At 49.8% G+C, this 60,948-nt stretch overlaps 2 protein-coding genes across 2 annotated transcripts in view; both read left to right on the top strand.

Annotated features, from left to right (window-relative positions):
- The first annotated feature begins 9,137 nt into the window (after positions 1 to 9,137).
- On the top strand, positions 9,138 to 30,485 carry LOC311523578 (oxidized low-density lipoprotein receptor 1-like). Its single transcript, XM_084633723.1, has 7 exons — positions 9,138 to 9,196; positions 15,405 to 15,555; positions 17,285 to 17,380; positions 24,137 to 24,235; positions 24,844 to 24,995; positions 26,430 to 26,572; positions 30,242 to 30,485. Exons 2-7 carry the CDS (start codon positions 15,450 to 15,452, stop codon positions 30,360 to 30,362), a joined length of 717 nt encoding a protein of 238 aa, XP_084489849.1. The 5' UTR covers positions 9,138 to 9,196; positions 15,405 to 15,449; the 3' UTR covers positions 30,363 to 30,485.
- Positions 30,486 to 56,190: 25,705 nt separating this feature from the next.
- Positions 56,191 to 60,948, top strand: part of LOC311525072 (interferon-induced protein with tetratricopeptide repeats 5-like) — a gene marked incomplete at its 3' end in the record, with an annotated part of 5,818 nt that continues 1,060 nt past the window's right edge. The window contains exons 1-2 of the mRNA XM_084636846.1: positions 56,191 to 56,302; positions 60,610 to 60,948. The exon at positions 60,610 to 60,948 is cut by the window's right edge and continues 1,060 nt beyond it. Coding sequence (XP_084492972.1) covers positions 56,298 to 56,302; positions 60,610 to 60,948 — 344 coding nt within the window. The 5' untranslated portion in view covers positions 56,191 to 56,297. The remainder of the gene's footprint in view (positions 56,303 to 60,609) is intronic.

Genomic DNA, 60,948 nt, shown 5'->3' with positions numbered 1-60,948 from the left:
TAGTCTTGGCCTTCACAATATCCTCTGGCAAGGAGTTCCACAGGTTGGTAGTTCATTGTGTGAAAAAATACTTTCTTTTGTTTGTTTTAAACCTGCTGCCTATTAATTTCATTTGGTGACCCCTAGTTCTTGTGTTATGAGAAGGAGTAAATAACACTTCCTTATTTACTTTCTCCACACTAGTCATGATTTTATAGACCGTAATCATATCTCCCCTTAGTTGTCTCTTTTCCAAGCTACAAAGTCCCAGTCTTATTAATCTCTCCTCATACGGCAGCTGTTCCATACCCCTAATCATTTTTGTTGCCCTTTTCTGAATCTTTTCCAATTCCAAATTATCTTTTTTGAGATGGGGTGACCAGATCTGCACGTAGTATTCAAGATGTGGGCGTATCATGGATTTATATAGAGGCAATATGATATTTTCTGTCTTATTTTCTGATCCCTTTCTTAATGATTCCCAACATTCTGTTCACTTTTTTGGCTGCCACTGCACATTGAGTGGATGTTTTCTAAGAACTATTCACAATGACTACAAGATCTCTTTCCTGAGTGGTAACAGCTAATTTAAACCTCATCATTTCTATGTATAGTTGGGATTATGCTTTCCAATGTGCATTACTTTGTATTTATCAACACTGATAAATGATAGTGGAATGAAGGTGGGAATAAGAGATGGAAAAAAGTCAAAGGAAAGGAACAGAAGGAAATATACAAGAACACACACACTGCACCTACTTTAAGTTAAGAAACTTTTATTTATTGTATTTACAAATAATTTAATTGTAGTTCTCTGAAATAAGAGGGCTATCAGAGCAGGGAATCCAGTTTAATTCTCCAGGGCATAAGAAATCATTTCCAATTTCATCAGACGCCACCTTGCTCACTTGTTCTTCTTGCAGAGACAGTAGTGTTTTGTAATACAATCCTTAGCATGGGACATTCCTTGTATAAAAAACACACAAGCGTCTTTTGCATCGTAGAGAACTTGTGCTCCCACAGAAGACCTGGAAAAGAAACACCAAATTTCAGTAGGGTCTAGTCACAAAGGATTTTACAATCCCAGCTTCCCCACTTACTTCACTGCTACCCTACTCCTCTCTGTGCCCGTGCAGCGCCCCACCCTGCCACCCCCAAGGGGCACACCCCTTACAACATCTTTGGACACCTCAGCTGTGTGCAGGTGGGCGTGTACCTGTGTAGCTTGGAAGTGAGCAGCTCTAACATGAAAAGGAGTACTTGTGGCACCTTAGAGAGTATTCTTTTCTTTTTGCGAATACAGACTAACACGGCTGTTACTCTGAAACAGCTCTAACATGTTTGTCAGCTCCACACTAAAGAAAGAAAACCAACCACAGCTTTAGGCATTGAGCCAGCTCCCCTGCTGCTGTAAGTCAGATCAGTTGTTCCGGTGGGCCACGGCTTTCACTGAGAAAAATGTGTGCCTTCTTTCCAGTTTGAATTGGTCTAGTTTCAACTTCCAGTTTCTTCTGCCTTTGTCTGCTAGCTTGACAGAGCCCTGAGCCCTTTGAGAGGTCCTAACTGGGGCAGATGCTTCATTGGTTTCTTTAAATTCCTGGTGTGGAGTCTCCAGCTCCTGTTCTAGGTCTTGTTTTAACTTCTGTTAGCCAGCTTCGAGTTTTGCGAGCATTTCCATTCTTTGTTCCCTCTTGGCTCAAGAGGAATGCCAACTCCCAGTTTCTCTCCTTGAACACTGGATCCCACTTTTAACACCAATGCCAAGCCTTTAGACCCAAGTGGCTAGCCAAAAATGTTTGGGGTCTACTAAGTTGCTCCAGTTGGGGGAGGAATTGGTGATGGAATCACGTCTTTCTTTTATGCAATTTTGTTTATGTAGAAAGAATCTACAAAGCCCCATTTCCCTGAACACAGAAAGACCCAAAGAACAGGAGAGAGTTTTTGCTGACAGCTCCAAGGCTCTTTCAGGCAGCACCTGACCCAAAAGCCCTTTCTCTAGGCTTCTCTCAGGGCCACACACCATCCAGGCAGGGTCTGGAGCTTTCCTCTGTTTCTGTGAGCATCTCTACTTGTTTCCCTTTGCCCACCCTTTCCCAAAACAATTCCCAGCAAAGCCATCCACCCACATAGTTCTCATTCCTGGGTCAACTTGCATATGCCATGGTTTAGGTGGGGGCTGCTATAAAGGAGCATAACTGTTTCCTACAGCTGTCTTCAAGGAAAGTTGGTGGTTACCTATAACACATTGTATCTGGTCTGAGAGCTGCATGAGATCTGTCCCCTTGACACTTTGGCAGCACTTGTACAGCTCGTATTCCTCATAAAGTTGTTTGGTTTGAATGGAGTGGAATTGCTTAGGGTGGCTCAGGAAGCTATTGGGATGATACTAAGCAATTTAGGCTGGATATTAGAGAACACTTCCTAACAAGGTAACACAGTGGAGAACACACTGCATGGACCAGTGCTATGCTGACCCACAGGAGGATGGATGAGCTGGGCTTTGCATCTCTAATTGCCATTAGATTGAACCCCAAGGATCAGGCTAAACAAAATCATCCAGGGACAATAATGTTTGTGAGTCAGATTGGGCCTTTCAGCCGCCGTGAGCAAGGAGGGGTGTGTCAACTGCACCAGCCCAGGAGGCATTGTGACTCAGAGGGGATTCTAAGACACAGATCCTCCTATATCCTCTGTGACCGAGGGGGTATGCACATGAGTGTCATTTGCTGAGTGCTGGCCCATGCCCAGCCCATCATGCTGGCTCAGCAGCTTTGACCAACAAGTGGCAGGTGGTGCAAGGCTTGGCCCATTTGCCATCCACCTGTGCCAGGGAAGGAGGAAGCAGGGGAGCTCCCACTAACCCCGCGTGTCTGGAGCCAAGGTCCAGGCAGCCCATGTCAGAGAGCTCTACCCCTGTGTGGGCCCATAGGCCCAGTCACAGTCTAGCCTGATGTTTCTTTGCCTTTTAAATGCAGTCACTGTCCCTGGGATTAAAGCCAGGAGGGGAGAGAGCTTGGTCATAGAGGGGCGCCAATCCACAACATGTAGTTGCATACATTTCATTGAGGGGCAGTTGTTGTTCGTCCCACTTGGAGCTGTTGGTTAATTCTGGCTCTAGTGAGGAGGGGACACTTACAGATCCAATGTGAATGGTGACCCATCCAGCCAGACCCACTTCTTGAGGCTGGCTTTGTAGGTCAGGCCAATCCAGTAACTGAAGTGCCGGCGGTACCTGAACTCGACACGGAACAATTTACGCGTCTCCCGTTTGAGGAACGCCTGTACAAGGATAAACACACGCACCATCAAACCCCACTTCCTCCAGGGGATCCGGACTGCGAACATACACTCAGGTCAGGGGGGTTAACAATTCCCTGGGCAGAGGGGAAAGCATAAGGAACCCCAAGGCTTGTGTTTTAGCAAATAAGAACAGAAATAAGGGAGGAATACATAGCTTCCTTGTTTGGGGTTCCTTGGATGCTAGCAGATTTGTCAGAGCTAGGCAGTGGGGACTCGACAGGATGACGGCCACAACCCAGAAGTTGGGTGTGACGAGAACTGGGTCACTCAATAGCGGCCTGAAGCTACAGGGGACAATGCTACCGGGAGGGAGGGAATTTAGTTCCAGCTCCAGCTGTGGCAATGCCTGCTTTCAGCTTTAGAGGTCCACGGTTCAATCCCCACTGTGTCATCCACCCCTAGACAGGGGCTATCGCACATTCACCACTTAAATCCAAAGTGGGAATAAAGGCTATAAATGGAGCTGCAAACACACACACACCCTTGGAGTCTTCTCCACATCAGAGCAAAGATGAAGTAAAGCCTTTAACCAGGGTGCAAATAAAACGTGTAAAAGCAAACTGCTTTTAAACAAAGTGGGTTTACACTGAAGTCAGCAGTACGAACGTAAGAATGGCTGTACTAGGTCAGCATGGCCCAGTGTCCTGTCTTCTGGCAGTGGCTGCTGCCAGATGCATCAGTGCAAATTAATAGAACAGGGCAATTATTGAGCGATCCATCCCCTGTCATGCAGGCAGAGGTTTAGGGACATCCAGAGCATGGGGTTACAGCCCTGATCAGCTTGATGACCTATCCTCCATAGCCTATCCAAAGGATAGCTTTACTCAGCCAAACCTACCCCTTGGCTGCTAGTTTGCACTTCCTCCTATGTGCTCCAGGCAGGCTTCATGAGCCAGCCTCCAGCTGTTTCATGAGCCTGCTGATTAACTGTTTCCTTCCTGCTCCAAACCCTGACCTAGAGTGTTGGGACTTTCTGAGCCAGTCATTCTCCCACCACTTCCAGGACCCAGATGAACACCATGTCTCATCATGAATGGACTTGACAATGATGGTACCCTACAACAGTGGCTCTCAACCTTTCGAGACCACTGTACCCCTTTCAGAAGTCTGATTTCTCTTGCATATCCCAAGTTTCACCTCACTTAAAAATTACTTCCTTAAAAAATCAGATATAAAAATACTAACATGTCTCAATAGACTATTCCTGACAAATGGCTGACTTTCTCATTTTTGCCATAGAAATATAAAATAAATCAATTGGAATATAAATACTGCACTTACATTGCAGTGTATAGTATATAGAGCAGTAGAAACAAGTCATTGTCTGCATGAAATTTTAGTTTGCACTGACTTCACTAGTGCTTTTTGCATAGCCTGTTGTAAAACTAGGCCAATATCTAGATGATGTAATGTAACCCCTGGAAGACCTTTGTGTACCCCCAGGGGTATGCATGCCACTGCCCTAGAAAACCTTAGCTCAGTAGGCAGGCAGGCAGACAATCACAGCCCTCTAGCATGAGCCAACCAATCCCTCAGCCTACTGATATCAATGTATTAAACCATTAGGTCAAATATTAGTAAGGGAGAGAGAATAAAAACCATAGTTTTACCAGTTCTCCTTGAGAGTCCATCTTAACGAGTTTGGCACCCTGCTTCTTACAATGCTCTACACACTCTGGCCACTTTGCACTCATATTGGAGAAAAGGTAGCAGGTGTTACCATGCTGCACCCAGGTGTCCAGACAGGAGTCGCATCTGCTGCCTTGGAAGACAAAACACAGCTGGTAGAGTTCTCCCTTTCCGGACGGCTTGGGTGTGCTACAGTGTCTTGTGTGATGTGTGTAGGTCGTTTACCAAAAGAACGCATCCCAGGCTGTCTGGCTACATGCTGGGATGGATCCTACCTCAGGTCACTTGCTCCCCATCTGTATTTGGTTGTTTTGTTAAAGGGGGCACCCCTGCACTCAGCTCATCCCTCACCTTTGCCTTCTGCCTGCTTCTTCACTGAATCCTTGATCTTCTGGCTCTGTCCTTGGAGCATCGCCATCTTTCTCCTTGTTGCTTCCAAAACATGCAAATCTGAAATACACAGGGACAGATAATGCCAAATGCACCCTGTGAAAATAACGATGCAGCATGGGTATGGGTCATTTGTGTGAAATCTTTGTCCTTTACACTTTGACAGTGAAGCCGCGAGATATGTCTTTGAACATTTCACATTCTTCTGGGCACTTGCAAAGACCAGAAAGGAAGGAAAGTGTGTTTCTCAAAACTATATTAGCCATCTGCCTGTGTTAGGGCAATGAAGAGCTAGAGAGATGGAAAGGGGAATGGATGCCCATGGAATTGGAGAAGCCATTACAGGGGGCTGATCATGCCTCACCCTTCATATATGGATCTCCCCCACCCAGGAGGAATGGGGAGCAGCCCAATTTGCAGCAGCATTTCCTGGAACCCTGCAGAGGGCTGTCTGACAGTCTGAGAATCTATGCAGGAAAGGGCACTGGTAGGGCCGTGGAAGCACTGGGTGATCTGGAATGGAGAGATGCACATCATCCTCCCACAACAGCCCTCAGGAGTTCCCCAGATAAAAACAATACAAAGGCCAGATTACTGCTCCACAGCTAGTAGGGAACCCCCTTTTCATGGAGGGCGAGGGAAAGCCGCTAGGGAGTCGGATGACAAAGCCAGTATGGGGGCACGTGAAATAACATGCTCCTGGTGAAATCAGGGTCTCCAGCAGATACTCACACTTGCCAATCAAGCCCAGCAGTACAATGAGCAACACCAGGCTACAGACCCCCAGAATCAACGTCATCAGCCGCCAGTGATGAGGCCTGAAAGGAACTTCTAGTGGAAAGGAAAGGGGAAGACAAGAGTCAAGCACCACTCCTGAGACTCTGAGCCTGATTCTCAGGGCAGAATCAAGCTCCCAAAACCAGAAGTAATCAACCAGGGCTGAAAACTCCCTTCAAAAACACCCCCAGCTTGTGGGATGCTCCATAAACGCTGGTATCTCCACGTGTAGACATCAGGGCCAGGTTAGCCGATAATACCAAAACTCTAGCCAGGGTTCTCCCAGGCTAGGGGGCCCTACCACTGCAGCAGAGTGTTTCCTGCTCTCTCGCCAATGCCGTACAGCGTGATGGATGAGCTGCTCCACGTTGAATTCCCTCCTCCATCTGGGAGAAGTAAGGGGCAGGCTGGGGCAGGGAGATTGCATTGCAATGGCTCTGGAAGCTGGTTAAGGGTATTATCAGGGCCCTCAACATTGCTTGGGCCAACCCTGGAGACAGCATCCTTTGTTTATCCCAAGATGTGCCCTGCCAGTTTGGATCAGCCTCCCTGTTCCGAAGGGCTGTTAATTCTCCATGATCCACACAATCCATGGCCTCTCCACTGAGGGAGCCAGTTAGTGCCAACTGTAATGCTGTTCTCTGGGATGAGAGCAGACTGCCCCACTGGAACCAGGAGAGACTCCCCCTCAGTTTACTGCACACAGGCCAGCGAGCCACCATCGGAGGGCTGTGAGGAATCTCTACATTCAACTGTGACACTGGGGACAATGGGCAGGATCTGGCAGATGGGGTGTGCTTTTGGGCGGCAAAAGCCAGGAGATCTTAGGGCAGCAGGTTCCATTCCTCCCCTGGTCACAGCCCCTTTTTCTGTTCAATAAGGGACAATTTCCAGAGAAACATGGAGACTCCATTGCCAGGCCACAAATCATGTGGACAGTAAAAGAACGCCCTGCCCCTGCATCCCTGCTTCTTTCTGGGCTTCGGTGCACCCCTCTCCCCCGCCCAGGCTTCATGAGGGGATGTTGACAGGCCCCTCAGCACCATGCACATAAATCACATTTGGTGCCTAATGCTTGAGGATGCCCTGGACAAACCTCCAAGCCCCAGCAGCCAGAGGGCTTGTCTACTCTTGAAATGCTACAGAACTGCACTGCCCAGCCATAGCACTTCAGTGTAGACACTGCCTATGCCAGCGGAGGGGCTCTCCCATTGCTGTAGTTAATCCACCTTCCTGACAGGCAGTAGCTAGGTTGACAGAAGAATTCTTCCATCAGCCTAGTGCTGTCTACACTGGGGGTTAGGTCGGCTTAACTACACCACACAGAGGTGGGGATTTTTCACATCCCTGAGTGACATAGTTAAGCTGACTGAATTTTCTAGTGTAGACCAGGCCTGAGTCCTCATGGGAGTTGCTGCTGTGATGTAAAATCCCCATGCTCTTCACATACTTACTGCCAAAGGGGAAGACGGGCTTCTTGGGGGCCTCTTGGCTGGCCCCTCCCTCCTGGGGCATCTCCTGTTTGCCTTCCCCATTCTTGGGGGCCTCCTGCCTGGCTTTTCCCTTCTTGTGGGTCTCTGGGATGATCTCTCCCTTCTTGGGGACCTGCTGCCTGGCTTCTTCCTTCTTGGGGGCCTCTTGCCTGGGTTCTCCCTTTTGGGGGGCCTCTGGGCTGGCCTTTCCTTTCTTGGGGGCCTCCTGCCCAGATTCCCCACTCTTTGGGCGTTCTTGGCTGGCCTCCTCTTTCTTGGGAGCCTCTGGCCCAGCTTCCCCCTCCTGGGCAGCCCCTGGGCTGGCAGCCCCCTCAGCCACTGGGGCAGGTTTGATTTTTGCCTGTTTCGACAGCATTTTCTCCCTATTTGGCCTCTTAAGTGGCAGGAGCTGAAACCAGGAACAACCCAGCCCAGGGGCTCCTCAGAAAGGGATGGGGACAGTGGTGCGTGGGTGGGAACCGGGGGAGCTCAGGCTGTGACCATGTCAGGAGCCACACAACGTCTCCTCACCCCCCCCCCCCCACCAACACCCACCACTTTACCCTGAAACACCCAGCGGGGGTCCTCTGCCCCTCCGATGCCCCTCATGACCTCGTCCTCCCCTCACCAGGCCGTGCTGCCCCCTTTCCCCCCAACGGGCTGCGTTGTTCTGAGGATCGGGGCCTGGCGAGGCCGGGCAGGGGCAGTGGGGGGCAGCTGCCCTCGGTTCCCACAGAGACCGAGCTGCCCGGAGCCCATGGGTAGCCACCCGCCCAGCCGCCCCTTAGCGCCCAGAGCCGGCTGGGACCGTCCTGCCCCCGCAGGGCTCACCACAGCCCCCATGGCTCTGTTACCAGCTGGGGCCGCCCTCCTTGGCCCGCCACAGCCCATTGCGGGGGGGGGGGGCTCAGCATGGCCCCCCCGGATGCTCCTGGAGCAACGAAGCAGCGACGTGGCCTGAATCTCTGCTCGCCCGGCCCGGGGAAATCGGGAGCCAGGCCATGGCAGCCAGGGGAGCGGCCGCTCCAGACGCACAGCTGGCTGGCGAGAGTCACCCCGGGGCTCGACCCCTGCCCTGCCCTGCGCCTGGCTGGCTGGCTGGGGCAGGATCCCCCCCGGCTCCATCCACACACCCTAGTCCTCGATGGGGGGACCCCCCCTGGCCCTCGGGTGCTGAACGCAGAGGGCCCAGCCACATGGCTGAGCTCAAGGCAGCTGGCTCCACCCGCCGAACAGCCCCGGGGCCGCCTGGGCGTGTGCTGCCATAGGCCACGGCAGCGAGCGCCCCTCTGCCGGCCTCCCGATGGCCATGGGGCACTGCCAGGCTGTGAGCCCGCAGCTGGGGGCTGCCAGGGGGTGGCGCCAGGGGTGTCCCATGGCGCCAGGGCCATGGAGGCGGGAACCCCGTATTGCCACCTCTCCTGGTCCTGTTCCCCTCTAGCGCCCGGGGGGGGGGGGTTAATATGTTGGATGAACACAGGAGGAAAACTTCCTCATTTTCCCTGATTCAAAATGGCTGCCACCTCCCATTGCTGTCCTTGGGGCTGAAGCCAGCACGGCGGCCGCCATTTCCCTCTGGGCCGGCGGCTGGGGGCCCGTGGAGCTGCCCTAAGCAAAGATGGCCGCCATCTCCCCTTGTTTTCCATGAGGTAGAAGCCAAGATGGCCTCCCCTGCGTGGGGCGTGGGCCGGACTGGGAGTGGGCGCAGGACTCGGCTGCGAGGCGCTTCAGAGAGAGACCCTGGGAAAGGTGGATGGGAAGAGTGAGGGGGTAGGAGAGGGCAGGGGATGTGGGGGTAGGAGGGAGGCGGAGGGAGGGGGCAGGGGATGTGGGGGTAGGAGGGAGGCTGAGGGAGGGGGACAGGGGATGTGGGGGTAGGAGGGAGGCTGAGGGAGGGGGACAGGGGATGTGGGGGTAGGAGGGAGGCTGAGGGAGGGGGCAGGGGATGTGGGGGTAGGAGGGAGGCTGAGGGAGGGGGACAGGGGATGTGGGGGTAGGAGGGAGGGGGACAGGGGATGTGGGGGTAGGAGGGAGGCGGAGGGAGGGGCAGGGGATGTGGGGGTAGGAGGGAGGCGGAGGGAGGGGGACAGGGGATGTGGGGGTAGGAGGGAGGGGGCAAGGGATGTGGGGGTAGGAGGGAGGCTGAGGGAGGGGGCAGGGGATGTGGGGGTAGGAGGGAGGCTGAGGGAGGGGGCAGGGGATGTGGGGGTAGGAGGGAGGCGGAGGGAGGGGGCAGGGGATGTGGGGGTAGGAGGGAGGCTGAGGGAGGGGGACAGGGGATGTGGGGGTAGGAGGGAGGCGGAGGGAGGGGGCAAGGGATGTGGGGGTAGGAGGGAGGCGGAGGGAGGGGGCAAGGGATGTGGGGGTAGGAGGGAGGCTGAGGGAGGGGGCAAGGGATGTGGGGGTAGGAGGGAGGCGGAGGGAGGGGGCAGGGGATGTGGGGGTAGGAGGGAGGCGGAGGGAGGGGGCAGGGGATGTGGGGGTAGGAGGGAGGGGGGCAGGGGATGTGGGGGTAGGAGGGAGGCGGAGGGAGGGGGCAGTGGATGTGGGGGTAGGAGGGAGGCTGAGGGAGGGGGACAGGGGATGTGGGGGTAGGAGGGAGGCGGAGGGAGGGGGCAAGGGATGTGGGGGTAGGAGGGAGGCGGAGGGAGGGGGCAAGGGATGTGGGGGTAGGAGGGAGGCTGAGGGAGGGGGACAGGGGATGTGGGGGTAGGAGGGAGGGGGACAGGGGATGTGGGGGTAGGAGGGAGGCGGAGGGAGGGGCAGGGGATGTGGGGGTAGGAGGGAGGCGGAGGGAGGGGGCAGGGGATGTGGGGGTAGGAGGGAGGGGGACAGGGGATGTGGGGGTAGGAGGGAGGCGGAGGGAGGGGCAGGGGATGTGGGGGTAGGAGGGAGGCTGAGGGAGGGGGACAGGGGATGTGGGGGTAGGAGGGAGGGGGACAGGGGATGTGGGGGTAGGAGGGAGGCGGAGGGAGGGGGCAAGGGATGTGGGGGTAGGAGGGAGGCGGAGGGAGGGGGCAAGGGATGTGGGGGTAGGAGGGAGGCTGAGGGAGGGGGCAAGGGATGTGGGGGTAGGAGGGAGGCGGAGGGAGGGGGCAGGGGATGTGGGGGTAAGAGGGAGGCGGAGGGAGGGGGCAGGGGATGTGGGGGTAGGAGGGAGGGGGGCAGGGGATGTGGGGGTAGGAGGGAGGCGGAGGGAGGGGGCAAGGGATGTGGGGGTAGGAGGGAGGCGGAGGGAGGGGCAGGGGATGTGGGGGTAGGAGGGAGGCGGAGGGAGGGGGCAGGGGATGTGGGGGTAGGAGGGAGGCGGAGGGAGGGGGACAGGGGATGTGGGGGTAGGAGGGAGGCTGAGGGAGGGGACAGGGGATGTGGGGGTAGGAGGGAGGGGGCAAGGGATGTGGGGGTAGGAGGGAGGCGGAGGGAGGGGGCAGGGGATGTGGGGGTAGGAGGGAGGCTGAGGGAGGGGGCAGGGGATGTGGGGGTAGGAGGGAGGCGGAGGGAGGGGGCAAGGGATGTGGGGGTAGGAGGGAGGCTGAGGGAGGGGGACAGGGGATGTGGGGGTAGGAGGGAGGGGGACAGGGGATGTGGGGGTAGGAGGGAGGCGGAGGGAGGGGGCAAGGGATGTGGGGGTAGGAGGGAGGCGGAGGGAGGGGGCAAGGGATGTGGGGGTAGGAGGGAGGCTGAGGGAGGGGGCAAGGGATGTGGGGGTAGGAGGGAGGCGGAGGGAGGGGGCAGGGGATGTGGGGGTAGGAGGGAGGCGGAGGGAGGGGGCAGGGGATGTGGGGGTAGGAGGGAGGGGGGCAGGGGATGTGGGGGTAGGAGGGAGGCGGAGGGAGGGGGCAGGGGATGTGGGGGTAGGAGGGAGGCTGAGGGAGGGGGACAGGGGATGTGGGGGTAGGAGGGAGGCGGAGGGAGGGGGCAAGGGATGTGGGGGTAGGAGGGAGGCTGAGGGAGGGGGACAGGGGATGTGGGGGTAGGAGGGAGGCGGAGGGAGGGGCAGGGGATGTGGGGGTAGGAGGGAGGCGGAGGGAGGGGGCAGGGGATGTGGGGGTAGGAGGGAGGGGGACAGGGGATGTGGGGGTAGGAGGGAGGCGGAGGGAGGGGGCAGGGGATGTGGGGGTAGGAGGGAGGCTGAGGGAGGGGGACAGGGGATGTGGGGGTAGGAGGGAGGGGGACAGGGGATGTGGGGGTAGGAGGGAGGCGGAGGGAGGGGCAGGGGATGTGGGGGTAGGAGGGAGGCTGAGGGAGGGGGACAGGGGATGTGGGGGTAGGAGGGAGGGGGACAGGGGATGTGGGGGTAGGAGGGAGGCGGAGGGAGGGGGCAAGGGATGTGGGGGTAGGAGGGAGGCGGAGGGAGGGGGCAAGGGATGTGGGGGTAGGAGGGAGGCTGAGGGAGGGGGCAAGGGATGTGGGGGTAGGAGGGAGGCGGAGGGAGGGGGCAGGGGATGTGGGGGTAGGAGGGAGGCGGAGGGAGGGGGCAGGGGATGTGGGGGTAGGAGGGAGGCGGAGGGAGGGGGCAAGGGATGTGGGGGTAGGAGGGAGGCGGAGGGAGGGGCAGGGGATGTGGGGGTAGGAGGGAGGCGGAGGGAGGGGGCAGGGGATGTGGGGGTAGGAGGGAGGCGGAGGGAGGGGGACAGGGGATGTGGGGGTAGGAGGGAGGCTGAGGGAGGGGACAGGGGATGTGGGGGTAGGAGGGAGGGGGCAAGGGATGTGGGGGTAGGAGGGAGGCGGAGGGAGGGGGCAGGGGATGTGGGGGTAGGAGGGAGGCTGAGGGAGGGGGCAGGGGATGTGGGGGTAGGAGGGAGGCGGAGGGAGGGGGCAAGGGATGTGGGGGTAGGAGGGAGGCGGAGGGAGGGGGCAGGGGATGTGGGGGTAGGAGGGAGGCTGAGGGAGGGGGCAAGGGATGTGGGGGTAGGAGGGAGGCTGAGGGAGGGGGCAGGGGATGTGGGGGTAGGAGGGAGGCTGAGGGAGGGGGGCAGGGGATGTGGGGGTAGGAGGGAGGCTGAGGGAGGGGGCAGGGGATGTGGGGGTAGGAGGGAGGCTGAGGGAGGGGGCAAGGGATGTGGGGGTAGGAGGGAGGCGGAGGGAGGGGGCAGGGGATGTGGGGGTAGGAGGGAGGCTGAGGGAGGGGGCAGGGGATGTGGGGGTAGGAGGGAGGCTGAGGGAGGGGGCAGGGGATGTGGGGGTAGGAGGGAGGGGGACAGGGGATGTGGGGGTAGGAGGGAGGCTGAGGGAGGGGGCAAGGGATGTGGGGGTAGGAGGGAGGCGGAGGGAGGGGGCAGGGGATGTGGGGGTAGGAGGGAGGCGGAGGGAGGGGGCAAGGGATGTGGGGGTAGGAGGGAGGCTGAGGGAGGGGGCAGGGGATGTGGGGGTAGGAGGGAGGCTGAGGGAGGGGGCAAGGGATGTGGGGGTAGGAGGGAGGCGGAGGGAGGGGGCAGGGGATGTGGGGGTAGGAGGGAGGCTGAGGGAGGGGGGCAGGGGATGTGGGGGTAGGAGGGAGGCTGAGGGAGGGGGCAGGGGATGTGGGGGTAGGAGGGAGGCGGAGGGAGGGGGCAGGGGATGTGGGGGTAGGAGGGAGGCGGAGGGAGGGGGACAGGGGATGTGGGGGTAGGAGGGAGGCTGAGGGAGGGGACAGGGGATGTGGGGGTAGGAGGGAGGGGGCAAGGGATGTGGGGGTAGGAGGGAGGCGGAGGGAGGGGGCAGGGGATGTGGGGGTAGGAGGGAGGCTGAGGGAGGGGGCAGGGGATGTGGGGGTAGGAGGGAGGCTGAGGGAGGGGGCAAGGGATGTGGGGGTAGGAGGGAGGCGGAGGGAGGGGGCAGGGGATGTGGGGGTAGGAGGGAGGCTGAGGGAGGGGGCAAGGGATGTGGGGGTAGGAGGGAGGCTGAGGGAGGGGGCAGGGGATGTGGGGGTAGGAGGGAGGCTGAGGGAGGGGGGCAGGGGATGTGGGGGTAGGAGGGAGGCTGAGGGAGTGGGCAGGGGATGTGGGGGTAGGAGGGAGGCTGAGGGAGGGGGCAAGGGATGTGGGGGTAGGAGGGAGGCGGAGGGAGGGGGCAGGGGATGTGGGGGTAGGAGGGAGGCTGAGGGAGGGGGCAGGGGATGTGGGGGTAGGAGGGAGGCGGAGGGAGGGGGCAGGGGATGTGGGGGTAGGAGGGAGGCTGAGGGAGGGGGCAGGGGATGTGGGGGTAGGAGGGAGGGGGACAGGGGATGTGGGGGTAGGAGGGAGGGGGCAAGGGATGTGGGGGTAGGAGGGAGGCGGAGGGAGGGGGCAGGGGATGTGGGGGTAGGAGGGAGGCTGAGGGAGGGGGCAAGGGATGTGGGGGTAGGAGGGAGGCGGAGGGAGGGGGCAGGGGATGTGGGGGTAGGAGGGAGGCTGAGGGAGGGGGCAAGGGATGTGGGGGTAGGAGGGAGGCGGAGGGAGGGGGCAGGGGATGTGGGGGTAGGAGGGAGGCTGAGGGAGGGGGGCAGGGGATGTGGGGGTAGGAGGGAGGCTGAGGGAGGGGGCAGGGGATGTGGGGGTAGGAGGGAGGCTGAGGGAGGGGGCAAGGGATGTGGGGGTAGGAGGGAGGCGGAGGGAGGGGGCAGGGGATGTGGGGGTAGGAGGGAGGCTGAGGGAGGGGGCAGGGGATGTGGGGGTAGGAGGGAGGCTGAGGGAGGGGGCAGGGGATGTGGGGGTAGGAGGGAGGCGGAGGGAGGGGGCAGGGGATGTGGGGGTAGGAGGGAGGCTGAGGGGGGTACAAGGGTTAGGGGGGATGGGAGGGAGGTAGAGGAGGTGCAAAGGACAAAGTTGGGGTGGGAGATGGAGGGATCAGATAACAGTTCCCCCAGCCATGGGTGGTTGTGGGGTAGGGGAGTCCCCACGGAGCAGCCAGGGAAAGGCCGTGTTGCAGTGTCACCATTCTCACGGATGGATCGCAAGTCACCGGATTTGGGCGCCTGCAGCAGGAACTGCCGTGATGGTGCAAGAGGCTGGATCTCCCAAATGTCAGGGCTGGGTACACGGATAGAGCTGGGCAGGAACCTTAGGGCTGAGGATGCAGACCAGCCCTGCCTTCATATATGGTCCTGGAGCAGAGAGAGGGTCCCGGGGCAGCAAGAGGCAGGGGAGAGGGAAGTTGAGAAAGTGGTGATGTGGGACCCAGTCAGAGGAAAAGCCCTGGGGCAGTGGCTGGTACATTAGATTAATAGATTGCAAGGCCAGAAGGGACCACTGTGATCGTCTAGTCTGACCCCTGTATAGCACAGGCCACAGAACTGCCCTACAATAATTCCTAGAGCAGATATTTGAGAAAAACGTCCAATCTTGATTTAAAAATCATCAGTGATGGAGAATCCCGCACAACCCTTGATAAATTATTCCAATGGTTACTTACTCCCACTGTTAAAAATTTACCCCTTATTTCCAGTCTGAATTTCTCTAGCTTCAACTTCCAACTGTCAGATCATGTTATGCCTTTGTCTGCTCGATTGAAAAGCCCATTAGTAAATACTTTTCCCCTGTGGAGGTAGTTTATAGACTGTGATCAAGTCAATCCTTAACCTTCTCCTGGTTAAGCTAAATAGATTGAGATCCTTGAGTGCTGGTGCCGGGTCGAAGACAGCAATAGGAAATGGATGGCAGTTCCCTTATCATAGAGGTGAGGGATGCTAAGCGGGGTCTCCATCCGATCAGGCAAAGAGAGGCGTGCATTTCTGAATGCATTAAAGGTTGACTTTTCAACCTGAAATTGTCGCATACATTGGCAAAGGAATAGAAACAGACTAAAAAACACTATTTGATTTTTTTTTAAGAAAACATGATTTCTTGGGCCAGTTTCATGATTCTTGAGGGTCTGACGCATGACTTTTGATCTCTTGAGGTGAGACCCTCTCCTGTTGGTGGGTTCTCTCACCTGCAGGCCCCCATGCCTGTGCAGCAGAGGAAGGTGAAGGGCACTCCATCTGACATCTACGAGTCCAAGGATGAAGGGACAGCCAACGCGCAAGCCGGACCAGCTGCTGTCATTGCAGGTGCAGGGGTCTCCTCCCACAGCAAGGGGAAGGGTGACCCAACCACTCAGTCTCCTTTCTCCCCCTGCGCCCCTGAGACGGGTGCCCTGACCCCCTCCCTGGTCTGTGCCCAGCCTTGCCAGACCCTACCTGCCAAACGCCTCCCTCTTCTCATGTGACAATGGTGAAGAATAACAGAAAGAGGTTCTATCGCAATAAGGGAAATAGGGTGATCCCTAAAGCTCCTCTGCCTCTTTCACTGCAGAGCGGCTCCCCACAGCCTTCCCAGCCCCACTCCTGCCTGGCCCACCCTGATCTCTAGGACCTATGCTCCTGTCGACACTGCATCCTATCTGCCTCCTTAATCCACTGACCAGGGCCAGAATTGGCAGGGAGGCTGCCTGGAGATGTGATCAAGGAGGATTTCTGCTGGAGGATAGCATGGGGGTGCCCCTGTCTGGGGAGATCAGGAAAGGTTTCTGTCAGGAAGTCACCCCCATTTTGCTGGGTTCCATGGCTGCAGGCTGCCTTACCTGGACAGCTAGGACACAGCACACAAGGATTCCCTGCGCCATCCAAGAGGCAGGTAGCCGGGTGCTGGAAGACCATGAAAAGAGAGCACCTTGGCTGCCAATCTGTTTAACTTAGTTGTGTAGGACAAGGTCGTTATTATTAACGTAGCTCCTAGAGGCCCACCCAAGCTCAGGGCCCCATTGTGCTGCTGCTGTATGAACACAGTGGGAGAGAGTCTCTGATCTGAAGCGCTTAAATAGACATGTGGGAGAAAGGCAGTATCGTTATCCCCATTTTACAGACAGGGAGCTGAGGCACAGAGAAGAAAGGCCAGGTTCACAAAGGGGTTTAGGGCCTAACTACCTTTTTAGCCACCTGAGTCCAATATTTAGGTGCTCCTGATGTTCTCAGAACCACTGCTCAGCTGCTGCCTAACCCAGTAGGTACTTAAGTTTACTAGGTACCTATGTTTCTGCTGGTAGTTGGCTTTGCTTATGCCTAGCTCATGGCACTGCCCCACAGCTAATGAGCTGCTCAGAGCCCTAGCTCAAGCCAAAGCCCTGGGAGCCCTGAAACAAGATTCTCAAACTACATGTTCCTCCATCTGTCTCACTAGTGGGGCATGATCCCCCTCAGTGCATACCTATGGCTTGGAGCCTGCACAAAAGACAGCCAGGTGTGTGTGTCCCAGAATACCCAGTAGCCCAGTGGATAGGGCACTCGGCTGGGATGTGAGAGACTCTTGAACCCAGGTTTTCCACATCCCAGGTGAGAGCCTTAAACACCAGCCTATCCGGGGGGGTGGGGGGAGTTGCAGCTGCTCTCACAATCTCTTTCCATTTGTGTAAATAAATAACTATTTATTGGAGCAGGGACTGAACCTGACTCTCCCCCATCCCAAATGAGTGCCCAAACCACCAAGAGTCAGTCTCTCACTTTCCCTGGCCCAATGAATATTTAGTGATTTGTACCACATGGAATAGCTCCAACATACAAGACTGGGAGAGCCTCACCTCCGAATAGCCAACAGCCTAGCATTTGGGGCATTCACCTGGCTTCAAGCATCTGCTCCAAATCAGGCAGAACAGGAATTTAAATCTGGGTCACCCACATCCCAGGTGGGAGCCCCTACCACTAGGCTATTGGCTTAGGCACCTAACTCCAGAAGAGGGTTCCCAGCTGAGGATCCCAAGCAGAAGGAAGTGCATGTTCATGTTCTCCATTTCCTTCCTGTTAGCATCTCCCAGTGCATCTCCATGGTGGCTCTCTGCCACCATCCTTGGGCCAATCTGCCTGATCTTGCTGATTCTGGTGATCATGATGGCTCAACAGGGTGAGTGTTTCATAATTCATAGATTATAAAGCCAGAAAGGACCATTCTCATCATCTGATATGATGTCCTGTAGAACACGGGAGTAACTGAATTAATTATTTTTGAACTACAGCAGATCTTTTAGAAAAAAAATCCAATCTTGATTTCAAAATTGTCAGTGATTGAAAATCCACCATGGCCCTTGGTAAGTTGGGCCAATGGTGGTTTACCCTCCCTGTCGGAAAACTGAGGTTCTAGCCAGAATTTGTCTAGCTTCTATTTCTAGACATTGGGTCTTGTTATACCTTTGCTACATTGAAGAGCCCTCTAGTATTAAATTTCTGTGCCCCATGTAGATATAGACTGTGATCAAGTTACCCTTTAACCTTGTCTTTCTTAAGTTAAATAGACTGAGCTCCTTAAATCTATCACAGTATAATGCAAGTTTTCCAATCCTTTAATAATTCTCCTGGCTCATTTCCTGAACCCTGTCCAGTTTTCAAAATCCTTTCTGAATTGTGGACACCAGAACTGGGCACAGTATTGCAGTAGCACTCGCACCAGTACCAAATACAGAGATAACAGAACCTCCCCAGTCCTACTCAGAATTCACTTGTTTATACATCAGAGAATCACATTAGCCCCTTTTGGCCACAGTGTCACACTGGATGCTTATGTTCAGCTGACTGTCCACCATGACCCTGAAATCTTTGTCAGGGTCTTACGTTTGGCCATATTAAAACTCATATTGTTTGCTTGTGTCCAGCTTGCCAAATGATCCAGCTTGCTCTGGATCAGTGACCTGTCCTCTTATTCATTTACTGCTCCCCCAGTCTTTTTGCCTTTTGAAAACTTTATCAGTGGTGATTTTCCATTCTCTTCCAGGTCACTGATGAAAATGTTAAATAGTGTAGGGCTAAAACCCAATCCCTGCGGGAACTCACTAGAAACACACCTGCTTGATGATGATTCTCTGTTTACAGTTACATTCGGAGACCTATCTTTTATCCGGTTTTTAATCCATTTAATGTGTCCTATGTTAAATTTATATTCTAATTTTTAATGAAAATGTCATGTAGTATCAAGTCAAATGCCTTACAAAAGACTGAATATATTATGTCAACACTGTTGCCTTTATCAATCAAACTTGTAATCTCATCACAAAAAGATACCAATTAATTTGACAGGATCTGTTTTCTATAAACCTGTGTTGATTGGCATTAATTATATTACCCTCCTTTAATACTTTATTAATGGGGTCCCGTATCTGCTGCTCCACTATGCTGCCTGGAATTGATATCAGACTGACAGGCCTATAACTATGCAGGCCATCCTGTTTACTTTTTTTAAATATTGGCACAACATTAGCTCTCTTACTGTCTTTGGGAACTTCTCCAGTGTTCGAAGAATTATTGAAAATCACCATAAATGGTCCAGCCTGCTCCTCAGCCAGTTGATTTAAAAATGTCTGTCTTAGTAGCTATTATTTAACATCCTTATGAGTTACCACTGGAATGGAAGGAGTGTCATCATCATGATCTGGTATGAGTACATCTATTTCTTCCCAAATATACAACAGAAATATTTACTGAACACTTCTGCCTTTTCTGCATTATTAATTCTATCATTTCAGTCTAGTAATAGACCAGTCCCATTGTTAGGATACTTTTTGTTACAAATATATTTTTAAAAGTTCTATTGTACTTAATTATGCTGACCATTGATGTCTCCTGGTGCCCCTTTGCTTCCCTTATCAGTTTTCTACAGTTCCTAATTTGTGATTTATATTCATTATTGTTGACTTCCCTTTTCTTCTGCTTATTATGTATTGAAGGTTTTTATAGCTGCCTTCATAACCTCTCTAAAAAAGGCTGGTGTTTTAACCAGCATGGCCTTCTTCCCTGATTGTGGCATAGTGATTTTGGGGCATGTAGTAAAGTGTTCTTAAACACTTCCCTATTACCATTCACATTTTTTGATTAGGTTCTTCCTCCCAGCTGATTTGGCTCATAATTATTTTCAGTTTTGTGAAATTGGCCCTTTTGAAGCACTATAAGTATCTATATTACTGGTTTGGACATTATTCTGTTTGCACATTATAAATTTGATCAGGTCATGATCACTTGTGTGTAATCAACTACTAATTTTTATTTCTGTGATCAGTTCATCTTTATCTGTCAAGACAAATACAGACTGCTTCTGTATTGGCTGCAACACTTTTTTACTTAGAAAATTGTCATCTATATTATTTAGAAATCCAGTAATGTTTTAGTACTGATCCAGTGATGTTTTAGCATCAGACCGCCAACACATGTCACTGAAATTGAAGTCCCCGGTGATCACACAGCTTTTTCCCCCCTACATATTATAGTTAGGTATGTGAGGATCCAGTCATCCTCTTCTCCCTAATGTGATTTGCTGGTCTGTAGCAGACACCAACTAACACTCATCTTATGCTTTATCTGATAGGACATTGATCCATAACTATTCAGTCCTCCATCAGCCATTCTTTTATTTTGACCAGGATTGACATCAAGTTGACAGGGCAATATAATTACCCGGATCATCCCATTTACCCATTTTAAATATTGGCACAACTTTCATTTTCTTCCAGTTCTCTAGAACTTGCCCAGTATTCCAAGACTTATTGAGAATCAACATTAATGGTCCAGAGCTTGCTCTTCTAAACCCATTTGATCCAAGTAATCCAGACCTGCTCATTTTAGAATGTCTGACATTAGTGGCTACTATTTAACATCCTCCTGAGTTACTGTTGGAATGCAAAGTATTTACTCATCATCATCATCAGACTATATTATCTGAATTTTCCCAAATAGAGAACAGAATATTTGACCACTGTCTTTTTTGCATTTCACTTGTTAATCTGTAATGTAAAGTGATTATTCAGTCCCATCTTTCTTACTCAACCTTCCAGCTGCTGCTTTCCATGGGGCTGGGGATTTATCAGTTACTTGTAAGACATGGCTCAAGCCCCGTCACTTGTACACTGCACAGTCCTCCCCCCGCAGGACACTTACAGGTGACAATGAACGATGGACTGAGTTAGAAACAGAGGAGGAACTGGCAGTTTGTGGGGCCCTCACGGGAGTAACATTCACCACCTCATCTGTGACCCCTCATGCCAATGAGCCCCTCAGGCTCTAGCAAGCTCTGTGGCCTCTGATGTCCCCGTCTGTGAACCTGGAAGCCAGGAATCAGTCCTAGTTCTATGTTCCAGTTGGTGAGGTGGGTAGGGCTTCTAAGTAATTGACCCTCTGGCCTGGCCCTCTAATTGTCCTGTAGACTGAAACTCAAGGGAGGCAGGGCCAGAATATCTTCATTGGCACTGGGGATCAGATTAGGCCTGAGTCCTGCCATTTTAATGCCCAGTACAAGACCCGCCTCTTGGAGTGAGACCTCTCACCTAAGGTTCTGCCATGGAAAACATCCACCTAGACTGATCCGACCTGCAGACGTGGCTATAAATGGGGTGCAGAGTGACATCCATCTTTGAACATGTATAATCGTGACCCCCTCAATTAGTACAGAGGTACAGTCATAGGCACAATGAAGTGCAGGTGGAGAGACACTCAGGACCTCGCATGGGGAATCAGAGCTGGGACATTAGCTGTTGTATTGTGAGGTTCATGGTAGATCAGGGCCCTCTGGATAGACCAAAGGTGCCACAATGGGGGATTCTGGTTTTACAGACCAGCTCTGAACTCCTCCTGGACCATCAGAAGTCAAAGGTTATTTCCGTGGTCATTGGAATGGTAACTGTAGGTGCCTAGATACCATGGTGATGGATGGGGGAAGGAGACCAAAGCCCTGAGTTAAGTGGGGAAGTGGGATACCAGGAGGAAGCACGAGCAGGAGAGCACGAGAGGGGAGGGCTCCTGTCTCATACTGAGAAGGAGGGATGATCAGCGATTTATCTTAAGTGCCTATACACAAATGCAAGAAGCCTGGGAAACAAGCAGGGAGAACTGGAAGTCCTGGCACAGTCAAGGAATTATGATGTGACTGGAATAACAGAGACTCGGTGAGATAACTCACATGACTGGAGCACTGTCATGGATGGATATAAACTGTTCAGGAAGGACAGGCAGGGCAGAAAAGATGGGGGAGTTGCATTGTATGTAAGAGAGCAGTATGACTGCTCAGAGCTCCGGTATGAAACTGCAGAAAAACGTGAGAGTTTCTGGATTAAGTTTAGAAGTGTGAGCAACAAGTGTGATGTCGTGGTGGGAGTCTGCTATAGACCACCGTACCAGGGGGATGAGGTGGATGAGGCTTTCTTCCGGCAACTAAGGGAAGTTACTAGATTGCAGACCCTGGTTCTCATGGGAGACTTCAATCACCCTGATATCTGCTGGGAGAGCAATACAGCATGCAGAGACAATCCAGAAAGTTTTTGGAAAGTGTAGGGGACAATTTCCTGGTGCAAGTGCTGGAGGAACCAAGTAGGGGCAGAGCTGTTCTTGACCTGCTGCTCACAAACCGGGAAGAATTAGTAGGGGAAGCTAAAGTGGATGAGAACCTGGGAGGCAGTGACAATGAGATTGTAGAGTTCAGGATCCTGACACAAGGAAGAAAGGAGAGCAGCAGAACATAGACCCTGGACTTCAGAAAAGCAGACGTTGACTCCCTCAGGGAACTGATGGGCAGGATTCCCTGGGAGAATAACATGAGGGGGAAAGGAGTCCAGGAGAGCGGGCTGTATTTTAAAGAATCCTTATTGAGGTTACGGGAACAAACCATCCCGATGCGTAGAAAGAATAGTAAATATGGCAGGCGACCAGCTTGGCTTAACAGTGAAACCCTTGCTGATCTTAAACACAAAAAAGAAGCTTACAAGAAGTGGAAGATTGGACAATTGACCAGGGAGGAGTATAAAAATATTGCTCAAGCATGCAGGAGTGAAATCAGGAAGGCCAAATCACACTTGGAATTGCAGCTAGCAAGAGATGTTAAAAGTAACAAGAAGGGTTTCTTCAGGTATGTTAGCAACAAGAAGAAAGTCAAGGAAAGTATGGGCCCTTTACTGAATGGGGGAGGCAACCTAGTGACAGAGGACGTGGAAAAAGTTAATGTACTCAATGCTTTTTTTGCCTCTTTCTTCACGAACAAGGTCAGCTCCCAGACTACTGCACTGGGCAGCACAGCATGGGGAGGAGGTGACCATCCCTCTGTGGAGAAAGAAGAGTTTTGGGACTATTTAGAAAAGCTGGATGAGCACAAGCCCCTGGGCCCAGATTCAATGCATCCAAGGGTGCTGAGGGAATTGGCTGGTGTGAAAACTCATGGCAATTGGGAGAAGTCCAGAGGATGACTGGAAGAAGGCTAATGTAGTGCCCATCTTTAAAAAAGGAAAGGAGGAGGATCCGGGGAACTACAGGCTACTCAGCCTCACCTCAGTCCCAGGAAAAATCCTGGAGCAGGTCCTCAAGGAATCAATTCTGAAGCACTTAGAGGAGAGGAAAGTGATCAGGAACAGTCAGCATGGATTCACCAAGGGCAAGTCATGCCTGACTAATCTAATTGCCTTCTACGACAAGATAACTGGCTCTGTGGATGAGGGGAAAGCAGTTGATGTGTTATTCCTTGACTTTAGCAAAGCTTTTGACTCGGTCTCTCACAGTATTCTTGCCAGCAAGTTAAAGAAGTATGGGCTGGATGAATGGACGATAAGGTGGATAGAAAGCTGGCTAGATCTTCGGGCTCAACAGGTAGTGATCAATGGCTCCATATCTAGTTGGCAGCCGGTATCAAGCGGAGTGCCCCAAGGGTTGGTCCTGGGGCCTGTTTTGTTCAATATCTTCATTAACGATCTGGAGGATGGTGTGGATTGCACCCTCAGCATGTTTGCAGATGACACTAAACTGGGAGGAGAGGTAGATACGCTGGAGGGTAGGGATAGGATACAGAGGGCCCTAGACCAATTGGAGGATTGGGCCAAAAGAAATCTGATGAGGTTCAACAAGGACAAGTGCGGAGTCCTGCACTTAGGACGGAAGAATCCCATGCACCGCTACAGACTAGGGACGAAATGGCTCGGCGGCAGTTCTGCGGAAAAGGACCTAGGGGTGACAGTGGACGAGAAGCTGGATATGAGTCAGCAGTGCGCCCTTGTTGCCAGGAAGGCCAATGGCATTTTGGGCAGTATGAGTAGAGGCACTCTGGTCCTGTGGTGACTCTGGCTGTATAAATACCTGCTTAGGTACAGATAAGCATAAAAAGGATTTGACCCATGACCTCTGGGTTGTGGGATGTTGCTGATCTCCCTCTACAAACATACAGCCTTGAGTACATTTGGAATATCCCCAATGTAAATATTGATGGTTCTGTTACTGGGAGGGGGGATGGATCCGGTGGCCAAATAGGTCTCTGTCATCTGTCATGTAATGAGTTAACATTTGTCAGCCCCATCTGAAATGTACGATATGCAAGTTCCAAGCATTTGTTTGGATTATTTGTCGATAAAATGCAGGGAGCGCCCATCTCTGATATTTTCTGTAGAGAAGCCAGTTTCAAAACAGTGGTGCTGATTTCCCTCTCATTCACCCTGGGGTGAATAAGGAACGACTTCTCTGATATCAGTGAAATTTGACTAGTGTAAAATTGGTGCAAGCAAGAGGAAACCCATGCCTCACATTCCATCTGTACCCCGACATGCTCACAGTCCATCTCATGCTGTAAAACACCCCAGGATGATCAGTGCTGGAGCAATGCACTGGCTCTGAGCACTGTCTTATGATTTTTCTTGTGTCTTTAAAGTTTACCAGCTGTCCCAGAAATCAGAGCAACAGCTGGAGGTCACTGAAATGGAAAACATAGTCCTCTTGGACACTCTGCAGCAGCTGACAACTGGCAAGGGTAAGGAATTACAGCTACAGCCTCTGAGGAAAAAACTCCACCCATCCACCAGTTCCTCCCTCTCCCCCTTACACCCTCAGCTAATCTCTCCTTTACCTATACTCCTACCTATCTCTGATCCCTCCCTGGATCCTTCTCTAAGCTCTCACTCTCTCCCTATATTCTTCTCTATCTTTCCTTCCATCCTTATTTATTCTCTCTGTTCCAGATCTTTATCTGATCTGTCTTCCTTTTACTGTGTTCATCACCATGGGAACTCAGTGCCTACTAATTCTTGTCTCCATCTCCCTATAACTCCTGTTCTCAGAAGATGGGCTATAACTGTCCCTCACTCCTGACCCACCCTCCTCACTGAGATGAGAACTCATGATACCAGTTTACTATGCATCCTACTTATTGCTTGAAGAAAGGAGCTGATGGTAAAAGGCAGTAGGGCCAGCTGAACTGCTCAGGGTGAGAAGACATGTGCAGGGGTGGGTCAGCAGTTCAGAATTCTGAGCAAGGGGAATTTCCCATCATCCTTCACACCCAGCAGTGCGGAGCTCCGGTAACAAAATGATCTTGGAGAACGAGGATTGAAAGTCTGTCTGTTTTTCCTTTTCTTCAAGAGGACAACTGCAGCATGTGTGAGGTGGACTGGGACCAGCAGGCAGCCAGCTGTTACTCCTTTTCTAAGAATGCGAAATCCTGGCATAACAGCTTAGATGCTTGTACTGCAATGTCGGCCAGTCTGGTGAAGATAGACACGAAGAAGGAGCTGGTACAGAGCCGCCTCCTCTTCTCTTCTTTATTGATATTGGTTGCTGATAAGACAATTGCATACACACTGACGCTATGTTTACACTACTCAGCTTTTGGCCACACGCAGTGTAGCCACTGTTTGTCGGCAGGAGAGAGCTCTCCTGCCGACAGTAAACTGCCGCCCCCAATGAGTAGCGTTTGTGTTGTCACCAGGAGAGCGCTCCTGCCCACAACGTGCTGTTCGCACCATAACTTGTCGTCTGCAAAACTTTTGTCTTTCTGGGGGGGGTATTTTTTTAACACCTCTGAATGACAGAAGTTTTGTCTTTCACTTGCCAGCGTAGACGAAGCCTTAGTATCTGTGGCAGTCTGGGGAGGAGCGAAGGGGGGGATGACTGGCTAGGACATGAGGCCTGTCATCTTCAATGCACCAGTTCCAGCCCAGACCCAAGTCAGTAGTGACATCTTCCATTGAGTTCCCAGTGAGTGTTAACTGGCCTGCTTGTTGTCATCCTCGTTAGAATCCAAGGATGGAACAGGCTATGGGAGATAATACCTCTTCTCCTATAGAAGTCATCATGCAGAGCACGAGGAGAAGGGAGCTTGCCCTCGGAGTTCAGTTTCTGCTTCTGTCATTGTAGATCCTTTAAAGAGCACAAAGTGCATTTAAAGAACAGTTAGGTCTTATTAGTTAGCATTAGTGACTGGCAGACCCATTGCAAATGACTGAACTTTGTGAATTAGCAAGCAAGTGAAAAAGTCAAGCTAACTATCTATGGAACTCACTTCTGCAGGATACTGAGGCAAATAATTTAGAGAGATTTAGGAAGGAATCCAATTTCTGCCTGAATGAGAAGAGCATTTAACAACGTGAGCTCAAATAAGAGAGCTAGGGCCATTGATCCTTGTGCTTCAGGGCATAAAAAAATCAGCTAACTGGGGAGTCATGGAGGAATGACCTCCATGCTGCTGTATTGTACAGTGGGCAAGATGCATTATGGGTCTTTTCCTACCTCGTGGTGAAGCATCCAGCAGTGGCCCCTCATGGCGGTGAGCTACTGCATGAGATGGGCCATCGCTGTGCTCTGGTTTGGCAGTTCTTGGGCCCTTGGTTCCTGCTTTTATTCCTCCTTGCCAAGAATAATCTATGTGGAACTCTTGTTTGGGAACAGCACAGAGGGGTAGGATGGTTTGGGGGTTAAGTCAGGAACTAGGAGCCAGGAAATCTGGGGTCTGTTCCATTGGTTCAGTACGTGACCCTGGGAGGGTCACTTAGGCCAATGTTATCAATCACGGAGGCCTACAGAGTCAGACACCTCTACCCATAGTTTAGACAATTAAATCGTTGGCCTGATTTCCAGAGGGACTCAGCCCCTGTTCTCACCCAGATGCTTTCAAAGGGGAAAAAATGATTATTAGGGGATTGATTGTTGTCCTTTGCTGTTCGGAGCAGGCGTTCTTGAAAAATGAGATCTCCAAACGCGTGTACGTGTACCGGGGACAGCAGTTCAGCTTCAATTTCTGGACAGGGCTGAACTACGACAATGACATCGGGAACTGGACGTGGGCTGACGGCTCCCCTTTCTCCTTCCAGCTGTACGTCTCTCCTCGCTGCCTGTGCCCATTCAAGGGCACTGATCCAGTTCAATACTGGCTCTGAACGGGGTAGCTCCTCCTCCATAAATGGGGATAACCGTTAGAACCGGTCATCAGAACATTTTTTCCCGCAACAAATGGCTTTTCATAAAAAATTTTCATTTTTTTCAAAATTTTCCAATTTTCAAACTGAAAAGCTTGTGGTAAAAATTTCCACTTTTCGGTCAAAAGGTTTTGGTTTTGATTTTCAGAAACCAAACATTTTTACCAAAATGAGAATATTTAGGGGGAAATTTTTAAAAAAAAAAAAAGGCCAGGTGGAATATATGTAGTTTCTGAGCAGCTCTAACCACAATGATCCCCCTTTGCAAAGTGCTTTGGGACCTTTGGCTGTAAAGTGACAAGTATCATTTATTACAGCATACCAGATTTAGAGTAAATCTCAGGAAAAACTTCCTAACTGTAAGTCCAGTAGGACTGTGGAGCAGACGCCTAGGAAAGTCGTGGAATCTCTTTCACTGGAGGTTTTCAAAAAGAGGCCCTCTGTCTTGGGTGGTTTAGACACAACAAATCCTGCATCTTGGCAGGGGATTAGACTAGATGACCCTTGAGGTCCCTTCTGTGATTATTGGTGTCCCCAGGCTGTGCCTATTCAGGTGACTTTGCGCAAACCTCATACCGGATAGCTGTTCACAAGCCACCACCCATGCAGCTCAGTCTCCTATGCTATGGCTATGGTGGCTAGGAGGCTCTCATTGGCTCATGACTATGCTGGCAGAGGCTCCAAGGAATGAATGAGCCACATAGACTGAGCTCCCCTAGGAATGGGGCACATCCGCAATGAGGGGAGTGGGAGAAAAACACGCAGCAGCAGGGAGGTGGGAGAAAACTTGCACTTCTGCTGGCCTTCAAACAAGCCCCCATGCCTCTCCAAGCCCATCATAAGAAGCAAGCACCCCACAGACCAGGACACACCTCATGATTTAAATCACTAGTCAGGAAGACTCGTTTTAATCATGGTTTTCTACATAAAAGTGCATTCTTGTTGGTAGTTATAACCTTAATACATATTCTTCACAACACAGAGACAGATGTAGGTTTCATTTTTAGAAGGTACACACTATACATTTTTAAACAGTGATTTATTTTGAAAACTTTTCAGATAAGTTTTACAGCTATGTCAGAAAATGAATGATTGTTTGGATATTTCACTTACCAAAGGTAATTGAAACAGATATTTATGAAGTCATTGGGAGGTGCACTATCTCCAATTCAACAGGTTAATCATTAATATTTGGAGGATTTTCTTGCCATGCTGTATTAGGAGGAGAACATCACCAGACAGACATTTAAATTGTTTTATTTAACTAAAACAACAATGTTAAGTATTCTGGATATTTTTCTTCAACAGCAAACATATAATATTTTAACAAAAAAGCATATGTCCCTCACTTCTCACATTTATCTCCAGACTTCTTATCCTTGTCCAGATCTATTCCGCCCCAACAATCTTCTATTCATTGAACTTTTTGAAACTTTGCACTTTTAGAGAGAGGTAAGGGATTGACCTGTGTACACAAATTTGCAGAGGGACAATAGGGTTGAGGTCTGTTATTTCTCACCTCTATATATTATTTATTTATTTTAAAACGTTTTTGTGGTTAACAAACATGTTACCTCTGGAGACACAAATCCACAGTTTGAGTACTGCAAAACTAAGCATCTGTTATGGTGTCTTCTAGGCTGAGCACTGAGTCCCACTGGATAGATAGAAAGATTAACCTAAATAATCTATACCGAAGCCCCTGCAACCCCATCAGATTGGGTCCCTAATCCATGAACTATTGGAACTCATTTACAAAACTTTTCTGAAACATTACATGAATATATTGGCTCATTCTATAGAATTAGGATTTATAATCCCTGTTCCATGATAAGATATCTTTGAGCTATAATGTATCTTAATTAAAACTATCTTTAGATAGGTTTTTTTTTTCCTCAAAAAGCATTATATCATATCTGATGTAAGTAAAAAAAAACCATTTTAAATAAAAAATCCGAATTTTTTTATTTTTATTTTTTAAATCATTGATTTTTTTTTCCACTCTGGGACACACTGACTCCAAGTGGCACCAGATTCTGCCAGAACAACAGATGCAAAACCTGCAGACATAGCTCCACTGGCACAGTGATCAACACCCCTCACAACACACCTTTCAAGATCCCTGGGTCCTGTGTGGTGTACCTCATCTAGTGTATATGTGCCCAATAATAACTATGTGCGTGAAACCAGGCAGTCACTACACGCTCAAATGAACTCACATAGGGAAATGAGAAAGGACAAAAACACCCTAATTCGTGTGGGCGAACACTTTGCACGAAACAATCACTCAATCTGACTCTCAGTCTCAAAGGAAATCTGCACAACACCTTCAAAAGGCGAGCCTGGAAACTTAAATTCATAAGTTTGCCAGACACTAAAAATCCTGGACTGAACAGAGACAATCTGTGACTCACTAACAACCCTTCCCCTCCCCCCCCCCCCCCGCTGCCTTTTTTCCTCCCTTTCTTTATTGCCTAGCACTGGAGGGTTATTAAAAGGCCACTTCACCTTGAACTGTCTCTTGAAATATGTATATAGTGTAGTTGTAGCTGTGTTGGTCTCAGGATATTAGAGAGGCAAGGGAGGGGGAGATAATAGCTTTTATTGGACCAACTTCGGTTGGTAAGAGAGACAAGCTTTGAGCCACACAGAGCTCTTCTTGAGGTCTGGGCCTCAAAAGCCTGTCTCTCTCTCCAACAGAAGTAGGTCCAATAACAAATAGTAGCTCGGCCACCTTGTCTCCCTTGAAATATTATGTTAACTACTTAGCCCTGGTCTACATTGGGCGCGGGGGGGGGGAGGAATTGACCTAAGATACGCAACTTCAGCTACGAGAATAGCGTAGCTGAAGTCAACGTATCTTAGGTTGACTTACCTCACGTTCTAACGGCGCGGGGTCGACTGCCGCCGTTGCCCCGTCAACTCCGCTTCCGCCTCTCGCCGCGGTGGAGTACAGAAGTCGACAGCAGAGCGATCGGGGATCGATTTTATCGCGTCTACACTAGACGCGATAAATCGATCCCTGATAGATCGATCACTATCCGGCAGGTAGTGTAGACATACCCTTAGGCTAAACAATCTGTTCCACCTCGTATTTAACTGTGACCTTTATACCTTTTCCAGAGCTGAAGAAGAGCTCTGAGTGGCTCGAAAGCTTGTCTCGCTCACCAACAGACGTTGGTCCAATAAAAGATTTTACCTCACTCACCTTGTCCCTGCTGGACACAGAGACGCACATGGTGATGGGAGCCATATAAGAACCTACCATTAGCAAAATGGCAACATGGGCCTGACTATGCAGTGCCTGGCCCTGTGTGTCAGGCAAAGTGGGTGTTAAATACATTCAGATTTGGTTTTCCTCCCCCTTTGCAGAGGTGTCACTGATGACCGAGATGCCGGGCAGGGAAGACTCACCCAGGGTTGTCAATCTGACCCCCTCTCATTTATGCACTATGGTAAATGCACTTTGAAGACAATTCTTACCAAGGCAGCCGAGAAGGGGTAAATGCCCCAGCCTGTAGCTGTTCCCCCAGGGCTGGCAGTGAGATGGGGCTTGTGCTTGGCAGGTTCCGCGTCCAGGGAGCTGAAGGCTGTGCATACATACAGAAGGGGGACATCCGCCTGCAGAGCTGCACCAAACGGGAGGTTTATATCTGCGAGAAGCCAGCCAAGTTTGGGGGGAACTGAGAAGCAGGGCAGGTGCAGCAGAAGGAGTGGCCTCAGGGCCTCTGCAGATCTTCCCCATCCTGGCACCATGTGGGTGTCACGCTCAGCCTGTTCATCACAACTGCACTGAGCCCAGTGGGGACACCTGGCCAGGAACCTGCTACCAAGTTTTCCCTGTTGACGTTAGTTAAAGGTGTGTTGATAACAGCTGTAAGTTGCTCAGTTATTGACTATGCTTGAGGCAGTAAATAAAATGCTGATTTTAAAAAGCCAAAGAAGCCCTTGCGCTTTAGTCTATGTTTCCTCATAAATTGCTCTGGGTGGGGCTTCGTCTATGGCCCATTATGAGAATTAATTTTCTTTAATGGGTGATCAAGCTGGAATAGTCCACAATGAACTAGCCAGAGTGGATGATAAACTAAACAGTACTAAGACACCAGGAGCAGATGGTATCACCCAAGAGTTCTGAAGGAACTCAAATGTGAATTGCAGGACTACTAACTGGTATGTAACTGATCATTTAAATCAGCTGCTGTCCAAGATGAATGGAGGATAGCTAATGTGACACCGGTTTTTAAAAAAGGCTCCAGAGGGGATCCCACACTTTGTACTTCGTACAAGACTTGTTGCAGTTGTCTAGCAGTGGCAATATCAGTGATATACGTGGTTCTGTTTCAATCATGCAGCATCTGACTCTGCTCTGTTTCATTTCTTAGAGCGGGGCAGGGCCCCAGCTGGTGGCATGCTGAGCTAGCGTTTCCTCTGTGCAGTAAGTAGCTGGTTATCGGAACCGCAGCCGTATGGGCAGGGTGATTTCCCACCGTGCAATCTGCAAACATGTCCCAGCCTGAGGACTCCGGCTGCATCTTTTCTCTGTGGCTATTGACAGCCACCAGCTTCCCAAAGGCTCCATTTGTGGCTTCTGCTTCCACCCCTAATATTGGAGTTTTGTCACATCATATAATGTGGGGCTGCAGGCTCAGTCGGTAGAAACAGGAGGAGTGGGAAAGGCAGCCCTCGAGGCTCTGGTTAGAATGGCTACCAATGGTCCGTGGATATTGGCTGGAGCAGCAGTTACCCAGGGTGGGATGTAAAAGACCAGATTGTCTCCAGCAAACCAGGGCTATTGGCACTTTCTGACAAAAGAGTCTGGTCTGGACAGCTCAGGATTGTATGAATCCATACACAGATAACTCCCTACCTCCAGGGGGCAACTAAGTCCTCACACCATCAAATGAGATTGATGTCAATATATCTTAGGTGAATATTATTAAAGAAAAGAGATTTTAAAAGTATTTTTACCAGTTCTCCTTGGGATTCCACCTTAGTGAGTCTGGCTCCCTCCTTCTTGCAATATTTGACACACTCTGCTCCGGTTTTCTGGTGAGAGGAGATGAGGTAGCAGAACTCACCACAAGGCACCTAATTGTCCAGGCCCAGGCTGCATTTGCTGCCTTAGAAGACAAAGCAGCGGGTGGATTTTCCCCTCTTTGGAGGGATCAGGTGTGCTAGCGTATTAGGTGGTGCGTGAATGTGATTTACCAGCAGAACCCATACTAAGCTACCTGGTTACACACGGGAATAGTCAGCCCTCCGGTGGCACTCACTCACCATCTGAATTTGGTTCTGCTGTTACAGGGTGCAGGCCCCATCACTCCATTGATCAGTCACCTTAACCTGCTCTCAGGTGCCTTACAAACTCCTTCAGTTTCTTGGCCTGCCTTCGAAGAATTCCCATCACTCTCCTTGTTGTGCTGGTAGCATGGAAATATGAAATTCACGTTAACAATTAATGCAAAATGTACCAGGTTGGTTTGAATGAATTTATTTTGTCCTTTGCACTTTTACAGCCACAGGGTGAGAGGGGGTCTTTGAATAGCTCATCTTCTTCTAATAACCATAAAGAAAGCAAAAATATGCTTTTCTGAACTTCCTTTGCTGTCTGCTTATTTTAAGGTAATGAAAGCAGAAAGACAGCGGGGGGGGTGGATGAATGGATCCAGTGGGATCAGAGAAACAACTAAAAGTTGCAAAAAGAAAAGGAGTACTTGTGGCACCTTAGAGACTAACCAATTTATTTGAGCGTAAGCTTTTGTGAGCTACAGCTCACTTCACTGGATACTGTAGCTCATGAAAGCTTATGCTCAAATAAATTGGTTAGTCTCTAAGGTGCCACAAGTACTCCTTTTCTTTTTGCAGCTTTTAGTTGTTTCTCTGATCCCACTGGATCAATTCATCCACTCCCCCCCCACCCCCCGCCGCTGTCTTTCTGCTTTCATTACCTTAAAATAAGCAGACAACAAAGGAAGTTCAGAAAAGCATATTTTTGCTTTCTTTATGGATATGGGAGGATTTTGGGGGGAAAGACGTTTCCAAACAGACTCTTTCCTAATAATAATAATACCGGTTAGACGTTTGGTGGTGGCAGCGAAAGTCCAAGGGCAAAAGGTAAAATAGTTTGTACCTTGGGGAAGTTTTAACCTAAGCTGGTAAAAGTAAGCTTAGGAGGTTTTCATGCAGATCCCCACATCTGTACCCTAGAGTTCAGAGTGGGGAAGGAACCTTGACATTTGTAAGCAGTGGTAGAGGTGGGATTCACTTGAAATCACTTTGAGATCAATTTGAGATTTTTTTAAACCAGAAGCAGAGATTGGAAAAGAGATTTTTTTTTCCTTTGGGCTGCTGAAAAGCAGGTTTTTGGCTGAAAGCAGTAAGCGGGTTTTTTTTTCTCTGCTTCGGGGCCAGAGCAGAGACAAAAGGGATTTGTCTTTTGTGACCTGGAGTTTTCTCTACCTAAAGGCAGGGTAGTTAACCTCCTGCAGGGAAATTCACCAGTCTTCACAGACCTGAAGAAGTTTTTTTTTTACCTAAGAGCAACTAGAGGGGTTTTCTGCCTACTTGCCTGGAGACAAATGTGTTAGGGTTTTTGGGGGGGGGTTGTTTTTGGTTTTTGGGGGGTTTTTTTAGGATTTTTCTGTAGGCTGACAATCACTATCAGAGAATATAGATATCATATTACAGCACAGCAAAATTTTACAAGCCAAGTTTTTTTGTTTGTTTGTTTTGTTTTATTTCTAACTCTCGGGTGTAAAGTTAGTTAAAAACAGAGAAGTTAGGATGACAGACTCCATGGTTCAACAAAAGCTGGAATTAGCCAGATTTGAGGCTGAGGAAAAACAAAAGGAACATGAAAGACAGATAGAACTCATGTGGATGGTAATGGAGGCAAGGGCCAAAGAAATGGAGGAGAAGGAAAAAGAGAGGAAGCATGTGGAGGAGGAGAAGGAAAAAGAGAGGAAGCATGCACTGGAGATGGAGGAGGCAAAGGCTCTGCAGAATATACCAACAAACCCTAGCAATCCTTCTCCAGGTACCACTTCTGTCAAGGTTCCTTCCCCACTCTGAACTCTAGGGTACAGATGTGGAGACCTGCATGAAAACCTCCTAAGCTTACTTTTACCAGCTTAGGTTAAAACTTCCCAAAGGTACAAACTATTTTACCCTTTGCCCTTGGACTTCCACTGCCACCACCAAACGTTTATCTGGGTATATTATATTAGGAAAGCATTGTTTGGAAACGTCTTTCCCCCCAAAATCCTCCCAACTCTTGCACCCCACTTCCTGGGGAAGGTTTGATAAAAATCCTCACCAATTTGCATAGGTGACCACAGACCCAAACCCTTGGATCTTAAGAAAAATTTAAAAAAAATTCAGTTCTTGAAAAGAAGAATTTTAATAGAAGTAACAGTAAAAAAGTAACAATAAAAAGAATCACCTCTGTAAAATCAGGATGGTAAATACCTTACAGAGTAATTAGATTCAAAACATAGAGAATCCCTTTAGGCAAAATCTTAAGTTACAAAAAGACACACAGACAGGAATATCCATTCTATTCAGCACAGCTTAATTTCTCAGCCATTTAAAGAAATCATAATCTAATGCATATCTAGCTAGATTAATTACTAAATTCTAAGACTCCATTCCTGTTCTGTCCGCGGCAAAAGCATCCCACAGACAGACTCTTTGTTTTTCCCTCCCCCCAGCTTTTGAAAGTATCTTGTCTCCTCATTGGTCATTTTGGTCAGGTGCCAGCGAGGTTATCCTAGCTTCTTAACCCTTAACAGGTGAGAGGATATTTCCTTTGGCCAGGAGGGATTTTAAAGGTGTTCACCCTTCCCTTTATATTTATGACAACTTCCCATCCCAGCAAGTTCCCCACCTACAAGGCAGGCAATGATACCGAGGCCTTCTTAGAAAACTTCAAAAGGGCCTGCCTTGGGTACATCATCTCTACAGACCAATACGTGGTAGAGCTGAGGCCGCAGCTCAGTGGACCCTTAGCTGAGGTGGCAGCTGAAATGCCTAAGGAACACATGAACCAGTATGAACTGTTTAAAACCAAGGCGAGAATCAGAATGGGGCTAACACCCGAGCATTCCTGTCGGCGGTTCAGAGCCCTAAGGTGGAAACCAGACATGTCATTTACCCGACATTCCTACCACATTGTGAAACATTGGGATGCCTGGATATCAGGAGCAAGTGTTAAATCTCCAGACGAGTTGCCCTTCCTAATGCAAATGTAGCAGTTCTTAGAGGGTGTTCCTGAGGAAATAGAAAGATACATCCTAGATGGGAAGCCCAAAACTGTAATCGAGGCATGGGAGATTGGAGCCAAATGGGTGGAGGTGGCAGAAAAGAAAAAAACTGGTCGCAGTTGGAGCAGATACCAGAAGGGACAACCTCAGACCACACCCTACTACCAGGGGCTGCCCAAGGCCCCACCTACCCCCCAAGGAACCCTCCAGCCACCTTATCATCCCGCAACACCATTTTCCAGCAAGCCACCTCGCCCCAGTGACCTGTCAGCTGGACGATGTTTTAAATGTAACAAGCCAGGGCATGTAAAGGCCAACTGCCCCAAGAACCCCAACAGATTACAGTTCATTGCACCAGAATCACACCAGAGGTCCTCAGGCCCAGATACCTCCCAGATACCCTTGGAGCGGAGGGAAACTGTGAGTGTGGGCGGGAAGAAGGTCACCGCATGGAGAGACACCGGAGCACAAGTGTCGGCTATTCATGCTTCCTTAGTGGACCCCAGTTTAATCAACCCAGAGATCCAAATGACGATTCAACCCTTCAGGTCCAACTCTTCCAATTTGCCTACAGCCAAGTTGCCTGTCCAGTACAAGAGCTGGTCAGGAATGTGGACTTTTGCAGTCTATGATGATTATCCCATCCCCATGCTGTTGGGGGAACACTTGGCCAATCATGTGAAGCAAGCCAAGGGGGTGGGAATGGTCACCCACAGCCAGGCTAAACAAGCCGTCACGCCTAGCTCTGTTCCGGAAACTTCTACCAGGACCCAGTCAGAGGTGATGGACCCGGACACCAGGCCAATGTCTGCAACAGCAATAGTGGATCCAGTCCCAGACACCCAGACAGAGCCAGAACTGGAACCAGCAGAACAACCAGCACCAGACCCATTGCCAGCACTGAATCCAGTACTTGCAACCCCAACACCAGAGGGCCCCACTGAACCTGAACCGGCAGCAGCCAATAACCCTACACAAGAGGCTCAGCCGGAGCCTGAACCCCAACACAGTGCACCAGCGGAGAGCGGTTCACAGTCAACGGAAACAACCCCATCCACTACATCGCTTCCAGAGGGACCAAGCATAGGTCCACCATCCAATTTGGAACTGATGTCTCCAACATCAAGGGAACAGTTCCAAACTGAACAGGAAGTAGATGAAAGTCTCCAGAGACCTTGGACTGTTGCATGGAGCAACCCACCGCCTCTAAGCTCTTCTAATCGATCCAGGTTTCTTGCAGACAGAGGACTTTTATACAAGGAAACACATTCTGGTGGACACCAGGAAGACTGGCATCCTCAGAGACAGTTGGTAGTTCCAACTAAGTACCGAGTCAAGCTCTTGAGCTTAGCCCACGATCATCCTAGTGGCCATGCTGGGGTGAACAGGAACAAAGACCGGTTGGGGAGGTCATTCCACTGGGAGGGAATGGGCAAGGATGTTTCTACCTATGTCCGGTCTTGTGAGGTATGCCAAAAAGTGGGAAAACCCCAAGACCAGGTCAAAGCCCCTCTTCAGCCACTCCCCATCATTGAAGTTCCATTTCAACTAGTAGTGGATATTCTGGGTCCTTTTCCGAAAAAGACACCCAGAGGAAAGCAGTACATACTGACTTTCATGGATATTGCCACCTGATGGCCGGAAGCAGTAGCTCTAAACAACACCAGAGCCAAAAGTGTGTGCCAGGCACTAGAAGACATTTTTTCCAGGGTAGGTTGGCCCTCCAACATCCTCACAGATGCAGGAACTAATTTCCTGGCAGGAACTATGGAAAGCCTTTGGGAAGCTCATGGGGTAAATCACTTGGTTGCCACTCCTTACCACCATCAAACAAATGGCATGGTGGATAAGTTTAGTTTGGAGAATTTTGGGGGCCATGATACATAAATTGGTAAATGAGCACTCCAATGATTGGGACCTAGTGTTGCAGCAGTTGCTCTTTGCCTACAGAGCTGTACCACATCCTAGTTTAGGGTTTTCACCATTTGAACTTGTATATGGCCATGAAGTTAAGGGGCCGTTACAGTTGGTGAAGCAGCAATGGGAGGGATTTACACCTTCTCCATGAACTAACATACTGGACTTGGTAACCAACCTACAAAACACTCTCCGAACCTCTCTAGCCCTTGCTAAAGAAAACCTACAGGATGCTTAAAAAGCAAAAAGCCTGGTATGATAAACATGCCAGAGAGCGTTCCTTCAAAGTAGGGGACCAGGTCATGGTCTTAAAGGCACTCCAGGCCCATAAAATGGAAGCATCATGGGAAGGGCCATTCACGGTCCAGGAGCGCCAGGGAGCTGTTAATTATCTCATAGCATTCCCCACCTCCAACAAAAAGCCTAAGGTGTACCATATTAATTCTCTAAAGCCTTTTTATTCCAGAGAAGTAAAGGTTTGTCAGTTTACAGCCCAGGAAGGAGATGACGCTGAGTGGCCTGAAGGTGTCTACTACAAAGGGGAAAGTGCTGGTGGTGTGGAAGAGATTAACCTCTCCATGACCCTTGGGCGTATGCAACGACAGCAGATCAAGGAGCTGTGCACTAGCTACGTGCCGACGTTCTCAGCCACCCCAGGACTGACTGAATGGGCATACCGCTCCATTGACACAGGTAGCGCTCACCCAATTAAAGTCCAACCTTACTGGGTGTCTCCTCAAGCTAAAACTGCTATAGACCGGGAGATCCAGGATATGTTACAGATGGGTATAATCCACCCCTCTGGCAGTGCATGGGCATCTCCAGTGATTCTAGTTCCCAAACCAGATGGGGAGATACGTTTTTGCGTGGAATACCATAAGCTAAATGCTGTAACTCGCCCCGACAACTATCCAATGCCACGCACAGATGAACTATTAGAGAAACCGGGACGGGCCCAGTTCATTTCTACCTTGGACTTAACCAAGGAGTACTGGCAGGTACCGCTAGATGAATCCGCCAAGGAAAGGTCAGCCTTCACCACACATCTCGGGCTGTATGAATTTAATGTACTCCCTTTCGGGCTGCGAAATGCACCCGCCACCTTCCAAAGACTGGTAGATGGTCTCCTAGCGGGATTAGGAGAATATGCAGTCGCCTACCTTGACGATGTGGCCATATTTTCGGATTCCTGGGCAGAACACCTGGAACTTCTACAAAAAGTCTTCGAGCACATAAGGGAGGCAGGACTAACTGTTAAGGCTAAGAAGCGTCAAATAGGCCTAAACAGAGTGACTTACCTTGGACACTAGGTGGGTGAAGGACCTATCAACCTCTACAGACGAAAGTGGATGCTATCCAAAAGTGGTCTGTCCCAAAGTCAAAGAAACAGGTTCAATCCCTAGGCCTGGCCGGTTATTACAAGCGATTTGTGCCACAGTACAGCCAAATCGCTGCCCCACTGACAGACCTGACCAAAAAGAAACAGCCAAATGCCGTTCAGTGAACCGAAAAGTATCAGAAGGCCTTTAACTAGCTTAAAGCGACACTCATGTCTGACCCTGTACTAAGGGCCCCAGACTTTGACAAACCATTCCTAGTAACCACAGATGCGTCCGAGCGTGGTGTGGGAGCAGTTTTAACGCAGGAAGGACCTGATCAAGAATTCCACCCTGTAGTGTTTCTCGGCAAGAAGTTGTCTGAGAGGGAAAGCAACTGGTCAGTCAATGAAAAAGAATGTTACGCCATAGTCTACGCTCTGGAAAAGCTACGCCCATATGTTTGGGGACAGCGTTTCCACCTGCAAACCAAACATGCTGCGCTACAGTGGCTTCATACCACCACGGGAAATAACAAAACACTAATTCGATGGACTTTAGCTCTCCAAGATTTTGATTTCGACATCCAACACATCTCAGGAACTTCTAACAAAGTGGCTGATGCACTCTCCTATGAAAGTTTCCCAGAATCAACTGGTTAAAATTGTCCTTGAGATGTGGAAAATATTGTTAGTCTTTATGTACTTGGTAGTATATTTAGAGGTGCATGTGTCTTATTAACTCTGTTTTTTCCTGGAGCTTCAGGAAGAAATCCCAGCCAGCGTTTCACCCTATCTGTGATTTGGGGGGGTGTCATAAATATAAAGGGAAAGGTAAACATCTTTAAAATCCCTCCTGGCCAGAGGAAAAACCCTTTCACCTGTAAAGGGTTAAGAAGCTAGGATAACCTCGCTGGCACCTGACCAAAATGACCAATGAGGAGACAAGATACTTTCAAAAGCTGGGGGGAGGGAAAAACAAAGCCTCTCTGTCTGTATGATGCTTTTGTCAGGAACAGAACAGGAATGGAGCCTTAGAACTTAGTAAGTAATCTAGCTAGAAATGCATTAGATTCTGTTTTTTTTAATGGCTGAGAAAATAAGCTGTGCTGATTGGAATGGATATTCCTGTTTTTGTGTCTTTTTGTAACTTAAGGTTTTGCTAGAGGGATTCTCTATGTTTTGAATCTGATTACCCTGTAAGGTATTTACCATCCTGATTTTACAGAGGTAATTCTTTTTACTTTTTCTTCTATTAAAATTCTTCTTTTAAGAAACTGAATGCTTTTTCATTGTTCTTAAGATCCAAGGGTTTGGGTCTGTGGTCACCTATGCAAATTGGTGAGGATTTTTATCAAACCTTCCCCAGGAAAGGGGGTGTAAGATTTGGGAGGATTTTGGGGGGAAAGACATTTCCAAACGGACTCTTTCCTAATAATAATAATAATACCGGTTAGATGTTTGGTGGTGGCAGCGAAAGTCCAAGGGCAAAAGGTAAAATAGTTTGTACCTTGGGGAAGTTTTAACCCAAGCTGGTAAAAGTAACCTTAGGAGGTTTTCATGCAGGTCCCCACATCTGTACCCTAGAGTTCAGAGTGGTGATGGAACCTTGATAGGGGGTGACTGCTTTCATGACAGTATCTGTTAGGCTATAGGTATTCAGCCCTGTCTGCAAAGGCCTATAGTTTAAGAATTTAGGTATATGTTTATCACTTAGCAAGTTATAGAGGAATAAAAGAAAGAATCAAAATCGTTGTGTGCCTGTGTAAGGGCCTTCTCTCACTGTCACAGTCTGAGGCCCTGTTCTTAGGCTAAGGCCTTTGGCTAAGCAGAAGAGGCAGCCATAAGCTGGAAGCGACCGGTCACATCGTCACCAGCCACACTGAAATAAGGCAGTTTTGGGCTGTTAGAAAGGTGATCCAATCTATCACCTCCTGAGAAAGGGAAGAGCCTAGAAGATTTAAAGACAACTTTATTCACTCCAATAAACATCGAATTGTTTTCACCTTCGGACTTCGTGTATTGTTGCTCTCTGTTCATGCGAGAAGGACCAGGTAATTGAGCGGGTGAAGGAATAAGCCCTCTAACAGTACCTCCTGGCCCATTCAACCCTGCAGTCTGGGAATCTATGTAGGGAAGAACACTTGGAGGGCCATGGGAGCAGTGGGTGGGCCGGGATGAAGGCATGCACATTGTCCTGTCCACCCCCCACAGCCTGCCCCAATATGGCCCTGTGGAGTTCTCCAGGTAAAGAAAATACAAAGCATGAATTATCACACGATGGCCATGCTAGGGAACCTCCTTTTCACAGCAGTCAAGGGACAGGCATTAGGGGCTAGGGTGACAGAGTCAACATGGTGGTCACATTAAAGAATATGTTCCTGGTGAAATCAGGCTCTCCTGTGGATACTCACATGTAGCTTTTACTTTAAATTGAATGAATTGATAGTTCTGCATTAAATTACAGTGAGTGGTTCCTGCTGCTACAGTTTAAAGATAAATAGCGGGGAGATCTGGAGACTCTAGGAACACACAAAGAATGAGCACAGTAACCACAAACACAGTTACAAGTGAAAAATCTTGTTTGTATTATAAGTTACATTCACATACCCATTTACACAACCTGAGGGAATCCATGCCCTGGCCAACGCCATACAAATACCCAAATATTTCATAGAGTCGGGTGGGTCTCTCCACAGATGGTAATCAATAGAGGGGTGGTTTCTGAGACGTCATCCCAGTGAGGTCTTCCGTGGGCTTTTCTCCCACTTTAGCCTAACCATGGAACCTCTTCTATCCTGTTATGACCAGGCCCACACCTTAAGCATTTGCATAGGAGTGTTAATCTTTCTTTTCTTATTTGTACTTCCATACCCCATGAATAATGGAGTTTTTCATAGATGGTTGTCTTAGTTCCCTTTATTAGCATCTATGCACAACATGTGTCCATGGTAACCTGCAGTCAGAACGGGAGGTCCTGCCATGTTACAACCAAGTGTCTTGCGGTCTTGATGGGTACATTACAACATATTTCCCATATCATCAACCACTGGCCCATTCTTTCCAGTGATCTTGTGATATTACTAGCATAGGGTTATTCTTAGGTCACGCCCTTATGTCAAGCATTCTTAAGCCTTAAGCCTTATGTATGGCTAAGCTGAAATCTTACAGGATCTTATTTATATCCTGAACACACACACTCATCAATCCTAAATACCCATCACTCTTATACTTCTATAATCCTACAATTTAAATTTATTTAGCATACATTGATTATACATGAAATAGCATATGAGTTGACCATAACACTAAGTTAGACACTAGCAAGTGGATGATAAAATGAACTAATTGGCTACACACACTTGCCAATCAAGCCCATCAATATGATGAGCAAGACAAGGCTACAGACCCCCAGAATGAATGTCACTAGCTGCCACTGATTGGGACATCAGGAGCTTCTAATGGAAAGAAAAGGGAGAAAATGAGGCTCTAGATGGTGACTGAGCCTCACTCCTGAGCCTCCACGTCTGATTCACATGGCAGAACCAGGCTCCCACATCCGGAACTAACCAACCAGAGCCGAAAAACCCACTCAAACATACACCCCTCTGATTGGATGCTTCATGCTGAAGTCCCCCCACAAGATAATATATGAGGAATGTGGTGGAAGAAGTTTTCGCTCTGGTCTGACCCTTACAGCAGGGGTCCCAATGGAAGGGTTATAAGGGGCAAACAAAGGTGGTTAAACCTGAGATGGAGTGTTAGGGGGCTTTCCTTTCACCCCTTCCCCTGGTTCTTGTCACGCAGACAGAAAGCAGAAGACCAGAAGTCCGAAGTGCAGACAATTCAATGTTTATTGAGCTTAGGTCCAAGCAAGCATATCCATAGCTCTACACGATGGCAGAGTCTGTTTCCCAGTGTTACGTTCCCAGCTCTGATGATGCAGAGACTTACCTGTGTCTCCATTCCCCATTCCCACCTCCTCCTTCTTAGCAGGCCCAAATATACCTGCAATGCATGCCCTCGGTCCCACCCCTTACAACTTATGGCATGTTCTGTTTTGTGGGGTCACAAGTCTGGGGTCTTTGTCCCAACTCTTTTGTATCCCATGGGAGGGGCAAGGAGTGAGGTTGTGTTCTGGCCTTTTATGAATATGTTGAATAGGACTGGTGCCAGTACAGACCCCTGGGGAACACCACTATTTACCTGTCTCCATTCTGAAAACTGACCATTTATTCCTACCCCTTGTTTTCTGTCTTTTAACCAGCTACTGATCCATGAGAGGACCTTCCCTCTTACCCCATGACTGCTTACTTTGCTTAAGAGCCTTTGGTGAGGAACCTTGTCAAAGGCTTTCTGAAAGTCCAAGTACACTATTTCCCCTGGATCACCTTTGTCCACATGTTTGCTGACTCCCTCAAAGAATTCTAATATATTGGTGAGACATGATTTCCCTTTACAAAAGCCATGTTCCCTTCCCCAACAAATCATACCCATCTATGTGTCTGACAATTCTGTTCTTTACTATAGTTTCAACCAATTTGCCTGGTACTGAAGTCAGGCAATTGCCTGTAATTGCCAGGATCACCTCTGGAGCCTTTTTTAAAAATTGGTGTCACATTAGCTGTCGTCCAGTCACTTGATACAGAAGCTGGTATAAGTTAACAGTTCTGCAATTTCATATTTGAATTCCTTCAGAACTCTTGGATGAATACCATCTGGTCCTGATGACTTATTTCTGTTTAGTTTATCAATTTGTTGCAAAACCTCCTCTAATGACACCTCAATCTGGGGAAGTTCCTCAGATCTGTCACCTAAAAAGAGTGGCTCAGGTGTGGGAATCTCCCTCACATCCTCAGCAGTGAAGGCCAATGGGAAGAATTAATTTAGCTTCTCTGCAATGGCCTTATCTTCCTTGAATATTCCTTTAGCACCTCGATCGTCCAGTGGCCCCACTGATTATATGGCAGGCTGCCTGCTTCTGATGTACTTCAAAAAAATTGCTTTTAATTTTTTACTCTTTGGCTAATTGCTCTTCAAGTTCTTTGTTGGCCTGCCTAATTATGCTTTTAACCTTGACTTGCCAGAGTTTATGCTCCTCTCTGTTATCCTCAGTAGGTTTTAACTTCCTCTTTTTAAAGGATGCTTTTTTGCCTCTACCCACTTCTTTCACTCCGTTGTTTACCCACGGTGGCTCTATTTTGGTTCTCTTGCGATGTTTTTTAATTTGGGGTGTACTTTTAATTTGAGCCTCTATTATGGTATCTTTAAAATGTTTCCATGCAGCTTGAAGCTATTTCACTTTTGTAACTCTTCCCTTTAATTTCCGTGTAACATTTTTGAGCAGATTTATGTAGTTCCCCTTTTGCGTAGTTCGCAACAGAAGATGACCAGGGCCTGTTTGATTTAGTAATCACCCCCATATCAAGCATGCTTTCCACTTTCTCCTGAATTTGCTTCTGTATTTCTCCTTTAGCACAATACACTTTGCTAGAAGCAGGGCAGGGCTCTGTAGTTTCAATGGAGTCTACAGTCTTGTTCAGTTAAACCTAGCCAGCTGGAAAATACCTGCCTGTAGTGTTGTGAAAGGGCTAACATCTCCTGCTTTTGGGTGGGGTTCAAACCTTTCCACATCTCAATGCTCACTCACCAGAGGAATTTCTTCCTTACACTCGCTGACCAACACAATTAAGGGGACAGTAAACACTCCCCCAGCACAAGAAGTCATATTCACTGCCATCTCCCTTTCGTGGTAAGCTTTCAGTCCTTTGGGGGTTGGACTAGATGACCTCCTGAGGTTTCTTCCAATCCTAATCTTCTATGTTTCTATTGACTTGTCGTGTTTGTACAGCTCCACAACATAAGGCTTCCTTATATTGTAAGTGACCTCATTCACTCTTTCAACCACTTCAAAAAGGTCCGTTCCAACAATGTCGCCTCTTGTTCTTCCTCACTGGAATTAACACTGACGTCAAATCCCCTGTGTCCAAAGATCTTTCTTCAGCATGCCTGTCATACCAAGCTTTATGAACCACCTGACTCCTTTCAAGGTTTTGCTGTATTAAATCCATCATAGCCTGTAAATTCTCCATACAGCAAGTGACATACTCCCCTACAGGTTGCCCTGGCTCCTGTGTACTATCCTCCCAAGAGCGGCAAATAAAAATCATGGGGCCCCTTCACATGTCTCCCACAACAGAGCTCAAAGGAGGCTGTTAGGGTGTCCGCTAACGCTGGTGGTGCCTCCTCCTGGCCACAGTGGGAATTAGCTCTTTCCAGGTGCTACACCCTGCTCTGGCAGTCTCTCAGCCCGCCTTCTTCTCTCACCCTGCGGCCCCTCTTGCTCCAGGAGCTGCAACTGCTTGTTTGTGACTTGGCCCTCTGACCAGGTCACTAGGCTTCTCCCCATCCAGGGTATCAAAGTCTTTTGGGACAAACTGTCCCAGGCAGCGCGCTTGCTGCTGTCTGGACCACACCAGTGACCCATGACTCGGAGGGGAACATGGGCCCTCCCTCTATTCCGGGTTCCAGCTCAGGTGGCCTCTCATCCAACTGGTTTCCAGCTATGCATTTGTCATTGTTCTTGGCATGAGCTGACACCTGGTCTGCCGGCGTCACAGTGTCCCATCAAAGCTCCCAGCCTCCCCTCCACACACACACACACACACTAAGAGGGGGATGCTGTGCCTGGCCATGTCCAAGGGCCCAATACATGATTGGTTAAACAACCACAAACTAACAATAACTATTAAAGGAATGGTGTCATATTGGAAGAAGGTCTCCAGTGGGTTCTGCAGGGATCTGATCTGGGTCCAGTGTTGTTTAACATCTTTATTAATGAGCTGGGTGTAGGAATAGAAAGTGTACTGATCACAAAGCTAGAGGGGTTGCAAACACTTTGGAGGATAGAGCTAAAATTCAAAGGGATCTTGATAAACTGGAGAACTGGGGAAGACAATAGACAAGAAAATGAAATTCAGCAAAGACAAATGTAAGGTGCTCCACTTAGAGAAGAAAAACCAAGTGCACAAATACAGAATGGGGGATAACTGGCTTGGCAACAGCACTGCTGAGAAAGATCTGGGAGTTGTGGTGGATCACAGCCTCAACATGAGTCAGCAATACGATGCTGTTGTAAACAAAGCAAATTGAATTTTAAATTGCATTAACAGAGGCATAGCATGCAAGTCATGGAAGGTGATAACTAGTTAGCCCTCAGCTGGAGTACTCGCAAAAAGAAAAGGAGTACTTGTGGCACCTTAGAGACTAACTAATTTATTTGAGCATAAGCTTTCGTGAGCTACAGCTCACTTCATTGGATGCATACTGTGGAAAGTGTAGAAAATCTTTTTATACACACAAAGCATGAAAAAATACCTCCCCCCACCCCACTCTCCTGCTGGTAATAGCTTATCTAAAGTGATCACTCTCCTTACAATGTGTATGATAATCAAGTTGGGCCATTTCCAGCACAAATCCAGGTTTTCTCACCCCCCCCCCCCACACACACACACAAACCCACTCTCCTGTTGGTAATAGCTTATCTAAAGTGATCACTCTCCTCACAATGTGTATGATAATCAAGGTGGGCCATTTCCAGCACAAATCCAGGGTTTAACAAGAACGTCTGGGGGGGGATAGGAAAAAACAAGGGGAAATAGGTTACCTTGCATAATGACTTAGCCACTCCCAGTCTCTATTCAAGCCTAAGTTAATTGTATCCAATTTGCAAATGAATTCCAATTCAACAGTTTCTCGCTGGAGTCTGGATTTGAAGTTTTTTGTTGTAATATCACAACTTTCATGTCTGTAATCGCGTGACCAGAGAGATTGAAGTGTTCTCCGACTGGTTTATGAATGTTATAATTCTTGACATCTGATTTGTATCCATTTATTCTTTTACGTAGAGACTGTCCGGTTTGACCAATGTACATGGCAGAGGGGCATTGCTGGCACATGATGGCATAGATCACATTGGTAGATGTACAGGTGAACGAGCCTCTGATAGTGTTGCTGATGTGATTAGGCCCTGTGATGGTGTCCCCTGGATAGATATGTGGGCACAGTTGGCAACGGGCTTTGTTGCAAGGATAGGTTCCTGGGTTAGTGGTTCTGTTGTGTGGTGTGTGGTTGCTGGTGAGTATTTGCTTCAGGTTGGGGGGCTGTCTGTAGGCAAGGACTGGCCTGTCTCCCAAGATTTGTGAGAGTGTTGGGTCATCCTTCAGGATAGGTTGTAGATCCTTAATAATGCGTTGGAGGGGTTTTAGTTGGGGGCTGAAGGTGACGGCTAGTGGCGTTCTGTTATTTTCTTTGTTAGACCTGTCCAGTAGTAGGTGACTTCTGGAGTACTGTGTCCAGTTTTGCTCACTGCTGTATAGAAAGGATGTAGAGAAACCGGAAAGCCTCCAGAGGTGAGCAGCAAAGATAATCAAAGGGATGGAATGCAAGCTGTATGAGCAAAAGCTGAAGGATCTGGGTATATTTAGTTTGGAAAAGAGGAGATTATGGGGGTGCAATGATAGCGGTCTTCAAATACTTGAAATACTAAAAAAGATGGAGAAAAGTTGTTCTCTCTTGCCACAGAGGGCAGGACAAGGGGCAATGGGTTCAAACTACAGCACAGCAGATTTAGATTAAATCTCAGGAAACATTGCCTAACTGTAAGATCAGATGCCTAGGGAGGTTGCAGAAGCTCCTTCTCTGGAGGTTTTCCAAAAGAGGCTGGAGCCATCTGTCCTGGATGGTTTAGACACAAGAAATCCTGCATCTTGGCAGGGGGTTAGACTAGATGACCCTTGCAGTCCTCTCTAACCCTAAGATTTTACCATTATGTATCCACTTAATGGTAGGTCTACTGAGCCCGCATTTCTCCAGCTTACTTATGAAAATATCATGTGGGACTGTGTCCAAAGCCTTGCTAAATCATCGAATTATAGAAGATTAGGGTTGGAAGACACCTCAGGAGGTCATCTAGTCCAACCCCCTGCTCAAAGCAGGACCAACACCAACTAAACCATCCCAGCCAGGGCTTTGTCAAGACGGGTCTTAAAAAGCTCTAAGGATGGAGATTTCACCATCTCCCTAGGGAACCCATTCCAATGTTTCACCACCCTCCTAGTGAAATAATGTTTCCTCATATGCAACCTAGACTTCCCCCACTGCAACTTGAGACCATTACTCCTCGTTCTGTCATCTGCTACCACTGAGAACAATCTAGATCCATCCTCTCTGGAACCCCCTTTCAGGTAGTTGAAAGCAGCTAGCAAATCCCCCCTCATACTTCTCTTCTGCAGATTAAACAAACCCAGTTCCCTCAGCCTCTCCTCATATGTCATGTGTTCCAGTCCCCTAATCATTTTTGTTGCCCTCCGCTGGACGATTTCCAATTTTTCCACATCCTTCTTGTAGTGTGGGGCCCAAAACTGGACACAGTCCTCCAGATGAGGCCTCACCAATGTTGAATAGAGGGGAACGATCACGTCCCTCGATCTGCTGGCAATACCCCTACTTATACAGCCCAAAATGCCATTAGCCTTCTTGGCAACAAGGGCACACTGTTGACTCATATCCAGCTTCTCGTCCACTGTAACCCCTAGGACCTTTTCTGTAGAACTGCTGCTTAGCCAGTCGGTCCCCAGCCTCTTGCGGTGCATGGGATTCTTCTGTCCTAAGTGCAGAAGTCTGCACTTGTCCTTGTTGAACCTCATCAGATTTCTTTTGGCCCAATCCTCCAATTTCTCTAGGTCACGCTGGACCTTATCCCTACCCTCCAGCATATCTACCTCTTCCCCCAGCTTAGTGTCATCCGTGAACTTACTGAGGGTGCAATCCATCATAGAATATAAGGGTTGGAAGGGACCTCAGGAGGTCATCTAATCCAACCCCCTGCTCAAAGCAGGACCAATCCCCAACTAAATCATCCCAGCGAGGGCTTTGTCAAGCCTGACCTTAAAAACCTCAAAGGAAGGAGATTCCACCACGTCCCTAGGTAACCCATTCCAGTGTTTCACCACCCTCCTAGTGAAAAAGTTTTTCCTAATATCCCACCTAAACCTCCCCCACTGCAACTTGAGCCCATTACTCCTCATTCTGTCATCTGCTACCACTGAGAACAGTCTAGATCCATGCTCTTTGGAACCCCCTTTCAGGTAGTTGAAAGCAGCTAGCAAATCCCCCCTCATTCTTCTCTTCCGCAGACTAAACAATCCCAGTTCCCTCAGCCTCTCCTCATATGTCATGTGTTCCAGTCCCCTAATCATTTTTGTTGCCCTCCGCTGGACACTTTCCAATTTTTCCACATCCTTCTTGTATTGTGGGGCCCAAAACTGGACACAGTACTCCAGATGAGGCCTCACCAATGTCGAATAGAGGGGAACGATCACATCCCACGATCTGCTGGCAATACACCTACTTATACAGCCCAAAATACCATTAGTCTTCTTGGCAACAATGGCACACTGGTGACTCGTATCCAGCTTCTCATCCACTGTCACCCCTAGGTCCTTTTCTGCAGAACTGCTGCCTAGCCATTCGGTCCCTAGTCTGTAGGGGTGCACGGCATTCTTCTGTCCTAAGTGCAGGACTTTGTACTTCTCCTTGTTGAACCTCATCAGATTTCTTTTGGCCCAATCCTCTAATTTGTCTAGGTCCTTCTGTATCCTATCCCTGCCCTCCAGTGTATCTACCTCTCCTCCCAGTTTAGTGTCATCTGCAAACTTGCTGAGGGTGCCATCCACGCCATCCTCCAGATCATTTATCCCTTCATCCAGATCATTTATGATCCTTAAAGTCCGGGTATATTATGTCCTTAGCCACCAAACCAGTTGCCTTGTCAAAGAAGGAAATCAAGGTGGTTTGGCATTGTTAGTTTTTAGTAAATCCATGCTGATTGCTAGTGATCACCCCGATATCCTCCAGTTATTTTCAAATTCAATGCATTCTACATTGCTGTAGTAGCTTCCCAGGTATCAAGGTCAGGCTGCCTGATCTATAGTTCCCCAGCTCCTCCTTTTCCCACTGCTCCTGCCCCACGCTGGGCAAGGGGCAGTCCCATCCCCCGTGAGGCAACAGTGAGGGGCAGCAGCAGGGGAGGAGGCCACACGTGATGGCAGCCCCCCCCTGGCACCCACCACAGGGGTGGTGAGGGGGCTTCCTGGACCTGAGAGGGGCCCTAGGAGCACGTGCAGTGACAGTGGTGTGAGGTGAGTGTGCTGCCGGGGGTGGGAGGGGAAGAGGGAGGGAAGAGTGGGGTTCCCTCCCCCGGAGCTCGCTGCTGCCAGAGGGGAGAGGGTTGGGGGGAGTCCTCCTCTCTGGCCCTAGCCCCAAGGCAGCCTGTCTTCACCCCAAGCCCCTCATCCCCGGCCCCACCCCATCCCAGAGCCTGTGCCCCCAGCCAGAGCCCTCACTCCCTGCACCCCAACCCCTTTCCCCAGCCCAGACTCCACACCCCAACTCCCTCTCAGAGCCCGTTCCCTGCACCCCAACCACCTGCCCCAGCCCACACCCCGCACCCCAACTCCCTCTTAGAGCCCACCCCCCGCCTCCCCTCCCACACCCCAACCGCCTGCCCCAGCCCAGACCCCACACCCAAACTCCCTCCCAGAGCCCCCCCACAGCCCAACCCCCTGCCCCAGCCTAGAGCTCACACCCAAATGCCCTCCCAGAGCCTGACCCTTCCCCCCTCCCGCATCCAAACTTCCTCCCAGATCCTTAGGGAGGTATGGGGGGGGGAGAGGGGGAGGTGTGACTTGGACCTGTTCTGAACACTACCAAAAATTATACAAACCTGCTGCCCCTGCCCACACCTTCCCTGATCTTTCTTTTGTGTCTGATATTTTTAAGACCCCATTCTCCTTGTCTCTCACATTTCTTGCCAGTTGTAACTCATTCCTGGCCTTGCCTTTCCTGATTTTGTCCTTACATGCTCAAGCTATTCCCATGTATACATCCTTGGTGACGTGCCCCTCCTTCCCCAGACAATGAGTGTGAGCAGAGACCACTTCTCCTCTCTGCACCCGACTTGTCTCACCCCCGTTACATCTGGTTGGCTTCGACAGTGGGCTCCTGGGGGCCGACACTGTCATTTCCTAGGTCTGTGCAGCACTGAGCACCGTGTGGTCCCGGCCTGGGGAGGGCCTCTAGGCGCTGCCTCCGTAATGTAATGAATGGCAGCTAATAGCAGGAATGGGGGTGGGGTGGCTGGGGGGAACACGGCTCTCTCCTAGCTGGTAGGCACCTCCGTGACTCAACCCTGCAGGGAGCCTGCGCAGGGACCAAGGCATGAGACGGGGAAGATGCAGCCCCCGCCCTACACTCCCTGCAGAGTTGCCCGGACCCACAATCAGCCCCAGCACAGCAGAGGCGGCAGGGGAAGGGCATTCTCAGGGAGAGGGTGGGTGACGTCTCTCCTGCTGCTCCTCCCCGTCCTGGGCGCCTGCCAGCTCTTCTTGCAATGGATCAGGAAACTGAAACGCAGAGAAATGAAACCTAAAGGGAGCGTGAGGAATCAGAAAGAGCTGGGCCAGAAACGCAGCAGGCTATGGTGAGGCCCCACCCCCTGCCAGCCTGCCTCATCCTGGGGCGAATGCATTCGGCTGGCAAGGCCTCGGGCTGCTCTGAGAGCCTCGGATGACCGGGGCTGGGGAGCACACGGGACATGATGGGATTTGTGCCTTTAAGGAGCCTTTTGTGCATCTCCAGCAAGACGCTCTCAGCTGGGAGCTGGTCAGGGCCCGTTAACCCTCGCAAGCCCAGGCCTCAGGCACCGACACCCCCCAACAAAAAGCAACAACAGCTTTGCACCCCCTTCAAATAAAATGCTCTAGGTGTGGCTGTAGGACGTTGGCTGTTCCCCCCTCACTCCTCAATGGTGGGAGAGTCTCCCCAAAACAACTGAGGGCAAAGTACGTAGGCATAAGTTTCCCTGAGTTTGCTGAAATTGGCTTTTTTAAGCCTATTGTCTTTATTCTGCTGCCCTCCCTCCTTCCTTCCCTTAGGATCATGACAGAGATGTTACACACCCCGTGCTGTTACTGAGGTTATTTGAGATGTGTGTCCCGATGGGCACTCCACTTCTCGTCCGCTTACACTTCACACTCCACTTCTCGTCCGCTTACACTTCACACTCCACTTCTCGTCCGCTTACACTTCACACACCTTTGATTGCAGATTTTTGGTGGTAGTACCCATTCAACCCGCTCACGCACCCTACATCTCCTCATGCCCCACACCAGGCTACATAGCCCTACATGGGCAACCTACCCCCAGCTGCTTCTCCACCACAAAGCCCTGCAGGGCACTCTGAAACGGCTGGGAAGGAAGGCAAATAGTGGAGCAGCTGAGGACACAAATCTCGAAGAAATCCAGCTACTGCACAGAGGAGAGTTAGTTCTCCTCCCTATTCGAGTAGTGTCCCTACGTGTGCCCCACTTCAGGTGACTCCTGAGCAGAACTCCCAGCTGGGGAAGGAGGCTTCGGCGCAAAGTCCAAGACTGAGGACAAAACTGCATTTCCAAGGGCAGCATCTGCTCGAGAAGCCGGCGCCACCACACAAGGCTTGGAAAAGGTGCATACGGAAGCCAAGATGCAGCCGTGCGAATCTCCACAACAGGAACTTCTCTGAGTAACACAACAGAGGGAGAAAGGGATCTTGTGGAGAGGGCTAGCACCCTGGAGGGAGGTTGTATGTTGGCACATTCAGAGCATGATATAATACAACCAGAACCACCCCCGGAGAGTCTCTGAGAGTCTCTTTAGATGTACAGCAATAGGCACAAATAATCTAGATAACTTTCTGGGGACTTAGTGCTGTCTAGATACAAGGCTAGTGCCCTGCCAACATCCCAGGTGTGTAAAACAGCATCTTCCTCTTTGGACTGCATGTGGTTCAGGAAACATACTGGGGGATGGATAACTTGGTTGATATGAAACTCAGATGAAACCTTGAGTAAAATTGAGGATACGGACATAGCGAAACCTTATCCTTGAAGAACATTGTAAATGGAACGTCTGCCATTAGAGTCCCTATTTCCCCTACCCTTTGCCCAGAGGTACTAGCCACCAGGAAGGCCATCTTCACAGATAGGTTAACAAGGGAACAGGTAGCCATTGGCTCAAGATAGGTTTCATTGGGCGTCTAGGAATTAAATCCAGATACCAAACTGGGGTGGTTTCTCTAACTTGAAAGAAAAGGTTTCCCAAACCCTTGAGGAACCTCACAGGAGTGGGATGAGCAAACACCAAGAATCCCTCAGTCAGGGAATAGAATGCTGTTATAGCCACCAGGAACTCACAGATAATCCCGTCGTTTTCTGTTGCCGTAGGCAGTCCAGAGCAGCTGAAAGAGAAGAATGAGAAAGAGGCCAGCTCCAGAGGATTTCCTAGGGAAAGGACCAAACAAAAAAACTCTCACAGGGAATGAGGAGCTAACTCGGCTTTGGAATTTATGTCCAGACAACATGGGAGCCTGTAAATCTGAGACTAGGGAATATATGCCGACACTGGAGGAGTTCTTTGAAGAGGCTATTGAGTAGGCAGATCCTGAAGACATGGCTGAAAATGAGTATAAGGCTGTGAACAACTGTAATTATGGATGGAGAGCATTAAGATTACTAGCACGCAGAAGTCCCCACTTCTTCCAGCCAACCAATGAACAATTTAAGAGTTTACCAGAATACTTAGAAAACATGGTAATCAAATTAGCCAAGGAGTTGCCTCCTCCTTCTGAAGAAATAAAAACAGGAGAGGATGAAGATGAGGAAGATAATGATGCTTTATTAAAGGAAAACAATGAAAGTCCAGATGTACAACGAGACAAACCCATGACAGGGGAACAAATTGAATCGTTTGCTAACAAGCTTGGAGAACAGTGGAAGACTCTGGCCCCCTACTTGGGAATGAAGGACTCTGATATAAGACAGATTGAGTCAGATAGTGAGGATGTGAAGATGAGAGCGAAGCAGCTGCTGGTTGCCTGGCAGGATCAAGAGGGGATACATGCAACACCTGAGAATCCGATTACCGCAATGAACAAAGCTGAATTAAGTGACCTTGCAGAAAGTCGAACTAATGACACTGAAAACAGTAGTTAATTTATTTCAGATTGCAACTTTTTTATTAAAACAATTTGTGATTATTGTTGCTCGGTAACAGATCTTGCATTTTGACAGGCCAGCTTTAAGTTTAGGAAACAAATAAAACCTTTCTATAATATTTAGTTTTCCAGAGTTCCCGAGAAGGATTAGTAACAGTGCTCCAGAAACAGTGATCCAGAAATAGCAACCCAGGCATCATCCTTAAATTATCAAAATGTAAAAGGGGAGAGCCAAGGTTCAGTGAAGTTTTCTGAGACACACACCGTAATAGTTTAACGGCTTGCTGGTTTTCGACCAAGTGGAAAATGTCACTGATCACACCAAAGGCTAAATCTCTTCCACTTTTCAAGGTAGGTATAACTCGTGGTCTCTCCACAACCAGAGCGTTGGGTGCAAGATGAGTAAACAAAAATTCAGAGTCCTTAGCTGGGACGTAGTGTTTTTTATTGGCTCTTTTGCATGTGGGTGCTATTGATGCTGGCGTCTGCCAGATGGTTTTGGCAGGGCCCAGCAGGGCCTCATTGATAGGTAACAGAACTTGGGCAGGGGGTGGGTGTTGGAATGAATTAAAAATAGTAGAACGTATTAATACAGGAGACCACCAGACACTAATTTAACCATATGCCCCTTTATTTAGTCCAAAGGCCAATGGTATTTTATACAATTGCTCTAAATACGCTTGACAGCCTGAAACTAAGCTGTCACGACACCCAATACAGTAACTAAGTATTCATAAGCATGTGATCAGTATACTTACAAATAGGCCAGACCTGGGGATGACTTTCTCATTCTGGCATGACCCAGGGGGATCAGCGAGAGTCTCACAAAGAACCCTCCAATTCATAACTCTTTTTATACCCACTAATAAACAATGTAATTGTCATTGCCAATGATTGACTTTGGCTTCAAACCAATTTGAGACAATTCACCCTTATTTCCAGTCTTAATCCAGATACATTTTGTAGCCTCCTTTTCTCCCAAGGCACCCCTCTTGCTTGCTGATCAGCAGATTTTCCATTCCGCCTGGGCTCACAGTGCCCGAATTGTTAAGATAACACTGGTATGTGCGGTGGGAAAGTTTGTGTTGCCTCTTCTTAAGACAGTTTCTTTTTGTCTTATTTAAAACCCTTTACAGCCACCTCCTATCAATCAGAAGCCTTATTTTTAGAAGCAGCCCCTTATCTCAGGGGCTCTCAACCTTTCCAGATGACTGTCCCCCTTTCAGGAGTCCTATTTGTCTTGAGTACCGCCAAGTTTCACCTCATTTAAAAACGATTTGCTTACAAAATCAGCCATAAAAATACGAAAGTGTCTCAACGCACTATTCCTGACAAATGGCTGACTTTCTCATTTTTACCATAGAATTATCAAATAAATCAACTGGAATGTAAATATTTTACTTACCTTTCAGTGCATAATATATAGAGCCGTATAAACAAGTCATTGTGTGTATGAAATTTTAGTTTGTACTGACTTCGCTAGTGCTTTTTATGTAGCCTGCTATAAAATCTCCTTCCTTAGAAGTTTTTAAGGTCAGGCTTGACAAAGCCCTGGCTGGGATGATTTAATTGGGGATGGGTCCTGCTTTTGAGCAGGGGGTTGGACTAGATGACCTCCTGAGGTCCCTTCCAACCCTGATATTCTATGATTCTGTGAAAACTAGGCCAATGTCTAGATGAGTTGATGTAACCCCTGGAAGACCTCTGAGTACCCCCAGGGTACGTGTACCCCTGCTTGAGAACATTGTCTTATCTCGTGAGTTATTATTTGAACCAGACATTCTCCCTACATTCCTACTTGCCTTATAACTCATTATTTTCATGGTCTTTCTACTTGCTAGTCAAGGCCTTTCTTTACAACACACACATTTCCTTAACCAAACTTAAGGTAACTTTAATTCTTTAATTTTATATTTATCCTACCATGTCCGCACAGCGCAGTGAACGAGGCGGGGACCCTGCAGCAATAGACACGATCGTGTAATTGAAGCGTGCACCACGATGCATCGTGCAGAGAGTAGAGATGAGGCTGCACAGGGAACCTGACTATTATTTCCTCACTTTAGAGGGTTTAATTTGTATGTGGGGGAGGCATTTTCAAAAGTGCTGAAGTGACTGAGGAGCACGGATCACGCTGGCAGCCAATGGGGCCTGGGTGTCTAAACCGGGGGGGGGCCCCTTTGGAAAGTCGCACCCTGCGCGGATAAAGCTGGGGGAGGGTTCGGGGAGAGGAGGAGACCTGGGGGAGCAGGTACAAAGCTCTAACGTTTGGCTAATTGCCCTGCCTCCGTCATCGCCCTCTGCTCCTCGCTGCTCCGTGCCCCAGGCAGGGGGCGGGGGTCGCACAGTCACCGTGCGTAGGCCGGGCTGCCCACTGCCCTTTGCAGGGCCCTTGAAGTGAGTGAGGGAGAGCTCCTCTGTGCTATGGGCCCATCCTCCGCAAACAACCACAGCCCCTGTGTTCAGGGCAGCGCAGGCGGTGTTCCCACCCGGGCGATAGGAACACCCCACGGTGGTGGGGAAGGGCTGGCCGGGGGCCGGGACACGGCCAACCTGTTCGCTGCATGGGGCTGTGGAGCTGGTTGGGGGCGTAGCAGGGAGCGCGCCACAGTGAGGTAATGGTGAGTGACCCCGTCTGTGTGCTGGGAAGCCCAGGCCAGGATTGTACGTGCATACACACACCCACACACATACCCATAACTAGTCCCATGTGACCCAGGGAGCTGCAGATGGCGACTCAGGCTGAGTGGACATTGAAGATGACAAGTGGAAGTGAAAGTTAAGTTTCTGTTTCCTTTTCTCCTGCTTACTCCCCCTTTCAGTGGAAATGCAGCTCGCCAGTCAAACCAGTGAGATCACCAGCTAGGAACCCGCCCTGCATATAAAGGGCAGCATCGTCCGGGCGGCCACAGTCCAGCCTGCCCGGGCAGAACTCGGGTCTCTCCCAGAACCGGGCACTTCCACAACTTGGGAAGAAACTCGGGACAGTGAAAGGAGCCGTCACCTCCCCTGGCTGGGCTGGGACTCAGCGGATCGCAATGAGGTAGGAGCATTGGGGTTGCTGGGCAGGGAGGGCGGGGGAGACATTTCCAGCAAGGACTAAATACAGACAGCTTTCGAACCTTCTCTCTGCTAATTTCTGGGACTGTAAATCTCCGGCTTTTATTTCTCCGAGCCTGGGGGTGGGGATCAATGTCATATAATTCTGCAGCCGTGTTGAATCTCCAGGCTGGTGACTCACTGGATAAAGTGCAATCTCGGCCATTTAACAAGAGTTAGCTATTCACATCCTTCTCCTGCAAGCTCACCTTGCTGGAACTCTCTGGAGAGCACCCGCTTCTCGCCAGCTGTCAGTTCTGTTACGAATTACACCTGAGAGGACACGCACACAACTGCTGTGAATTACACCTGGTAGGACACGCACACTAATGCTACGAATTACACCTGGTAGGACACGCACACCAATGCTGCGAATTATACCTGATGGGTCACGCACAGTTCGAATCTAGGCTGAGGCACATAAACAAAGTCCACAACTGCAGAGTTCCCAAAAGACACTAAGTTTATTACGCTCGAGCGTGGTGCCCCCCGCTAGCCAGGAGGGGACCCTGAGTACAGATTATACAAAGGTTATATACTTTTTAGCAAAGCATGTTGCCTTCGTGCATCGGAAACCTTAGCCAATAAACAAACCCTTTTCTTATCTACCACCTATCCCTGCTTGGTGCATTCCTCCTGCTAAACCAGTATGTTAATTACACAACATGGTCCTAAAGCCATGCATCAGTAACCTTTATTATCAGGATGGGAGGCCTCACATCAAAGGCCAAGAGACAAGGAATTAGAGACTGACAAAAAACAGATACTGGGAGTCAAGGCAGGCTGGAGACAAGGAGGAGGATTTTCACAGGGATTCAGTATCTAAGGATCACTCCTCCTGGTGTATGATGTGCTTGCTTTTAGACAATGGTGGACCCCAAACCAGAATGGAGTCACATGTGCTAACTTTTCCTTAACAGTTCCGTCTTCCCTACCTCCCTCAGCATCATCTGACGTGGATTTCTCAGTGGTGGCAATGACACTGAGCGTTTCCACAGCACCTTCTGTCGGCCCGACGCTTTCAAACACTCATTCAGCAGGTACAAAACTGCACATTGGGAGACCCGTCGTCCCTTCCCCCAGTCAGCTGGGGCTTGGGAGAGCTCCTGGGCCAGAGGGAGAACAAGGACAGCACTGGTATAGAACGACTAGTTTAGGTCACTTTTAGAGCATAATGTGTATGAGGTTTGATGGGTCCTGTTTCCCCCCAGTGTATGTGCAGGGGGGTTCATGGTGTAAAGGAGCCTGGCTGGTGAAAAATAGCAATTTGCAGAATATTGATAGCAGCTCCAGTGACCAGTGCTGCAGCTGCCAAGAGCCAGCTGATGGGAGAAGTACATAAGAACGGCCAGACTGGATCAGACTGAAGGTCCATCCAGCCCAGTCTCCTGTCCGCCGACAGTGGCCAGTGCCAGGTGCCCCAGAGGGAATGAGCAGACCAGGGAATCCCCAAGTGATCCAGCTCCTGTCGCCCATTCCCAGCGTCTGGCAAACAGAGGCCAGGGCAACGTTTCTCAACTACGGGCACTGTGGCTGCATGCATCCACCAGGGGCTTTTTGTGTGGCTACGACAGCCTCCGGGGGCGCAAAGCATCGGCCCCTCCCTCTCCCTCCTTGTCACACCTGGATGTGCTGCCCTGCTCCACCTCTGGAGAGACGTAGGGCACAACGCTGCAGGAGCGAGGCGAGTTCTTGACCCACCTTGGGGAAAGGGGTTTGGGCTGCAGGCTCCAGCAGTGGGACTTCAGGAACCTGGCTGTGTGGCCCCAGGCTCCGACCGCAGGGCAGCGGGCCCTGATACCCCCCGCCCCCCAGCTCTAGCCACACAGCCCTGGCCTCCAGCTGTGGGGTTTCAGCATCCAGCCTCTGGTTCCAGCTGGGTGGCAACGGGCTCTGGCTCCTGGCTCCAGTCCCGGGGTCCAAGAGCGCAGTGGCAGTCGCTGGCCACAGGCACCAACCCCCAGGCCCAGCCTTACGGCAGTGGGCTCCAACCGCCGAGCTTTGGGCACCAACCCCTGGCTCTGGCCATGGGGCAGCAGGTGCTGTCCCCTGGGTCTGACGGCAGAGCTTCAGACTGCCTCTGGCCCCCGTTCCGGCCGTGCGGGGGCGGGCGCTGGCCCCGGGCTCCAGCCACGTGGCCCCAGGCACCGACCCACAACTCTGTTCCTGGGCTCCTGCCACGTAGCGGCGGGAGCTGGCCCCAGGTGCCGACCCCTGGCCACACAGCAGCGAGCACTGGCTCCAGCCACTCAATGGCAGACGCTGACTCTGGCTTCAGCCCTGGCACGCGGTGGCAGGCAATAGCCCTGGGTGCTGACCCACAGCTCTGGGTGCATGGCAGCCGGCTCCGATCCCTGGCTCCGGCCATGCAGGTCCTGTCCCCAGCTCCAGGTTCAGACACTGAGCCTTGGCTGCATGGCAACAGACACCTGGCCCTGGCTCTGACCACGCAACAGTGGGGCTCATCACTGACCCTCATTGCTCCGGCCCCTGTTGCCTCCCCCAGCCCTGTATCCATTCCCACCCCTTGCCCCTGGACCCTGCTGCCTTTCTGGCCTCACATCCACTCTCACCCCCATTGCCCCGGACCCTTGCTGCCTCCCACAGCCCCGGCATCCATCCTGCCCTCTCCCCCGCCCCCCCAGTACCCTGCAGCCTCCCCCGGCCCTGCACCCATCCCACCATCGCCTCTGGCTCCTGCTGCCTCCCCCTTTGCCCCCTCACATCCAGGGTTTAATGGGTCCTGGGGCTTGCTGAGAAAAGTGATATTACCAAACGTGCAAGTATCACTTTTCACAGCAGACTTACTAGCTATCTGTGAAAAGGGATACCTGTGTGTTTCTTAATAGCACTTATCACTTTCCATAGCCTCCCAGGGAGCTACGATATAAACAAATATACAGGATATCACTTTGCACAGCAAGCCCCAGGACCCATTAAAAGCCCTGCATGGTGGGGTGAGGGGATGGGAGGAGACAGTGTTATTTTTGTTATTGACTCTGCAAAAAAAAACAACCCCCCTACAAATATAAATCACACTGATTTGGATGTAAATCTGTGAGGCACATTTAATTGCTTTTCCCTAAAGTTAATTACGTCTTTTAGGAAAAATGTGTCAGTGCGGCCACCAGCAAGAGTTGGTGGCTGCGCTCTGAGGCCACCAAAAATGTCTTGTGAGAACCCTGGGCTAGGGACACCCTCCCTGCCCATCCTGGCTCATAGCCATTGAGGGACCTGTCCTCCATGCATTTATCTAGTTCTTCTCTGAACCCTCTTATAGTCTTGGCCTTCACAACATCCTCTGGCAAGGAGTTCCACAGGTTGTCTGTGCGTTGTGTGAAGAAATATGTCCTTTTGATTCTTTTAAACCTACTGCCTATTCATTTCATTGGGTGACCCCTAGTTTTTCTGTTATGAGAAGGAGTAAATAACACTTCCTTGTTTACTTTCTCCACACCAGTCATGATTTTATAGACCTCAATCACATCCCCCCCCTTAGTCATCTCTTTTCCAAGCTGAAAAGTACCAGTCTTATTAATCTCTTCTAACATGGAAGCCATTCCAGATCCTTAATCATTTTGTTTTTCTGAATCTTTTCCAATTCCAATATATCTTTTTTGAGATGGGGCGACCACATCTGCACTGCACACAGGACTCACAGCAGGGGGAGGGGTGTAACAGGCCTAGATTGCCACAATTAAATGTCCGGAGAAAGAATATTTACATTCTGCCGACCCTCAGAATCTCCCCATTACATTTCTCTCCTGCCTACTAACTAGAGTGGGCCCCGTTCCCACTGATACTAAGGTTATGGCTACAGTGCAGTCACAGGTGTGTCTAGCTCAGGTAGGCATCCCCGTGCGAGCTTTAATCTAACTAGTGGGACTAAAACGAGCAGTGAAGCCGCAGAGACACAGACCGTGATGTGGGCTAGAAACAATACTACATACCCGGGGGGCCAGACGGGCTTGCAGATCCCGTGCTGCCATGCGTCACTGCTGTTTTTAGCTGTGATATCTAGGTTACAGCTAGTGCCAGAAGGGCAGCCCATGCTACGGTCCCACCTCTCACTGCAGGGTAGGCACACCCTGCGGCCATTTCACAGCACCCTGGCCGTGCGAAGGGGCCTTTCCATTTACACTCGCTTTACGCTGCCAGCGGGCTGGGAACTAGCCTTTGTGTAAATGATTGTAGCATGTAGTGGAAATTCATTCAGCCCAGATGGAGTCTCATTTTCCCCTCTCTTTGCAGCACCCTGCGTCTGAAGGAGAAGCTGCAGGCCCTCCAGTGCCACTTCACCTGGAACTTTGAAATCAGAGACAAGGTAGATGCAGCTCACCTCCTCCAAACTCTGGCTCTCAGGATTGCCCACACTCACTACCAGAACCAGCCCACGCTCCTTGCCATGCAGGCTTATCTCTGCCACCTGCAAGGGCAATATGAAGACGCTCTGCAAAGCCTGAGAGAAGCCGAAGAGATTCTGCAAAGAGATCATCCAGATAACTTCCCCCGGCAGGTCCTGGTCATTTATGGAAACTACGCCTGGATCTATTATCACTTGGCCCACTATGATTTGGTTGAGTTTTATCT

This window comes from Lepidochelys olivacea (assembly GCF_965140295.1).
Source record: "Lepidochelys olivacea isolate rLepOli2 genome assembly, chromosome: 1".
Taxonomy (NCBI): Eukaryota; Metazoa; Chordata; order Testudines; family Cheloniidae; genus Lepidochelys; species Lepidochelys olivacea.
This window is presented reverse-complemented; position numbering and strand designations above follow the sequence as displayed.

Coding starts and splice junctions, on each gene's coding strand:
- LOC311523578 (XM_084633723.1), top strand. CDS start 15,450: ATGCCTGTGCAGCAGAGGAAGGTGAAGGGCACTCCATCTGACATCTAC. Junction 17,381..24,136: donor GATCATGATGGCTCAACAGG/GTGAGTGTTTCA, acceptor GTGTCTTTAAAG/TTTACCAGCTGTCCCAGAAA. Junction 24,996..26,429: donor TAGACACGAAGAAGGAGCTG/GTACAGAGCCGC, acceptor TGTTCGGAGCAG/GCGTTCTTGAAAAATGAGAT.